The sequence below is a fragment of the Pteronotus mesoamericanus genome, unplaced genomic scaffold (genome assembly GCF_021234165.1).
Source record: "Pteronotus mesoamericanus isolate MK-2021 breed Mesoamerican mustached bat unplaced genomic scaffold, CSHL_Meso_final contig_68, whole genome shotgun sequence".
NCBI classification, from domain to species: Eukaryota; Metazoa; Chordata; class Mammalia; order Chiroptera; family Mormoopidae; genus Pteronotus; species Pteronotus mesoamericanus.
Window position 1 is genome coordinate 23,439,092 of NW_026555234.1, and position 72,089 is coordinate 23,511,180.

Here is a 72,089-nt window from a genome sequence, read left to right on the forward strand (position 1 = left end):
ATTAATTAAAATTTAAAATCCAGGTCTTTACTGGCTACATTTCAAATACCGAAGTGCTGCACAGGGCTAGTGGTTATCACATTGAACAGGGCAGATGTAGAATTCTTTCATCATTACAGAAAGTACTACTGGACAATGCTGATCTAGTCTAAACTGTAAGTTGCCCTGATAACCTATGTAACTAAGTCCAATTATTATGTAATGTGATCTGACTTAAAGCCATACAACCATGAAGTGTGGTAGATCGTAGGTCTTAGGAACACCAAGAAGATTGATCTCTTTTTTTCATTTCAATTAGATGCTTTAATTTTTTTTCACTATAAACCTCCTACAGCATCAGTTTTCAACCTTTTCATCTCATGTCACACATAAACTAACTACTGAAATTCTGAGGCACACTAAAAATATATTTTTTGCTGATCTGACAAAAAAAAGTAGGTATAATTTTAATTCATTCACACTGGACGACTATTGTTGGCTGTTGTCATTTTTTTCTTTGACAATCTAAGGGAAAAGAGGTCAGTGTCCCTGACTAAAAAGTCAAGTATTGCATGTTTTAAAAATTCTTGTGGCACATTGGTCAAAAATCACTGTTCTACAGGGTTCATAGGGATCCATATGTTTGTATAAATGTTTGTATAAATTCTATGGTTATGCTTATGCAACAAATATCCCTCCCACCCTTCAAGTAATGTAAGGAAAACAAATATTTGTATCAAAACCCACAGGAGAAAGTATACATTGTACTTTACATTGTAAGGGCCTAGTATAAGCACCCACAAACACAACTGAAACAAAGGTTTCACAAAGTAATACTAACCCTTGCTACAGTTGATACATTCTGATAGTTTTTATGTGTTCCTCCTCCTTCTTCTCTTCTTCTTTCTTTAGTGCTGGTTATCCACTACACTGTTTTTATGACTCACAGAGAGGTCATGACCTGAGAAAGACATTGATCTAGACCAGGGTTACAAACTCAAATGTTTAAAGTTGCTGGGCAAGTAACAGTAAATGGATGGAAAGAGCTGTGTGGGGACTATGGAAAATGGAGAGCACATGGTTCCTTGAAAGGTACAGTGGCTGATCACTTCCAATCAAGCTTTTCTATGTAGGAACATAGGTCTCTGATCCTAGAAATTGTGATTGTTCAAAAGAAGCCAGATATCCAGATATTTTTGTGAAGCTTCTCAATTCAAAAGCGTTGCAAATAATCCTTAAAATGTTTAAATGCTTATCAGCCAAACAATATGAGTCTCTCATGTATTATTGGTCTAATTAAGGATTAATTGCCTAGTTCCAGGGGTAGAATTAGAAGCTACCTCTAAAGTGAGAATTCAGACTCCCCCAAAATGTACGTAACACAATCTTTCTGTCTCCTCATGATCTGGTGGGGAATAAAGGAGGGATTCTCAGCTGATGTAGGGGGTTAAAAGTGATCATTTCTCCAGGAAGGAGACCAGTAAGGACAGAGGGAGTCAGTCATTCCAGCAGCATAGAGTTCTCAAGAAACTGAGTTTACCTCTGTCCAATCAGAGGAGAGGAAAACAATGCTCCATCTGCAAGTCTCACTTGAACAGTCCCCAGTAATGGCCTTTGGAGTCTCTCTTTTTGAAGGCCAGCTGAGTTAGTTCTCACTCTTTTTTTTTTTAAGATCTCTATTTTTTTTTTTTTTTTTAGAGAGAGAGAGGGAGAGGATGATAGAGAGGGAGAGAAACATCAATGTGTGGTTGTCTCTCATGTGCCCCTCACTGGGAACCTAGCCCGCAACCCAGGCATGTGCCCTGACTGGGAACTGAACCAGCAATGCTTTGTTTCTCAGGCCTGCACTCAGTCCACTGAGCCACACCAGCCAGGGCTAGTTCTCACTCTTATCTAGACTGGCCAGGCATCCAGGACCTGGACTGCCAAAGTACAGACAATCAGCCAACCATTTTAAAACATCTATAGCTAAAACACACTTAAATTTCAAACATAAATCCTGTTGCTGTATAATTAAAAGACTGGATCAGACTGCTTTATATTCAATGTTTCTGGGTTTTAATCCATTAGTAAAACTACCAGTAGTCAAACCTTTTTAAAAAAATAAATTTTTTATTTTAGAATGATTTTAGATTTATAGAAAAGTTGCAAAGATTATATAAAGAGTTGCTACATATTTTACCCGGTTTTCCCACAATGTTAACATGTTACATAGGCCTGGTACATTTGGCAAACTAAGAAATTAATATTGGTACACTACTATTAATTGAACTACTTCATTTGGATTTCCTGTTTTTGTTTTTTTCTTTCCTTTTCTCTCTCTTTTTTTTTCCACTGATGTCCTTTTGTTGTTCTGGGATACAATCCAGCATGCCACATTGCATTTAGTTCAAATTTTTTGACCTACATAAACCTAATATTTTAGGAATAAGTTGACGAATCAAAGAAGAAAAGTCTTATTACAATGTAGCCATCAGGACCTAGGGGGGATGTGGTTTGCGGTCCCCTCATTGACATGCGTCAATAGCCATAGAGACGCTAATCTCATCTAGACCTACACTGAGCCGTGGGCTTCTGAGTCTCTGTTTATTGGCCTAACACAGTGATTGTCATGAAGTAGTTGCCCAACGAAAAGAGGTTGAATATCTACTGCTTGTCGATGACTAAGAATTAGGTGCCTGGAAACCCACCCAGGGACAGAAGAACCACTTCCTGCCCAGAAAGTGGTCTCTGGTTAATTTCATTGTCCTTCTAGAACTAACGTCGTCTTGAAATATCAATGTTTATATTAGTATGCTAAGGTTGCCGGAACAAAGTACCACAGACTGGGTCACCTAAACAACAGAAATTTATTTTCTCGTGGTTCTGGAGGCCAGAAGTCTAAGATCAAGATGCTGGCAGGATTGGTTTCATGTGAGGCCTCTCTCCTTGGCTAACAGAAGGTCCCCCTGTGTCTGTGCTCATCTTCCCCCGTCCAGTCATAGTGGATTAAGGACCATCCTAAATTTAACTTAATTTAACCTGATGAACTTAATTGCCTCTTTAAAGACCCTACCTCCTGTGGTAGACCTAATTCTCCAGCTCACTTGCCAAGTCAGGTGTAGCCATGTATGCTGTTTCCAAACATAGTTACATTCTGAGGTTGTAGTTACATTCTGAGGACCTTACACACAAATTTTGGGGGACACAGCTGGGCCCAAAACAATGTTGACTATATCTGAAGCATAGGGGTTAAAAAAAAAAAAAAAAAAAGATCAGAGGAAGAATTTTCCTAAATCCAAATAACACTCATCCTCCAAGGCCCAGTCTGTCCTCTTCTTTCCTGACTGTTCTGGACGCTTTACTTCATGCCTAGACCTCTGTTGGCTCCTAGCAGAGAGCGCTGCCTCCTTCTGTGATAATGCGGTCCACTCCATGCTGCAAAGCCTCTTCACGGTTCTCTCTCTACATTTGTTTGACCAACTGGATACCCTTCCCAGCACCCTGTCAATAGGGAGTGGGCTTTCGCAGTCGTATTGCTGTAGGGGCCAAAGGGCAGACCATGAAGCCCTTTCATCACTGAAATGCTGTGCTTCTAAGAATGTGGGTGGGTCCAAAGCGCATTTTTCTAACTCTGTGTGTGTGTGTGTGTGTGTGTGTGTGTGTGTGTGTGTGTGTCTGCATGCGCACATGCACCAGAGATCATCATAATTATTTTAAAGCTTATCATTATAATTATTTTAAAGCTTATCTACAAGGCTGCAATCTGCATTTGGACTTTCAAAAATGAAAACAATCACAGTGTGCAGATGTCGCCCGACAGGCAGGGGACTGAAAAAGAAATTAAATAATGAACAGGCCAAGGGCACTGTGACCAGGAATTTGAAGTGTAAGCCTTCCAAGTAGGCACTTTGATAAAGAAAGGCCGCAGGGAAAAAGCAATTCGTGGGGAAGAGGCCAGGACAAAAATGAGCCAGGGAAGCTGCTACGGGACAGACGGAAGGGGGGCGCCTGTGGGGTGGGGGAGCAGCGACCAGTGTGATCACTGAACTGTCATTAGCCCAAAATTATCAGGCACCTGAATCAACAAGGTCAAGAATGTGACCTGAACGGTACATGAAATATTTGTTCAGGAAACCACAGGGTGGGAGAAAGACTCAAAGAGTTAAATTAGGGGGCTCACCTTTGCTGATTGCAGAATGAAACAACAAACGTTCAAGCAAAGCCTGTGGGCTGGGACTTTTTTTATTAATGTGCTGAAGAAAGCTGGTAGGAGCTGGAGAGCGGGGAGTGGGCAAGGCTCTGACTCACCTCTTGGTGTGGGGACCAGCAGAGAGCAGGGGGGAAGAATGCAGGGGACAGACGGGGCCTCCGTGGCCACCAGGCCCAGCCCCCCAAGGCATCCGGATTCCAGGCCTCCAGACATGGAGGACAAAGGGCCCTTCCCCCCTTGTCAGCCTTCCTGTTCCCTGGGATTGTGTGGCCCGGCCCTTTGATCAAACTAAGGGCATTATGTCTGCGGACAACTGCTCTAAAAACCAAGGTTTCAGGGCTGGCTCTTGGATCCCCCTTGTCCCAGTTGAGAGGGATTATGCCTGGCCCCCTTAGGATTTCTGCTTTTGCCCCCTGCCGCCAGGTTCCTAACACAGCTTTCTGACACGGTTCAATCCTTAAAATGTGTTGTTAGGACGTGGGCATGGTTCATGCATTCCCAACATAAATCCTTCATCTTTAGTGTTGCTGGTGGTTGTGGCTTAAATGTTCTTTACAAATTCTCACAATGAAATGAGAATCCACCCACGGCGGGAGCGAATCTCTAACGAAGATGTACTTAAAGTCCTCGACTGGGAGCCAGGGCTCCGGAGTTCTAGACCTAATTCTCCAGCTTGCTTGCTGAGCCAGTTTTAGCCATTTACCCTCTCTGGGTCTGAGTTTTCTCTTTTAAAAAAAATTAGAACTATGAATTTGGCAAGCTCTGGAGCTAGATTTACAAATCTTATGATTCCTTGACGGTTAGTGAAGGAAGAATGTTGATCCTACAATGACACGAGTACCAAGTATTTCATTGACTTCCAGAAGCAGGCAAGTGAAAAATGAACAACTCCTTCAGAAACTGTTTCAGAGGATAACAGTTTCTCCACAACCCACTGGTTTCATAGGGAGTTGGTATATAATAAGGCCAGATTGTAAGGCCCCCTGGGCAACACTTTTCTGTTTTTACTTACAGAAACTAGAAGGACAATGCTATTCTAGAAGGATCCACTTCTATTGCTCTTGTTTCATGTGTTATCAATGAAAATGAGTTCTTGCAGTATCACGAGAAAAAGAGTTTCCTGAGACCCACACAGGAGGATGTGGCTATGTGGTTCGGTTCATTGATGATGTAAAATTAAGGGGCTTACCCTCCTGACTTCCCAGTGTACTATCCCTTTCCACCTTGCCATGGAAAAGGTGGAATCTTGTCGTCAGTAGGGCCAGGAGAAAGGCCAGTCAGTGCCCAGGGTTTCTGCTCAGTATGAACGTCCAGTCTAGTCCAACACCCAGCCAGCTTAGCGTGTGCTTCCCTTTGCAGTCCATTCCGGGGCTGCGACATTCAGGCTCCCTCCTGGGGCCTGCGTGTGGCGTTCACACAGCCAGAGGCCATGCGAATGCTAGGGCCACGTGGCCATGGAGAGAACAGGTGAGGGCAGGCCACCAGGTAAAAAACAGAGAGGGAGAGAGAGAGAGAGAGAGAGTGCAAGCTTATTTGTTCCCTGAGATCATATTAGCTTGGGCTTGGGACAGACTAGGCGCTTTTTCAAATGAACCAATCAGCTTTCCAAATTTTCACAGGTTGTGGATTGTATATCCCCTAGTGAGACTGACAGGCCTCTATGATCCAGCACCTCCCCCCGGACCCCCCAACAATCTGGTACCAGAGGGGGAAAGGAGGAGTGTGATCCTCTTGGTGGAAAAATGCTATAATCCCCTAAAGTGTGAAGAGCTATAGCTTCCTGGTAAAGTAAGTAGGTTCATGCTTCCCCTTGTATTAAGCTCAATGTCTAATTCGCTTTTGCTCCCTTTCCCATAAATAATTAGCTAAATACCAATGGTAGCACACAGACTACTTCTCCTCCTAGTCAAGGGGAATTCCTTTCCTTGCAGGAACAGTAGGAAGAATAGTCAGGCGGGGGCAAGACAATAGAAATGGATTTACTTGAGATCTACTGAGAATGTTCAAGATGGGCCATAAACTTGTATTTATTTCACCAGGCAACAAACTAGGATCTATATCTGAAAGCAGCTTTGCTAAGTAGTGATAAATTAACCCCATTTGGAAAAGTGCTGAGACTGTCTTAGAGTTGTGTTATCATTAGTGTTGGTGACACATTTCTATGTCTTGTATTAACTGAACTCAATGAGATTACACCATAGTAGGTCTACGAATCAGAACTTAAATAGTTCAGGAGTTCACGTGTGGTATCTTTTCACCAGGATTGTATGGGAAAAGCTTCTCAACATCAGAAGGTCATAGGTTATCTCAATCTCTCAGAGCTGTTATTGTCATAGTATTCAGGATGAACTAGAGCGATGCTTTTGGGTTTCTAAGGAGGACCGTGTCTCTGACTGTGTCCCTATGCCAGGTCCTTATTTTGATCTTTGGGCCTCATCCAGAATCAAGACTTCATCCATTCTCACGAGGCATCACTTTTAGGAGGCTGATCCCTAAACTCTTGATTCCAGAGTCCATTTCTGTCTTGAGCCCATCTTATTGTATGAAACACTTCCACTTGGGTGTCCTTCAGGGACTCTAAATTCAAGTCCTAAGACTTACTTTATGAAGCTTCCTCCAAAAAGCTGCCTCCCTGACATCCTCCACTCTAGCCACACTGTTCTCCTGGCCACCGCACTTAAGTGTCAGCATCACGTCTAACTAGTCCTCTCTGTTACCTGTGCGCAGTCTTCGGGTCATGTCAATTCTTCCTGTGCTGTGTCTTTCCCGTATGTCCTCCCCGGCCAGTTCTAGCTGCCATCATCCTGGTCTGAATCCTCACCCCCTGATTTTTTGGCTGCCATTTTCTGCCCCATCATCATGCAGATCCCCTCAGAGGTATTAACAAAGTCATTTAACAAATATCTTTGGAGTTCTTCCTCTGTTATTATCAAAAACCCTCCACAGCACAGTAATTGACATCTGCAGAATAACACGTAAACTCCTGAACCTGACACTTCAGCCCCCTCTGCCCTCCCTCCGAACCTGGGCCTCCACTCCCTTTTTATAGGCCCCCCTCTTCTTCAGACAGTTCTACTCAGCTTTCTCTGAAAACACTTAGAGCACCCCGCTTCTTTGAATGACCTACCTGGAAGTCCTTTCTTCTTATGTCACTTAACCATAACCATTTCTCCTGTGGTAGCTGTTCTCTTCACTCAATTCCTATAACTTTATGGTTTATTCTGTTTCCTTGATAATTGACACTTGCAAAATTTTATTGCTCTCTATATTTTCTATGTCTTGTCACCCCAACCAGACTGTGACCCCCTCAAGAGAGATACAGTGTTTGAATGCATCTCTGTGACCCACCGGCCTAATGGAATAAATTGCAGGAAGGAGAGAAAATGCATAATGATTGAGTCTCTATAGTTAAGCAAAGACCCTTATATTTCCGGGTTTTCTTTTATAAGTAAAGTGTTATTGGAACAGAGCCACATCTGTTCATTTACTATTGTCCATGGCTGCTTTTGGGCAACAATGGAGGAGTTGAGTTGTTGTAACAGACACTGCATGGCCAGCAAAAACTGAAATATTTACTATCTTTCTCTCCAGGAAAGTTTGTTGATTCCTAGTCTAAACAGCCAAAGATGGTAAGACATGTGATAATCTGTTTTTATAGGTGAGGATACAGAAGAAGTTCAGAGAGTTTGCATAAAACGTTTAAGGTCACACAAGCTAATAAGGAACCCAGTAAAAACTTGAAGCCAGTCAATGTATTCCAGGGCCCACAGGTTTTCACTCTCTCCCACAGGACATATTTGGTGGTTGCTGATGTTTGATGATAGTGAGGGTTTCACCTGTGTAATAATACCTCTTGGGTTTTTCCTCAGACTGTTGCCAGAAGTAACCCAGTGGCTGGAATTAACTGAGATTTTTCAGGTGCACATCAAATCCCTATGACTGACTGACCACATTAACATTATTTTAAAAGGTATCTTTTGTGATCTCCTGCCACAGCAGTTGTTTTGTGCTACTATAATTACCTCCAGGAGGACGTGAGTATTTGAGGGCAGGGGCCGTGTCTAGCGGCCTGAACTTCCAACACGGTCTGGGCACAAAATAAATCCTTAACATATGAGTATGTACGTTGCAGGAAATCAGTTGCACAAATGACTATTATTTTGAGAGAGAGGTTATTTTCGCAACTACCAGATTTCAGTAGAAGTTAATAGGGAAAACCTCCCACTGCAGCGTGAAACCACCTCGATTTTATTCAAGCTTTCCTACCACGGGCAAGATGCTTAATCCGTCCAAACTTTCATATTCTTACCTGTAAAATGGAAATCACACAGTCATTGTGATGACATGAAATAAGGCAAGTAGAGCACTTAACAGCGATTGCTGGCACACAGTAAACAGTCAACAACATAAGCTGTTATTATTGTCTGAATGCTTTGCATCGGTGCTCAGAAACTTGAATTCATTTTGAAGAGCCATAAAATTGCACAAAGTGGGAAAGGCAGCAAAAGCAAACAATAAGCAAAGAAAGAAGGAGACAAGAGATGACAAAGAAAGCAATGAAGTCCCTCCTCTGCTTTCTCTCTGCAAAAAGTTCCCAGAAGATATTTTTTAACCAATATATAAAGATAGTTGTGTTCTCAGAAATGCATCCTGCCCTACAGAGGAAAACAAGGGAAAGGAAACTTTGCTCAAACAATAATTTCAGAAGACAAGCCTCAAATATTAGTACAGAGAGGGGAATAAAAGAGTTTGTAAAGCAGCACACTTAGTCATATTAATTATTGCACTTAATAGCCAGCAATGCCAAAATTGGCCCCTCACTGAGACTTGCAGTATTACCCTAAAGTAATTAAACAGCTGCCAAGACCCTACATCACGCAAATCAGTTCTACCTGGAATAGCTATTAAAATTAGACTCATGCCCCATCTGGAGTCTGGACTTCATGAGTGTGATGGAGAGCTTGTGGAAGGAGGCAGGGCTTGCCTGAGCCTCCCAGGGAGGCCGGGAATGGGGCGCTGCTGGCGGCGGGCATCAATCACTGGGTCACCGGCCCGGCCCTTTCTGCCGACTCTCAGAAACTCAATGCAGGAGGGGTCTCCTCTGGATTCTTGGACTGTTTTAGAAAAGCTTTCATTAAGACGCGATTCCCATTGATTTCCTGTTCCCTTTATTCTTCAAGTTCAACGACAGAAATCTGCACTCTATCTAAATCTGGCTTACAAGACAAAAAAGAAAAGGCAAGTGGGGAGAGTGGAAACCACTTCTCAGACTCTGAATGCCTTTTCCCTATAGGTTTCCTTTTATTCCCCCCAAAATATAAAATTATTCTTTTTGCACAACTTTACTCTTTAGTAATTTGGTCTTACATCTTCATTAAATGATTTCAAATGCCATAAAACCGAGGTGTATGTTTGATCTCATTGTGTAATATTTAATTCTTGGAGTGGGAAAATCCATCTGTCCTCCGTAATGGAGCGTGCCTCTTCGGGAGCAGGCAGCCAGCCGAAGGCAGTGAGGTGTCTCGGGGCGGCGGCTGCAGTGCTGACATGGTGCAAGTCTTCGCAATGGGCCTCTGAGAACCCGAAAGGGACCCAAGGCTGGCACCTGCCTTCCTTTGCCCTCTTCCCAGGACCTGGGCCACTTGGGTTCCTTCTAAGTTAAGTCGTGTTTGTACCATGAGACTTTACTTCCCTAAGTATCCCACGTTGGACCTGGTAGTATTAGTGCCTCAGGCAAAGACAACCGGAAGTAAGCCAAACATCAGGAAAATCTGTGGCCTTGGAAAGTATTCTCACCTGAAAACTGTTACCAGTCAGGGCGTTCTATATTGGGTGGTAACCAATGCAACCAGGGCCTCTCTGTTGGGGTCCTATGATGTTGGGGGGTTGAGGGAGGTGGGAAACCTAAGGCACAATAAACATAGAGACAGAATTAATAGGATGCATGGCATGAACAGGAGTAGCCCTCTCAGAGAGTAACTAAAAGAAATAGGAGCACATTTCAAGGATGCAAAAGTCACTGGGGTCAAGAGCAGTGCCTGTCATGACATCATATATACACATACACACATACACATAATTGTTGTTTGCAGTATGCTTCAAAATGCCTCTCTGATCCTGCAGTATTTTTCTAGTAGGGTGCGTGTGCATGTGTGTGTGTGTCTTTGGTGGTGGGGAGGGATTGGGAGGTGCAGCTTACAGATAAAGAATATGAAGCAATTCCTATGTGACTGACACTTGTTCTGATTAGCTTTCCATAACCATTAGACAAAGATGAGTTCAGAGAACTTGAGTGCATTTCTTGCCTTTATGCTAAGATTATGCTAAGCTAGTCTCTTAGCATAATCCTAAAGCAATAGTGCCAACTGGCAGAAAGTTTGAGGGGGCAGCCAGGCAGAAGAGGTCCTGTGAATAATAATTCTCAGGAGTGAAAGGTATAAATTGAGGTCCTGGGCAGTAGGTCCTTGACACCTGGGGGGTAATATAGTATTAGGGGTTGAATAAAGCTCCCCAAAATTCTTATGTTAAAGCCTTAATCCCAGTGTCTCAAAATGTGACTCTATTTAGAGACAGGGCTTTTTAAAGAAGTGACTAGGTTAAAATGAGGCCGTTCAGGTAGGCCCTAATCCAATAGGACTGGTATCTTTATAAGAAGATGAAATTTGAACACAGAGAGACACCAAGGATGGGCACGCAGAGGATGACCCTGCGAGGACACAGTGAGAAGGCGACCCTCTGCAAACCAAGGGGAAAGAGGCCTTGGAACAAATCAAACCTGCTGACTCCTCGATCTCAGGCTTGCAGCCTTTAGAACTGGGAGAAATAAATTTCTGTTGTTTAAGCCACCAGCTTGAGATATTCCATCCTGGTGGCCCTAGCAAAGTAACGTGGGTGGCGCACAGAAGGGCTCAATCTACAAGGCATCGGGAGCGTCCGAGGTCCAGCTGCAGTACACTGGTGTCACTTCTATTCAGATGAGAGCAGGACCGGAAGGGGAGGCTGTCTGTGTCTGAGCGCCAGCGGCATGGAGGCCGTGAGAGACATACTTTACGCACTCACATTCAATCCTCACAACAAGCAGGTAAAGCGAGCTACTCTCCTTCCACAGAAGAGGAAGCTAAGGGTTGCCGAGTGAAGAATCATGCCTGAGTTTACCAGAGAGGGTCAGGTGTGGCAGGCTCCCAGGCAGACACCAAGCAGACTCCCAGGAGCCCCCTGACAGGAGGAAAGGTCTGGCTCAAAGACAGATTCCAGATGGGCTGGTGCTGAGGCCTGCTCAGTATCACTAACACCAAAGAATGTCAAGGACTGGCGAGTGCGGTAAAGCCAAGTGATTCTGTCCACAACCTTTGGGTCATAATCACAGCTTTGCCACCTACTAGCTGGATGATCTTGGGCCAATTATTTTATCTCACTAAGCCTCATTCCCTGACCTGTGAAACAGTGACACCTCTTAAAGTATTGTGTTCAAATATCATAGGGTCATTGACAAAATCAGATGAATTAATAGATTTTAAATACCTACCGCAATGAGTATTCACCAGGGTTCTCCAGAGAAACAGAACCAATAGGATGTGTGTCTGTAGAAACAGATTTATTTTAAGGAATTGGTTCATGTGAGTGTGGAAGCCTGATAAGTTCACAGTCTGATGGGGGAGGCTGACGGGCTGGAGATGCAGGAAATAGGTCTGGTGCAAGTTCAAAGGCAGTCTAATATAAAAGCAATGAGGCTGATGAAGTCCAAAGGCCGTCTCCTGAAGACCCCTCTTGCTGGCAGGAGGTCTACCGTTTGTTCTGTTTAAGGCCTCAACTGGTTGGATGAAGCCCACCCACACAATGAAGGTTAGTCTGCTTTACTCAAACTCCACCATTTTAATGTACATGTCATCCAAACCCCCACTCCCAGTAACATCCAGAATAAAACTTGACCAATCATCTGGGTACCTAGCAAAGTTGACACATACAATTTAACCATTATGAAGTGCTTAGCACTTTGTAAATATTCACTTGATTACTTTTATCATTTTTATTAATAAGAAAAAGGAGCATCCTTTCCCTCATTAACTCAAGTGTGGTCAACACAACTGGCATGTTCAGAGTTAAAGGGAAAAAATGGGTAGTCTAAAAAGGAACAGAGCTGACCAAAGGTTGTTAAACCAAATCCTTTCTTTCTCAGAAAGTGAAGAAGAAAAAGGCTGGTACATCTGGGTAAACAGTAGCTGTTTTACACTCCTTCTGGATAAAAATATTATCGATATTATAATTATAAGATCTTTTTGAAAAGAATGTGACTGCCTTTTTTTATTATTAAAATATAGTTGACACACAGCATTATGTTAGTTTTAGGTGCACAGCAAAGTGACTTGACACTTACATACCTTTGTCAAACTGTAGTATGACAAAAGTTTGTATTACAAATGGGTCTGCTTCTTCTCAGGTAACCAGCATGTGGTCAGACCTTCACCTCAAACCCCTGCTCTCTCTGGGCTGATATGGGCAAAAACTTCTTGCTCACAGCCCCCAATTACTCCCACTGCAGTTAAATGTGTATGGAATGTTGGAGCTGGAACAAACAAGAGTCATCCACCCTAGGAGACATAGCAGGGCCACCACAGGAGGTAAAAGAGGGAGCCAAGCAGGCAGGACTCTCAGTGCCCAACTTCTTTCAAAGAAATAACTCATTGTCTACTCTAAGTATTTGTCTTCCACTTAGGATGTCAATCATTTGCAGAATTTTATGGTTTAAAAAAACCCACTGATTTGGCCCAATACTTCCTATAATGCTAATATAGCCCTGTCAAGTGTCCACTTATGCTAAGGGACCACTGAGTGGGGATCTCCATATTCTCTGACACAGCTTATCCCATTGCATCTTCAGAGAGAAGAAATTGCTTAACTCTGGTGGACTCAAACCAATCAGTACAGCTACTTGGGTTTTCAATAAGAAACAATAACAAAGCTCTATTCTCCTCTCTTACAAAGCTTCACTTTATGTCTTCAGTTTTGTATTACAGAAAGGAAGTTGGATACTAAAGAGAATAAACTGTGATATCCAAGCCACACAAGAAGGACCAGTACCCAGTATTAACGGGAAGACTTTTCCTGACTCTTCCTGCCAACACCCACAAAGGGTTAACTGTCTTCCCAAGGCATTCTAGCCCCTTAAAAAATCAGTTCTTAAGGTAGTAGTTCTTTCTTAATCATTGACTTTACTTCTGTGTGAACAGGGAGCACAAGCACAAAAGGCCTATACAGCTAGGTATAGAAAAATCCTCATCACCACATTGGGTGGCATGCAACATGAATGTTAGTGTTGGGGACAGAGGGGAGCACTGGGCCTGGGGAGAGGCAGAGAAGGTCTGACCTGCTGAAAGCCACACCCTGAGTGCCAGCTGATTGTAAAATGAGTGTTGCTAAATCTTCTGATTTGTAAAGTAATCTGGAAATCTAGATTTTCTTTCATGAGACATTTTCTGATATTAAAGTGGAAAAAAAGGAATAAAAATAAGGAAGAACCTAACAGCATAAATCAGTGGACTATACTATAAGCCACCACTAGACAAACTTTTGGCAAAACTTCATCCAGGGGAATCTGTATTTGAAACTTCTCAGGGGATAAATGGTAAAGGAAAAAAATACAATAAAGTAAAAAAATAAAATTAAGACATTTCTCTGATATTGTTTTATAAAAAATTGACCCCTCTTTATCAATTGGGCAGAGGTATGTAGGGAGGTCAAGAGTTATTTTAGGTTGAACCGTATCAAGGTTCTGCTTTTTTTAATTTATCAAGGGTCAAATATCTGCAGTGTCAAGAAGTTCTGCCTAGCAGAGTTGTCAGTAAATACAGTAACTCTAATCATAGCTCTGTCGCTGTGTCTGACAATTCTTGATATTTAGTGGCTAAGGATCAAGAGAAGGTATAAAATATAAAATGGCTCAAACACAGTAAGTTTGTGCCTCCCTCACTTACACAGCCTAAGCAGTTTTTGGGTACAGGGGGCTCCGCGCGACACATTGTTCAAGACCAACACTGGAAGAAAAGTTCTGCCATCCTCAACAGTCAACTTTCAAGGTCACTTCGTGTGCCAGTATCCAGCAGCGGCAGAAGAAAGTACCTGGAAGTTTCCTGCAGGCCAGGTCTGGGACTGGCCCCTATCGTTTTTGCCCCCATTCCACTGCAAAGGAAGCTGTAGCCTCACTGTGTGCCAAGGACAAAGAGGAAATGGGCTGGTGACCTGCGGGCAACCTCTGACACACAAAGGGAGGCTCGAACTAAGTTTTCTGTTGGGTTAAAACTTAGAAGATGAGACATGCCAACCTCTAGGAGATGTTTCTAGCTCTGATACCTTGGAATTTAAGCAACTATTTGGGAAGGACAGTTTTCCAGGGGACTCATGGAATTCCAGATTTGGAAAAACGTTGTAAGCCGTTTTATACATCAACTTTGATGGTCAGGAGGAGGAATGCGGACTATGCCACTAACTAGCTCTGCGATCTTTGGCAAGTTTTAAAGTGTCTGAGACTTAAGAGTCTAGATTCCCCTTCTATAAAATGGAGGAAAATATATATATAATTTTTAGTGTTGTTCTAAGAACGTTAGACAATTTATGCAATATACACACATGACATTTGGTCATTATGAAATCCAGCCAAATGGTTGCCCAGGCTCTGCTCAGCCTTCACCGCTTGCAGAGCTGCCTTCCCACTGCTACGCGTAGCTGTCGGCCAGGAACGTTCCTTGTCTTAGGCAAAATCCCTTTTCACCTTGGGTCCTACTTCTATCAACTAACAACACATGGAATAAGGTGAATCATTCTTTTGCATTCCAGTTCTTCAGATTTTGGAAGTAACACTGCTACTTTGAGACTGCTCTTCCAGTTTCTTCAGTTTGAATCTCTCACCATTCTTGTTGCTCTCATCTGAAAACCTCTGTTTTGTCTTTGTGTCTCTTAAAATGTGATTCACAGATCGGAACACACTCCAAGTAAGATCTGGCTAGCACAGAGTACAGTTGTAACTTCTCTTTTTGCTTAGTAAATGTGTTAGTCAGGGCTAGAGTATCAATCATGCTGCTCTAACAAAAAGACTTCAAAATACAGTTGTTCAAATAAGAGAGAAATCTATTTTTCTCTCATGGAACAGTCTAAAAATAGGCAGGTGGTTCAAGGCAGCTGTGGGATTTGTCCAGACACTGAGATTTCACTTACTTAAAAGCTCTTGCTCTCCCCTAGGATGTTGCGTATGTCTGTATGGTTACGGCTGCCTCATTGATGCCACATCTAAGCTCCAGTCTACAGAGAAGGAGAGGAAGAGGAAGAGCAATGTTCTTATACGGAAGTGAACACAAGTTACGTTCATCACCTCTGCTCCATTCCATTAGTGGAACTTAGTCACACGCTCACCAGCTGTACGGATTTACATTTCTAGGAAGGATTCACTAGGAAATGTAAATTGTACATTGGGGGTGAGGCGAAGAGGGTAGAACACTGTACTTTGCTAAAACTGGAAGTGGATTGTATCACCAGGAACAAGAGGAGAATGAAAACTAACGGTCATGGTAATAAGAAACTAGGAAAAACTGAAAATCCCAGATTTAATAGGAATTAGGAATAACTAGCAGGAAAAAGTAAGAACTGAAAGAGGAAGCGGTGGAAAAGAATTAGTAGGGTGTCTACAGCTAAGCTATGTGGCAAGCCAGAAGGTAACATGAAAAATGACTAAATAAATTGGATTGTTGATGTTGCCTGGAAAATGAGTGACTAAACTTGGTAGATACCTTAACCAGAAAGTTAAATGAGAAGTTTTAAAAGTTTTAAGCCTTGAGTATTACAGTTTTGAAACAGCCTAGTAGAAATCATTTTTCCTGGGGAAAAAAGTGAAAAACCAATGTGAAATGAGAAAAATTATCTTTCCCATTCTCTGAGGAAGAGTGAGATTGACTGAACTAAATAGTACTTTCCAAACTCCGATTTCAGTTATCTTACCCTTTGTTGAATGGGCAATTTAATCTGGAAATTTCCAAAATGCCAATAAATGAAAAAAGCAAACAAATAGGGGAAAAGATACATTTTCATTTTGGAGTGGGATAGGAATAATTACTCTAAAATACACTAAATGCCTAGTTTGATTTCTGGTAGTTTGGGGGGTTTTAAGATTTCATTTTTATGATTCATAAGCCACAAATCATTGAAAATATCAAGATGAAAAATATGCTTTAGGCCAAATGCATAAATTCCCTTCAGCTTTTAATAGGACTCAAATATTGACATTTAGGAGGAGGAATTTTTTCTTCCCATATGGCAATGACAATCAAACCTCAATATTATTGTTGAAAAAAATATATAGCTCCAAATGTATAGCCAATGAAATTTAGTCAATTAGGCAGCATGATTATCTTATTAAAAAGTATACTATGTTCATTAATTTAATTGCTTCTATAGATGAGAAGCAAATGCTCACATGACCACATGTTACATCCTCCCTTCTGAAATCATAGTTTTCAGTTAGCACAAAAGCAAGAAGCAGCATCTGAGAACATATAGAGAACTAGGGGGCAAGACAGAGTTGCTATGGGTCCTGCTCAGCAGCCTAATATAATGCCCAAATTTCCCTGGATGAGCTTCCTATTAGAATCGCTTTCAGAAAAGAACAGAGGTTATCATATATGAAGTCATTCTTTGGAATGGGAAAATCCCCATTCTTGAGTAAGAAGGCAAGAGAAAGATTTTAGAATTTTAAAATTAATTTAAAGGCAAGTGCTCAGGAAGGACTTAGTTCACTTCTCTCAACATCAGTTTTGTAGGATGGCGTTCTTTCTTTGTTTCCCCAGAGGTAATGCTCAAAAACCTTCTAGAACTAGCTCTGACGTTCTCTGCACACCTGTGTAGATAGATTATAAAGAAGGTAGGCAGAGCTTCCACACCCAAACTCTAAATTCACAATGCAATGTGACAGTTAAGACATGCCCTCTAGCATCTTCTTTAAAAGGTACACCCAAGCTTGATATAATCTCCTGAAATGGTTAACCCTTGCCCGGATTGCATATTCCCCATACTGGAGAAAAAGAATAGACTCAACTTATATGAGTTATAACTAACTCTGTCTTCAGAATGTACTTGATCTGAGTAGATAAGCTTTTGTGATAGGTGCTCTCAGAACCTTATGGAGACTTTATGACTGTCCCTTATTCTTTGCTTAGGGACCAAGAGTGAAAAAAATGCACCTTCCTGATAGGCTCCTCCATCTCCTTGGCTTTTTGGATTTTGAATTAACTTATTAGCGACACTACCGGAGAAAAATAGAAGGGATATTTCTCTTTCTAACATTACCTGAGTCACAGCCTGTACCACATTCTCTTTCACCTTAGGTACCCTCACCCCTTATCCTGAGTGAAACAATGGGGCCTGGTCGTATTTCTTGATGTAGGTACTAAGATGGAATTGAAGAATCACAACAGGATGCAAGAGGCTGGGACTGAAAAAGCCACAACAAAGTGTTAGGGCTTTGATTAGGTTGGGTTGGGGAATTCTAACACCAGGTTCTGAGAGTCTGAACAGCAAGGAGTCAAAGAGCTGGTCATGCTGGCCAGGTATAACAGACAAGGGAAAATAACCAAGAGAATGTGACTCAGAGCCAAATGTTTGCCCCAGGCTGGGAGTTCCTTACATCGTCCCAACCCTGGGCCCAGCAGCCTGGGTCGTGCAGGTGCAGGCAGGGACGTGGCTGCACCTGGCTCATGTGGGCATACAGGTGGAAGACAGAAACAGGCGCCTAGTTTCAGGCTACAGATCTGGTTCTGATCCAGTAACACGCCCTGACCTCATCCATGAACAATGATCTTTCTGGCTCCTGCCTTGGAGTCCAACGAGCCCCCTCCCCAGCCCATTTCAGCCTCCCTTTACCTCATGATTTCAGCTTAGCCATAGTTCCTGGACTGGTCCTAACTTCACCCTCTGTGTCTAAGGTCAGCCCAGCTCCTGTTCCTGATAGGGTTGATAATGACCCCAGTGGAGTTCTTTCCTCTCTGGGCCCTAGACCTAGACTATTTTCAAACTCTAGGTTAGATGAATCTCTAGGCTATAGGCACTGTCTTGTTACCAACAGTCTTATTTTTATAGTTATCTTTCTCCCAGTTCTTCCTTTCAATCCCTGACTCTAGTGTTAATGCGTAGAGAGAAATCATGATATGAAGGAAATTTGGTGCAGATCCCAAATCTCGAACTCTCCTATCAGTTTATACCATAACTAAAGATCCCCAGGGGACACGTTTCTCTGTGTCTCCTGGCCTTTCCCTGCCTCCTCTCTGCTGAGTTGTGAGCCTGTTGACTCACAAAGGTGAAGAGCCTGAGAGGCTGCTCTCAGCTGCCTTTCTTCTGACCCCCAGGTTGATTCCAGGACTACACCCCCACACCCCAAGCCCCCACGTTGGAGGTCGCCTCCAGTCTGTCTGACTGTACCTGCCTCATGACATGGACTCAAACAAGACATGGTAAAGACAGAACTAGGATTATTCCACATAATAATTTTGCTTATATGTTATATTTCCTCCCACCATTCTATGTTCTACTCCCTGGGGTACACAGAATCCATTCTCTGTCATGTCCATTTCAGAGTTTCCCATTTTTGTGAGTGGAATTTTTGTTCCTAGAAAAGGAGTACGTGTGGGGGAGAGGGGGTGTTGTGTGTGTGTGTGTGTGTGTGTACGTATATATGTATATAAATATACATATATATATACCCACGCATACAATATGCATGCAAAAATTTCAGGGTGTCCATGGAACCCTTGAAACCCCTCCACGAACCCTGGGTCAGGACCCTGGCCCTGGGGTTACTACGTGCTTTCTGACCTCCATAAATTGCCTTTTAGACACTTCCACCAGGCCTAGTCCATCAGTTTCGATCCGAAACAATTTTCCATCAGGCTGTGGACAGCTCTCCTTTCTAATCTCCCTCCATAAGTCACACCTGCATTGTCATCATCCTCATCGGAGTCACTCCGCCTGGGCTCCGTCTCACACCCGAGCCTTTTCCAGGGGACATGTTCTCAGTAGGGGAAGTCCAACATTTTTTGACCTGAATCTTAAAGGAGCCCTCTTGAAAGGAGAGCATAATAAATATCTTACCATTGCAGATTTTACAAATTATATTTATAATATGTTGTAATTAAATGTATACTATAGAAATATAAAATATTTTAAAGTAATGTAAATATATACATATAATATATAATATATTATATTACCTATATGTGTAAATATATACTTTTATTATATTTTATATATAATGTATAGTGTATAATGAATTATAATATATAATAAAATTATATATTTTATGATAATAAATACATATACAAATGTACTATTATATTATAATACTATATAATGTATAATATATATATTTCTAAACATACGCTGAGGTCCCTCACCCCAACATTTAAAGGGCCCATGCAAGGGAGCCGCACAAAGCTTCAGCTTCCTTAGCGCCAAGGTAAATCAATCTCTGTGTATCACCCTGCAACAGGTAATCCCAAACTGGCCCATCGGGAGGATTCCCTGCCTAGAGATTCGCCACCTGTTTGGACAATTTGGGGATATTTTTTGTTACATGCCACTCAGAGGTCCTATAGCTTCACATTGACAGAAATCCTGCACCTTACTGCCAAGCGCAACACCAACAGCTTATTATGATTAATTAGATTTTTAATTAATGCCTCACCACTTAATTAAAAAGAATCCCTTGGAGTAAAACCCCAACTAAATAGTCTTTCTCTTATTAATCCTCTCTGCCTGATATCAGAGGAAAAGCTGAGACAAGGGGTGTGTGTGTGTGTGTGTGTGTGTGTGTGTGTGTGTGTGTGTGTGTGTTGGTTTTTATTCTCCCAAAAAGGTCATAAAGATAATATCAGAATGGCTGAATTGGTTCCAATTTCTTCCCATAAAATTTGCTCATTTACTGGACTGCCTGGTGTCCTTTATCTGGGAGCCATTTTCATTATTTCACTCATTTTGACCCAGCAACATTTATTAAGCAGCTTTTATACATGCTGGGCATTGTTGTAGGTGCTCTGGAAGTTCAAAGAGGGTCATTTCAACCCCTGCCCCACAGGGAACCCCAGCCTCAGAGAGACAGAAAGATCCACCAGCGTGAAAAGACAATCGATACAAGCAGCAGTCAGGCAGAATGATAAGGAAATGACCACCAAGAGAGCTGGAAACTGGCTCCAATGACAGCTCCCCAAGAAGAATCCCAAAGCTGGTTTGAGCAGTCCCAGCATCCTCATGGACCGAGCACCATGCTCTACACTTCGCCTACATCCTCTCTCATTCTCGCAGCTTAGAGTAGAGGCTGTAAGGAAGCGAGTGCCTTGTCCCTGATCCCTCACTCTGGTCGAGTCCCCCTGCTGCAAGCCTGAACCAGCACCGGGCTGGGCGCTGCCATGGCCCACATCGCCCTCATAATGACTGCGCAGTGCCTTCTGCCCTGGAGGCTCCGTCGGAGGAGGGATTGTTGGCTGCCCCGCTGTCCACTGCATCCCCAGCACCCAGCACAGGCCAGTGTAGAGGGGGAATTCAATACGCATTTGGTGAATGAGCTGATGACATGAGGGGAGGGAGGAGGGAGAGATCATGGAAGGAGGTGAAAAGATGAGAAAGGGTGGAAGGATGAAAAGACAGTGGGGAGAAGGAAGGAATGGGGGGGGGCTAAGGCTGCAGGGCAGGCTCTGTAAAGGGGCCAGTGAGCTCTGTCCAGATGGAGCTGTCTTAGCACCTAGGCCCTGTAGATGTGTTCCTCTTTGCAACTGACATTTCTTTTCTGTTCTGGAAAGTTGGAAAGAAGTTGGAAGGTTTATTTTCATTTGCTTACTAAAAGCCTCTTTTGACAGATTTTTACGGGGCACAGGGATTTGACTTCTCTTGCACTAAGATGGCTTGGAGGTCAGGGTGAGCCCAGAGGTTAAAGAAAACAGTGGCAGGTAGTATGACCCTCTCCCCTAACCCCCACCACCCACCTCCTCCTCTGTGGCTGGAGTGGGAGAGGGGTGGGCTATCCTGAAAGTGACTCAGTCAACCCCTGAGGTTTTCTCTCAAGGAGTAATATACCTGCCTATTGGGGCAGGGAATCAATGCAAAATAATATTTTAAAATCCTTCAATTCTGCCTCACAGTAGGACTTAAGGTTTGATGTGCTCTCAGTCTCACGTTCCTTGCCAGCGAAAAGTCTTAGGCAAGACCGAGGCCATCTTGGAGAATGTTTAAGCCTCTCCCTCCCAGGAAGTTACCTGAGGAGTCAGGCTGATGAAGCGCCCCCCGTGCCAGCAGGCCACACATTATGCCTGTTAATCAGATTAGTCATGGTGAGATGCTAAGGATCTTCGTGTGGATGACATACTTCGTGCTGATACAATCTTGAGTGATTTGGTGAGAACATTTAAAAGGCACTGTGAAGCTTCTGAGACAAACATATATAGCCAATATCTTATAACACCTAAACTGCTATTACTTTGATAACGCTAAAACAGAAGAGGTTTCAAAGATTCCCAAATTAAAACATCAGAGGGAACATTTAATTGGCGTTCAAGGAAAAACAACCACTTAACACCCTGTTGCTGATAGCTGGAAATTTTGGAGATCGAGCTTTCCTATCCGCAGGCGCCCAGGGACTATCTGCAGAAGATAAGTGACTCAGAGCCTGCCTAGCCAAATCCTGATTCATGACCCCCCACCCCCTCCCAACCCCACCCCACTGTCCTCAAAAGGCAAAAAGTCAGAAAATTTCCTTGCTTAGCCCAACCCTAGCTACTCTGTATTCTACTCCATCACTTAAGCTTTTAGTGCATCTCCTCTTTCTCTGCTTGTTCTGTCTTGTTGGATCGTGCATATTGGGTACCTTTAAAGTCAGATGTATGATCCTGTGGCAGTTCTTGACTTAGGGTTCCTATTCATGGCATTTTGCTTGCAGTCGCTTTCTAAGTTGGCATAGAAAACATTGGGAGCAGCTGAAGTTCCATAAGACCAACCCAAATTTCCTATTCCTCTCTCCCTTTTCAACCTAGAGTGGTTTCTGTTTTTGCTGATTTTTAGCAATAACCTGTTTAATGGGAGCTGAATGGCTGTGTCATATCAAGAGTGAGAGCAAACAGACTCTGTAACGGGGCACAGCCTGGGCCCCCCCAAGGGTATTTGTAACAGGGTCCAGAAAATGGAGTGTCCAAGAAAAAACATATTCTCCCCACCCCAGGGCAGACCGCCATGGGGGATGGGAGCCTTGAGCAGGGCCTTTGAGAGTCATTTTGCATGTCAATAACAGGGTAGCTTCATTCCTCATATGCAAAGAGGGTTATTTTGCATATCACCAAGGCTAATCAGGAAGGTTTAAAAGACTTAACGGAGAATGTAACTGGGAGAGGGGAGGAGGAGAGACAGGGGCTGCAGGAGAGACAAAGGGACACAGACTCTGGGGAACGGTGTGAAGACCACGCGGGAAGAAAGAGGGGAGAAAGGACTCTTCCTAGTGGGCCATGAGAAGGTGCCACATGGTTATGGATTAAGAGCTAGAGTTCATGGCAACGCAGCGGATGGTGCTGAGAACCGCGAGAGGCCTGCCTAGCCGAGCCCCGGACTTCTGTTCTTTTTTCTTCTGAAGGACGGTACCCCTGACTGGCCTAACTGGGCAAAGGGGGAAAGGCAGGACTGTGTGTGTGCTAATGATTGTTTTAAAGGGATTTTGAGGTTTAAGGGAGACATTTAGCCATTAATAAAACCTGTATAACTTTTGAATAAATAGTTCATTTCCTTTCCACCAAACTCTGCCATTCAGAGCCGTAATTCCAAGAGCAGCAGGCAAAGGACCTGCAACCGAGGGACCCCAGGGAAGGGGGGTGTCGTTTCAGAAATAGCATTTGGGCAACCCCCGGCCCCCATGGGTCCATTTGTTCAGTAACAACTCCACTCAGAAAGAAATGTCACAGAGAAATCCTGTTTGCTTTAGACCAACCTCCCAGTACACGGGGGTACTCCCTGACCCTCTCCTCTCCCCCAGGGCTTGGCACATAACTGTTTGCTAATATCTTCATCTGATTCCCCTCGTTGCCTACTTTGCCCCAGGTTCTTGGCTACATTAAAACAAAGTTTACATTTACCAAGAGGCAGATCATAAAATGATCAGCTCTTTCATTTTGGAACTTGTTTGGCAGGGGATCACCCCAAACCTTGTTTTCCACAAACACCTAGTAGAATTACTCATTAATTATCCCACTGAGGTGAGAACAATGTGGGGAAGTTGTACTTAGATCCAGCAGATAATCAAATAGCTGGATTAGATTTAATTCTGCCCAGAATTCTTTTCATAAGAGCGCCTGAGTTTAATTCTGCCTTCAGAGCAAGCCATAAAAAAGGTCACTGAAACAAATTTGTAAAAAAAAGAACTAAGATATTACACACCATTTGTATGACATGATGTGAGTGGTAAAATGTTGATTGTTTCGGGGGAGACTAGGGTATGATTTCCAGCAAAATCAAACACTACAGCGCTTGGTCTTCATGGAAGAGCTGCAGCCTCCGCTCCCCGCCTTCTCTGATAGTGAGCCTATCATTCTGTCCTATAAAATGCTAATTGATGGCCCTAAGACCCACTCTTGTAAAATGGCAGGTAATTATCAGTTGCCCTGTTTGTGGTTCCCAGGCTGCTTCACTTCACTTAAAGTTGAGTCACCTAGCGAGAGTAATTGAGTGGGGTGCAGCCAAGCCAATGAAAGCCCCATGCCACCCAGACTGCCACCACCCAGCCCAGCCCCAGGCCCAGCCCTTCCCCAACCCCAGACCCAGCCCAGCCCAGCCCCAGTCCCTGCCCAGCCCCAGGGCCGGCTGGGCCCCAGCCCCACCTAATCACGCTACCAATTGTCTTTGGGGAGGGCCCTAAAGAGCTCTCTAGCCAAGGCTTCCTTGTTAGGACCTGTCACTTCTTAGGACTAAGCTGGCCTCCACTGCTGGGACTTGTCTCTCCGGGCTATAAGGGTACAATTAATTGCAAACAGCTGGGGCTTAATATGTCCCTAAGCACCTTGTTGATCTTGATGGTAATGACAATAGAAAAAATAATATCAATATACGTGAAACGTTCAAGGATGTTTCCCCAAGGTTCAGCTGGGTGTGGTTTTTACTTAATCATGCCGGATCACTTGAAAATCATGTTGGTTAATTTTTAAACGTTAACAGTGACAGTTGAAAGGAACATGATTGTTTCTCAAGAATCATTGTTTCTGAGCATTTATTTAGTTAATCTTTTTAAAATTAAGCTCATAATTTTTACAGCTCATAATGTTAAATACAGTTTACTTGCTTTGATCTTAATATAGTACACTAAAGTGTTTCTAAGAATTGTATGCATTTTTAAGGTTTTATTTAATTAATTAAATCATTTTGTGTTTTTAAATGTCTGTCCACTTATTGCAAAGTTTAAAAGTTTTAAGATGCATAAAAGTAGCTGATCCATACATGAAAGCTCTTAAGAAACACAGAAAAAATTCTACTGAGGCATTGGAAGAGAGATCAAATGGATTCTGTCTGTAAGATAGATGGCAGAGAACTTTGAAGAAGGAACAGACTATCTGGAAATAACAAGAGCAAAATGGGGAGAATTCTGAATAATTAGAAACATGAAATCCTAATAATGCCCAAGCTGTATTCAGTGAGAAAAAAAAATTGCATTAAAAAGTCTGTTATAAATGGGAACAAGGTTTTGGAGAGAAGTAGTAAACACACCAAATGAAATCATTAAATTTTAATGTGATAGAACTATTTCATTCCATCCATTGTAGGTCAGAGGCTAGCCAGCTGCCCACCAAACCTGAGCCTACACAGACTGACTGGCCCACTCTTTTTACCTCTGTGACTTCCTAAATAAACAGCTTGTATTTGGAAAAAAAAGCCCACCCAATCATTTTTCTGTTTCTTCTAAACACGGAGCTAGACTATAATTCCCAGCATTCCTTGCAGTTAGCTGTGACCATGTGACTGAGCTCTGGTCAATTGGGTGTGGGTCAAAAGCATCTTTATCCCCCCAAGTCTTGGCCCACAGGACCTTCCGTGCAATCCTCCATGCTTTTTCTCCCTTTCCTCGTCTGTTAGCCAAGTGCTGAGGATCCAGTGGGGATCCAGTGAGCATGGTGGAGCTGCTGGATGAAAGAAACTACAATGTAAACAGGAAATAAACCTCTGCTGGATTAAGTCACGGAGCTATGGAGTTTGTTAGATTAACCCAACTAGACACACTGGGGAGTCATCCCTTCAGATCGCTGAGCACCCAAGATACATGCAAAGCAAAGTTGGTAAACTATGTGTTCCAGAGCACAACTCTGTTCCCATCACTGGAGAAAGATTACTTCACCCCCTGTATTTCAAGGTGTTAATATTCTCCAGCTTGTTTAGCCAATCACCAGGTGATGGACTTTAACATTGTTTTCAATTTTGTTTTGATTTCTGTTTTGTAGCCTTAGACAAGACTATAACAAATGTCCTTATACCTGTCTGCTTGTCAGAGCTACATCATCAGGTACATACAAGCTCATCATGCCATTTGTTTTATTAAAGTGTTTATTTTAATCAATACAAAAGACTCTCTTTAATCCTTGAATTCTTTTTTGTCAAATATTGTCCTTTTCCACTTCATTCTATTTTTCTGATATTAATGTTATATCAGAAACTAGATGCTAGATGCTATAGTATCTTTTTGTTAGCATTTGCTTAAGTTTTAGTCCATCCTTGTATTTTCAATTTTTCTGTTATTTTGCTTTAAGATATTTTTTGTAAAAAAAAAAATAGCTGGCTTTTAAAAACTCTAATCTGACTGTACTTGGTTTTCCATGCAGTGGTGCATTTTTGTTTTCAATATATTTTCTCCTAATTATATGGCCTTGGTGTGACAGGGAGAGATCAATTCACCATCCTGAAACCAGAAATTATGTCAACCACAAAAGCTTTATATATTTAAATTTTTATGTAAACTTTACCAAGTATTAAAAGTTATAATAATATGTGTATATTAAAATGGTACTGGAATACATTTTATCCTTTTGTGTAGAAAGTATTCCAAAGTAAGTAAATTGTTAATTAAACTATTAGGATAGTAATATTAGGATGACAGTTTTGCTGGTTATAAAATTTTCTCTTTTTTGCAAAAATTTTATTTAAGAGTTAGCAAAGTAAGCCCTCAATTTTATTGAGTACTGATGGAGTCAAACTGTTGATTTCATTTACTAGAACTTCATTCAAATTAAATAAATTTACCAAAAGATCAAAAATTTTAGCCACTGCTCCCCTTATACTTCGGTACACTTAGTAACAAATGTGCTTAAGAGTAAATCTAATATTGAATGTAAGCTATAATTAAAAAATAAAATGTAAAGTATAAAAAAGAAGAGTAAACATAGGCATGCCATTTAACAGTACATACCAAAAAAGAACCTGAGTTCAGAAATAACTTCATCTCTCAAATTTGAACCATGAAAAGAACTCAGCAATTTCACAACAACCTCAAGGTCTAACTTCCACTTAAAAAAAAAATTCCAAGCATCCACAGTTTTTACAAAACAGTTAGGAAATTCTGTTGATTTTAATTATGTTTCAAACTATCTGTAGCAGAGTCCTGTGTCCCATACAGTGACATTTGGGGCCACCAGGGGAGATAAGGGACGGGAGGAGAGGAAGTGCTTTGACCATTCCCTTACTTTAACACAAACATCACTGTTCATGTTTTATATATGGTATCTCTTGAAAAATAATTCTGATATCAAATAAGAGATATTCTTGTCTACCATTTCTATCTTCCAAAAAAAAATCCTAAGCCCTTCACAGGCACATAAAATGTGTCCTCTAATCCAAAATAAGAATTCAAAAGAATATATGCACCCCCATTTTTATTACAGCATTGTTTATACAATAGCCAAGATATGAAAGCAACCCAAGTGTGCATCAATAGATGAGTGGATAAAAAAGCTGTGATACATATATGCACAATAGAATATTACTTAGCCATTAAAAGAGAATGAGATTTTACCATTTGCGACAGCATGGATAGACCTGGAAGATATTATGCTCAGTGAAATAAGTCTGTCACAGAAAGACAAACACCATATAATTTCACTTATATGTGCAATCTAAAACACAAACTAAATGAACAAACAAAATTGAAACAGACTCATAGAGAAAAAACTGATGGTTGTAGAGGGGAAGGTTGGGGGAAATGAGTGAAAAAAGTGAAAGGATTAAGAACTACAAATTGGTAGTGACAAAACAGTCACAGGGATGTAGAGTACAGCTCAGGGAGTGTAGTCAGTAATATTGTAATAACTGCGTGCGGTGCCAGGCGGGCACTGGAAATCTTGAGGGGAACCCTTTGTAAAGTATACGATTGTCTAACCGCTCTACTGTATAGCTGAAACTAATACAAAATAATATTGAATATAAACTATAATTGAAAAATAAAATTTAAAACAGAAAAAAAATGTGTTCTCTTTCAAACAGCTTCAGAAAGGTAATTTCTTTCAGGTCACAGAGTTGCCCATCTCTTGATGGGAAATTCTTTAGTGTTCGCAGGCCAGTTTTATGCTCAGCTTCGATTGCCCAGCATTTTTTCACCATACCCCTCATGTATTTGAAGGTGACTATTCAGCTACTCCTCAGCTTTCCCTGCTTCAGGCCAAACTAGTCACATTCCTCTTAATCTTTTTGTACAGATCTCACTTCCCGACATCTACATCATCTCTGTATGGTCCTCTTCCCTCTGAAATGTCTCCCAGTTTCTCATCTCCACTTACCGACGGGACAACTACATACCCTCAAGCTGAACACAGTGAAAAGGAAAAGCCATCCTTTGGCTTAGTAACTTCAGCCTTTAATTTGTTTTTTCTTTTACCCTTCACTATCGCCTTGATGGTAGTGCTGAATTAAAGACGGCAACAATTTCTTTGACAATCTTCCCATCAAGGTGTGATTAATTTCCCCTCCGCTCAAACCCAGGCTGTCCTGTGACAGGCCATGTACCAGCACAGAACGGCCAAAGTGATACTATAAATGTGATGTTATAAAATGTAATTCTACAAGATGGGTGAGTGAATGAGGCCCAGCCTTCTGAGCTGACATCATCTGGGGGCAGCAAAGCCCCAACCAGAGCCACCTTAACACCTCATTTATTTATATGCAAGTCAAATCATGATGCCACATACCTTAAACTTAAGCATTGCTGTGTGTCAATTATATCTCAATAAACTGGTAAAAAAAAAACAAAAACGAAAACGAAAAAACACCTTGTTTATTTTATTAACCAGGACAGCTGTCAATTCTTCTTTATTTTAATTGCCTTTCTCAGACAGACCCTCCCCCCCTTTTTTTTACATTGGGCTGCTTCCTACTGGAGTTACCTGTCTGGCCCCTGCAGGCGTGGGTTTATGAAGTCAGGGTCCATAGAGCCTCCCTCCCAGAAAAGAAAGAGAACCTAACCAGAAAAAGCCGAGGAAGGCCTCTGACCTGGCTTGGGCCAGAATGTCAACATCTGCCGAACAAAGTGAGTAGCGGGAGAAAAAACCTGGGGAGGCCAAAGCTATCACCCCCTTCCGTGACTCGGCTACCCTCTGGCTTGGTCGCTACTATTGCTGACTCTCCAAGTACGTCAGGAGTTTCAGCTCACTGAGGGAGTGGTTGGGAAAGGGAGCCGCTATTATTCCAGAAAGACAGAGATGGATGTAACTTCTTAAGCAAGTAAGCAGCCTAGAGAGAATGACTCTCCTCTGAGGCAGTGCCCTCTCCAGCCCGATGTGCAGCAGCCTGAGGGACAAAGTCTCGGGGTGCGGACGTGGCTGTCCTGTTACCTGTCTCAGCTTTCACAACAGAATTTTTCTTGGCAATAGTTGCCCATTCTGGTGTGATTTATGGGTCGCTTGGACTTAACAGCTGCCATTGAAGCCAGTATTCTTACTCAGTTCTGTCGTGTTCGTATACCTTTAACTGTGGAAGATTTGAATGAAGCATGCATGTGCATTGACTGCTGAATTCACCTCTGGGCCATTTTTGAAATGCAATAATTTTACACAACCTCTCACAAATGTCTGCATTAATTTCATGTATAAAAAGTAGGTGATGTACCAGCTGGAAGCACAAGAGTTCCTACACAAAACTCTCTAAGTCATGAAAATTTTTGTATAGTAGAAGTAGTTTTACAGTCTTGGGCTCAGAATATCAAAAACTGAAATGTTTGCTCAGTCTGCCACAGACAAGCTTTTCCATTTGTTACTGACATTGATGGCATTCAGTGACCTTGTACAATTATGATATGTTGCTTAGGTATGTCTTAGGTCTATGCAGAACATTTCATTTTGATTTTTTTGGCAATTGCAATTCATGCAATTTATATAAACTTTGTTAATGCAGAAATTTTTACTTCTACACTCAACATCAGGGAGACTAGAATAAAAGTTTTCGCTATTTAAAAATAATTACTTAAAAGCAAATAACAGCTAATTCATTTAACTATGGGTGTATTAATATATAATTACTCTTTTAGTATTAAAAAAAGCATATTTGGAAAAACTGAAGCCTTGCTCCAAGGTTCTGCTCCATCTGCCCTGGGGAAATGTAACAGGACACCAAAGACAGAATTCCCCTGAACACGGGGTAGCGGGTCACATGATTCAAAACAAGAAATAGTAAAGTCCTTTTATGTTTCTATTTTGGAATTTTCCTTTTGTGACAGTTTCCAATTTTGTATCCTGCATGCCCAAAGTTTTATACTTGTCCCTGACAAAGAACTTTTTGGACTACCATCCTTGAAAACCAAAATCAAAAAACAACACAAGATAAACAGTCCTGTGTTAGAGTCTCAGTACTTCCTAAGGAAATTAAGTTTATAAGGTACTTCATAAGGAAGGGCTCAGAAGGGGCCGTGGGTACTAAGGCAGCCTCTCGCTTCTTCCCGGGGAGGACTGTAACTTGCATGCACCTGCTTGACAGGCCCGGTACAGAGTCTAGCTGCTGAACCCTGTACTACTCACTTCACACATTTCATTTAATTCTCTTAATAATTTTCGACGTATAGTTGTCCTCATTTTTTAGGTTATATAATAGAATACAGAACTGTGAAATGACTACACATTAGAACAAATATGTATGTTAAACTATGAGGACAAGACTTGAAAATCTGGATGATACCATAAGATTGCAGTAAGTGCTGCAATCAACTCAACTCAGTAAGACAGAGGGAACTTAACCCCTCAGCAGTGCACAATTAGACACCCGCCCAACCCTAAACAAGGCCATGGCCAACTGCAGCGTCAACATCTGGCAGATGCAGTACCAAAAGCAACAGTGCGAGACCTGAGATTCAAAGAGTTCCTAAGGATTTTATGTTTTAAAGCCTAAACGTTTGTAGAAGGGAGTATGGACTCTATTTTTAAATGGCAGGTCGCCTGCATTAATTAAAAATCTTCACGAATTAAAGAATTGGCTACCGGGCTTCTCAAATTAGTTTCAGCAGTAAGAGAGAGAAGTCATCGGTCATTTCCTCCTAGGTATCAACCATAAAACCCACAGGCTGGCCAGTCTCATGACTTAGTGAAGTAAGGAGCCCTTTTAATTTGATGGTGTTAATGTTATTTTTGTAACTAGTTCAAAAACTACAAGACTTGGGGAAAAAAACATTATTAAGAGGAGGTTCCAGGAGCTACTAAAAATGGTAGAGATTGGTTATACCCGATAGAGAACATGTAGCCAAAAAGCTTTTGCTTCTGAAATTATCTTGTAAGCGCTCAGAGAAGCAGGGCCAGGGAGATGCACATACAGTCTGAATCAGACAGAGGAAATATTCCTAACCAGAAGAGGGCTGCTGGGACCTCTAACCACGTCTAAAGGGAGACCTAGCCTGCCTGGACTCCGCGCCCGTCACCGTTAGTCAGAAGCAGGCACTACAACCAGCTCTCCTCTGTCTGTTCTGGGGAAGAACTCTGCCAAGCTAAACTTTTTTTTTTTTTTTTTTTTTTTTTTTTTTTAGTGTGCTCATGTTTTTCATTATGCAAATAGTACAAATTAATGTAAGAAAATTTAGAAAATAATAATGGAACGAAGAATAAAAAAAATCACTGGCAGTCCTACTACTCAGATAGCCTAACATTCTGATGTGTTTCCTTCCAGTCTTTCTTCTATGCCTGTAAAGTTCTGTTAGGTATTAGTTGTGTTTGTTTCCTACAACCCCCAGGCCAGCTCCTTCCAGAATCGGCTGGTATGTGCTTAGAAAAGGTAGACTCATTTTATCATAAAGCAGCCTTGGCTGGTAAAGGAAATCTGCTGTCCCCAAAACTCATAATGCATTTCATTACCTTTGGATTATCATTGTGGAGTTATTCACATCACTGCTCTTAATTATCCACCTCGCTGCCTTCTTCATTAGCATGGAGGGTGGAACCCAGGCTAGACTGTATTCTCTTCAGAGCCTCAGTCACTTCTGATTAGTGAGGTGCTTAGAAAATGGCCTCAGCTCAGGCAGGCCACCGCCAGTTAGTGCTCTGTACAGGCGAAGCATGTCATTTCTATTCTCTCTCTGGGTCAGCAGGAAGGCGATGGGTTAGTGGGGTGGGGGCGGGGAGCAGGGAGAACAGCCAGGCTGAAAGGGCTGCAGCAGCCTTTCTCACCTCTCCTCTGGTCTCCTCCCTCCACCCTGTCCCCAGAGCGCTGTCTCTTCATCCAGCTTCCTCTCAACAGAAGAAAACCTTTCGGTTGTGCAAGCTTGCTTTGTGAGACAATAGAAACCTGCAGTCCTATAATACTTGTCTTTCCTCCACCTCCCTGGCCCTCCCGCCACTCTGGACGCCCCTAACAAAAGGCCCCAATTTGACCCCCAAGGCTGACCAGAGCTGATTCAAAGCAGGGATTTGAATCCATTGAAACTGAGCAAACTAACGACCACAAACCCACCACACTCAGTTTACTAACCTCTAAGTCGAGCAGAAAGACTAGTTGTCTTCATCTTCTTTATCTTTTTTTTTTTTCTTAATGGGAGCCAAGTAAACCAGTACAATCTCAAATGTGTATACAGTATTTTTAAAGGCTTGAAGCAGGGTATAAACACAACCTCCAAAGTAAAACAGAACCATAACAATCCTCCACCATTATTTAGCAGGAGCTCCTGTCAAAAGCTCTTTATTTAGAAATGACACACCTTTGCAAACCACTTAAAAGGAATTCCTGGTAGGTAGGCAATTTTGTTTTCTTAAACACTAGACCTGTAAACGCTATTGCTGAGTGCTCCTTTTTAAAGGCTGGCACTATCATAACCTACTGGTTTGCTTCCCATCCACTGTTCAAAAATATGTATGTAAAGTCTGCTGTCCCAGGGCTGGAGCTCGTCTGTCGCTCACTAGCTGGGACAGTCAGAGGCTGTTTCCTCCCCAGTCCCAAGGCGAACAGAGGCTCCTTGTCTGGAAGAAGCCAGCCAGGAAGTGCCTGCTGCTCTAGTGTAAACGTGGACATTCACTTAAGAAGTCAGGCTGTCTAGAGAATGAACTCTGATCACACAGGATGGAGCAATTAGGGCCGGGAACTGCGACAGTTGACAAATAGGAAATTGTAGGTAATATCTGAGTTGTAGGCTGCTTCTGGAACGATTATTTGCCTAAAACTTCACCAAGATTATTTTGGGGGGACTAAAAGAAGTGACAGATTTGCATGACAGAATATTTGATCTTCAGCAAAAATTCTCTCAGCTTTTCTGAGTCACCCTTTACTAATGAGAACTGCCAAAAAAGACCTCTGTGTCGTTTCAAAGGAAGACTACACTTCCTTTGATCCCACTGGGAAATGCATCTTCCAATAGTCCAACTCATACAGTATGTAGCCTTTTCCAGATTTGCTTCTGTCACTTAATCATATACACGTAAGGATCTTCCAAGTTTTTTCATGGTTTGATAGTCCTTTTTTTCTTTTTTCTTTTTCTTTTTTGGTCCTAAATAATATTCCACGGTCCATATGTACAGGCTTGGTTATTCTTTTTTTAAATTAAACTACATCCTGGAATAGTTTAAGGTTTACAACAAAATCTAAGGGAAGAGGTTACCCATATACCTCCTGCATCCACACATGCATAGCTTCCCTCGTTACCAGCATCCCCCAACAGAACAGTATATTTGTCACAACTGATAAACCTGCATTGACACATCATAATCACCCAAAGTCCCTAGTGTACAGTAGAGCTCACTCTTGGTGTTGCACATTCTACAGGTTTGGAGAAATATGTGATGGCCTGGATGCGTCATTGCAGTATCATTCACAGTATTTTTCACCACCCTAAAAATCTTCTCTGCACCCTGGCTAGTGCGGCTCAGTACACTGGGTACCGGCCTGAGAATCAAAGCGTCTCTGGTTTGATTCCCAGTCCAGGCACATGCCTGGGCTGCAGGCTGGGTCCCCAGTTGGGGGCATGCAAGAGGCAACCACACATTGCCATCTCTCTCCATCTCTTTCTCCTCCCCCACTGCCCCCGTACCCTCTCTCTAAAACTAAATTAATAAAATCTTGAAAAAAAAATCCTCTGTGCTTTGCCTATTCATTTCTATGACCTATCTTTCACCCCTGGGAACCACTGGTCTTTTTACTGTCTCCATATGTTTTCCAGAATGTCATACAGTTGAAATCATACCATAGGTAGCCTTTTTCAGATTTGCTTCTGTCACTTAGTCATACACATTTAAGGATATTCCAAGTTCCTTCATGGTTTGATAGCCCATTTCTTTTCGGCCCGAAATAATATTCCACTGTCCAGATGTACCAAGCTTATCCATTCATCTTGGTTGCTTCCAAGCTTTGGCGATTATGAATAAAGCTGGTATAAATACCTGTGTGCATGTTTGGGTGTGCACATAGGTTTTTCAACTCCTTTGCATAAATACAAGTAGGACAATTGCCAGATCATATATAATAAGAGGATGTTTAATTTTGTGAGAGATACTGACCCTTCTTTAGCAAATCTGTATTAAGTAGAAGCCATGTGCTAGGCATCGTGTTGAGGAGCAGAGCGGCAAACATGGGCGCTGGTCCTGGCAGAGGGCAGGCATGCGCTCTCAATCTCTCTTTTACACACACATACACCACATATACGTCCTATCACTCTACCCAGCATTTGCTAGGTAGCGGTCATCCTTCCCAGTAGTTGACATGCATTATCTTTTAACCCTCATGGCCATTCTCAGTAGAAATTGTTTTCCCCATTTTCTAGACAAAGAAAGTTAGGATCAGGGAAGTTACATAATTTGCCCAAGGTTTCAACTCACACATGGAAAAGATGGGATGCAAAACAAAGTCAAACTGGTTCCAAAGTCTGTGCTTTTAGACCTTGGGGGATAGGGCTGCTCTGGTGCTCACTAAACTTAGGAGTGGACCCGCTGGTCCAGGGCCAGGCTTCTGGCGGCCTCACCCACACCCACGGGGTCTGGTTTGCCCAAGTGGACACCTGAGAACAATGAGAAAACCAGAGGTGTTGCTACAGAACTTCTTCAGAAAAAATCACACTTCCATGCCAAATTCTAGAAGGTTCAACCTGGGAGACACCTTAAAATTTCTCTGTGCTGAACAACTTCAGAGTCATCATTAGAAGAATGCCCATACATGGTATATGTATTTAATGGGACATTATATATAATGAACCAGAACCACAGGCTTCAAAATGGATTAACCTCAAAATGTGAGATTAGCCCTGACTGGTGTGGCTCAGTTGGCTGGAGCATCGTTTCATACACCAAAAGGCTACGAGTTTGATCCTGGTTGAGGTGCATAAGGGAGGCAGTCAGTTGATGTTTCTCTCTCTCTCTCTTTCTCTCTAAAATAAACATATTTAAAATACATATGAGATTAAGAAGGGTAAGAATAGTCATACCATCCATTTCAAGTGTAAAAATTGGCAAAATGATGCAATACATTGTTGGTGGGCAGGTGTCATTATGATGTAATGAATATGCATAGGAATGATGAACCCCAAGAATGAAATAATGATGATTTCTGGGGGTAAAGAGAGGCAAATAGGATTAGGGAAAGGGGTTCAGTAGGAGCTTTCAGGGTATCTTAAAACATATAAGGCTGCAAATATGGAAAAGTAATATGAGTTATTAGAGGATATGATAGGTACAGATATAATTGTTATATTATCCTATTTGAGTTTCTGTTTAAAATATCTTAGTTTTTGCCCTGGCTGGTGTGGCTCAGTGGATTGAGCATTGGCCTGCAAACCAAAGGGTCACTGGTTCAATTCCTAGTCAGGGCACATGCCTGGGTTGCCGGCCAGGTCCCCAGTGGTGGAGCGCATGAGAGGCAACCATACACTGATGTTTCTCTCCCCCTCTTTCTCCTTCACTTCCCCCTCTCTAAAAATAAATAAATAAAATCTTTAAAAAAGAAATAAAAATAAAACAACAAAATTTCTTTTTTAAAAATCTTAGTTTTGTCAGCCATCTAGCCCATCTCCCTTATTTTAGAGAAATAGAGGTCCAGGGAAGGAAAATAACTAGCCCCGGATCACATGGCTGATGAGAGACAGTGTTAAAACACAGGTTTCCAGTGTTCTGGGTTGTTTCTATTCTGCCTTTTGATACCTAGTAGACTTCCTGGGGCTCTTGCACAGATGCTACAATTTATAAATCATGAGGCTATTGTATACCAAATGGCCCACCCTCTTTTCCACGATTTATGTTTCTGGGCTCCCAGTTCTCAAAACCCATGACCTAAGAACCATAGACATTTTAATAATTGGAGACCTTGAAACTGGAAGTTCAGAAGCCCAAAAAGCCACTAGCCAAATGAGTAGAATGATCGTCAACCACAATTCTAACAAGTTTGGTTAGCAGCTTCCCCAGTTCATATAAACAGCCTTAGACAATCCGGATTAGAACACTGGGGAGAAGGAGGAAGGGGATAGAATGATTGAAGCAACAACGGAGAAAGCAAACCCTGAAATCGCAAACAAAGCAATAGCAGTCCTGACTGTTCAGTGTAAGTGGCCATCAGCTCATCAAAAATAAGTTCAATTTGAAATATTTCAGGGGCAGTGGTTCTCAAACCTAGATGTGCAAAAGGCTCATGGAGGTAGCTTTACAAAACCTCTGTGTCTGGGATCCATCCCACCAAGTTCCAGTCAATTGTTATGTATCTGGACATTAGGTAGTAAAATTCGGCTACTGAAAAACACATAATCTCGAGAACTTCTTCACTCTCCAATAGAACCTGGTATAAAGGTTGTACAGTGTGTGTATATTTTGTGCCCAGGCGTGTGTGTCTGTGTGTGTGTGTGTGTGTATGTGTGTGTGTCTGTGTGTGTGTGTGTGAGTGAGAGAGAGAGACTCAGCTTGGCCTCTTCAGCCCCGACTCCCAGAATTCTTGTCCAGTACTCACTGCCTGGGGCTCCTCCTGCCTGAAAGGAAAGTTCAGACAATGTGTACTCTTTCTTATTTATTTAACTTGCAAAGTGAATATAACGTTTAACTCCAAGTTATCTTGAGCAGCAGCGTTATGAGACCGATTGAAGAACTGTGATGCAGAATATGCAAAACAGAGTGGCCGAGCCTCATATCCATGGCCCATGGGCCTGGGCTCCACCCCCTCTATGACATAAGATCTACACACTTGTCAAAATCTGGAAGCCTGAAATGGAAGTTAACAGACATTAAGATTCACTAGCCAGATGAGTGAAATAATAAAAAGGTATAGAACATCTGCGACTATGGAAGTGGCCCATGTTTTCCATGATTTTTTCTGAGCTTCGATTATAGTAATAAAAGTTGTCATTTATTGAATACCTTTCCTGCCTCTTAGTACTCAATGTTAAGGCTATACCCATTTTACAGATGAGAAAACTAACATCATCAGTTTTTAATTTGCTCTAAATCACTTAGTTAATAAATGCTGGATTTAACCTGTGCCTGTCTGACCCACAGATCCTATATTTTTACCAGTTTTGTAGCAGCAGCTTTCATCATCCGCACACACTAAAACACACACAATCACATACACTTCTAGCTCTCTTTTTAACCAGCTCTCCCAGTTAATCTTATTTTAATTTTAAAAAATCTCAGGAACCATAAAATTCATTAAAGTGGGAACAATAATATAAGGGTAACTTCTATTAAAAAAAATAAAATGTTCCTGACAAAAACTATAAAATTCATTTCCAAAAAACAAGTCAAATTTTCCCATTTGTGATTCCAGAGATTGGCACTTACAAAATGTTTTGACCTCAAGAAAAAATATGTAGTTCCAAACTGAAATGTCCTTCGTTCCTGAAATGTGTTGTCCCCTTTCAGCCAGCAGGAGACTATGCTCAGCCTGTAAGAGGACAAAGCTTAAAGTCCCCTTAACATCCTAAAGCCCGCCCACGCAACCCACCCACATCCATCAAGACCCCTGAGGGCCTGATCATCAAAGTCCGTACCTTGCCTTGGAGTGATTACCTATGGCTCTTGCTAGTTTAATATGAAATAAAAAGAGCAGGTCTACCAAAGAGGGAGGTCGTTTGTGATGCTTTAAATTCTCCAGGCCAATGGGGTCAGTTCCAGCCCAGATCACCTGCCAGGGTGGTGGTGGCTTGATACCCTTCTGAGACATGCAGATCATTCTGATGAGTGCCAGATTGTCTGCAGAGAACCTCTAACACAAGCCACTCCCAGGACCTCAGGAGTTGCAGAGTCCGGGACTCCTCCCGCAGCAAAGGAATCAGACCCCTTGGTTCTGCTGCCAGAGTCCTTGCAAAGCATGCCTTACACAGGAGACCTTTCTCCATCAAGTTAAATAGCAAACCTATAGACATGCTTTTGATTTTTTAACATGGATAGTTAAGATATATTTCCTTATATAAATAAAAGATCTTAATCAGCATTGTAATGTCATCTGAATAAAATCTCCTTCTAATAAGCAAAATATTGAGTCTTCAGTAAGTTATAAAGTCGTATTTCAAAAAAACGTTCCTTGTACTTTTCCACTGACCTCCCATCAGCCATGGAAGCATATGGTCTCTGGTCTCTGTCTGGTCATAAGTATAGATAGCAAATAGAATGTACCAGCAGCATAGAGATCTAGACACAATCAGGGCTCGGTGAGTGCACTGTGAGAGATTTACTGATGGATGGTTTGAAGTAAATGTTCTGCTATCCTTGATTCATCCTTTATGTTGAGTTTATGGCATTTGATGTCCCACAATGGTACCAGAGACCCACTGTCCCTCTCTCCTCAGTTACTATGATCTTGCCAAGATGAGTCTGTTCTACTCTGAATTAGATAATGCAGAAATTAAAGAGGGGAAAAAATCTTTTAAAAAAAAACACAAAAGCAAAAATAACACAAAACTCCAGGAATAAGCAAGGCTTCAACAAAACAGTCTGTTCATACTTGAAAAAAACGATGAGGGTCTAACTCTATCTACTCCCTCCCACCCCCAAATCACCACAGCTTACAATAACAGTCACTTAGAAGGACCACAAAATTACTGACGTTGAACCGCGCTGGCCTCAGCCTTCATCTACCCCCACCTCCTATCAACAACATCCTCTTGAACCAGTGAGGCACCAGTGTGGGGTTACTTCTGAGTCACACCCGTGGGGAAAGTGCCCCCAGTTGAGCCCTGCGGCGACCACAGGAGAATTACTGTTTCCTCCACACGGAGGTCCTGACGAAGTCTCAGGAAACGTCACTGAAACCGTTGCCAGATACCTTGAAGGGCTTCTGATGGCTCTGACGTGGCCAGGCTTGTCGGTGGGGGGGGAAAAAACTTCAAAAAAAATAGCTTACAATTTTATTTGTCAATTATACCTCAGTAAATCTGGGGGGGAAATAAAGTCACACAACCTATTTTTTTTAAAAAGCAAACACTTGATTCAAACTTGTGTATAATTGACTTAGACTGAATATTATTCATATCACTAATTCATAAAACAAGGAAATGTATAGAATGACGAGGTGGTGGTTAGTGTGATGAACACTGGCTCGATTTAAATCGTCATAAATTGGGATGCATCAAACCAAGAGACTGTCATACTGCCACTAAAATATAGTGACAAAAAGAAAACCAGAACGTTAAAGTTTTGTTTACAACATAATTAAAATTAAAATGGGTATGAATAGAGAGATTGTACTATTCAAAGGATTTCCTTTTGTCAGCATGGTGAAGCGACACCAATCATGACTCCAATTCTGATCTTGACCTCCGAGGATTTTAGTTGGAGCGGCAGAACCCCGCTTGGTTCCTACCCCCCGCCCCCCGGAATAAACTTTCATAACATGAGTTAGCTGGTTATATGCACTTACTTAAAAAAAGTTGGGATGTCAGTAAAATTGTTAAAGTAAGATAACTGGAAAAATATTAATGCATCTTTATTTTAAATTTTTTTGGAAAACATAGAGTAACAGAAGAGAGTAATGGTTGGCAAACACAGCCTGAAAGCTGAATCTGGCCTGCCACATGCTTTATACAATGCACAAGCTACAAATGGATTTTACACTTTAAAGTGGTATGGGGAAAAAATCAAAAGAAGAATAATATTGTATAGTAAATGAAATTATATGAAATTCAAATTTCAGTGTCAATAAAATTTTATTGGAACCCAACCATGCCATTCATTTATGTATTGTCTATGACTGCTTTAGCACTATAATGGAGGGTGGAGTTAGTACAAAAATGACTGTATGGTCCACAAAGCATAGAATATTTACTATCTGGCCCATTAAAGGAAAGTTTGCCAATCCTTGAATGAAGAAAGAAAAGAAAAAAAAACACTAAGTTCCACTTCTCCAAAGCAACATTTTTTTCTATTTTTTCTCTGTTTTATTTCTATTGATGGAGAAGATCTTTCATTACTTTGTGTTTTCTTAAAATCATTATTTTTCCTTAAAAGAATATAACCTAATCACTGTAAAAACAGACAGTGGAACAAAAGAATGAAGAAAGTAAATATCACTAATAAATAATCTCTATCTAGAGAAAACAAATGCTAACATTTTAGTATATATTCTTTTAGTCTTTTTAATATGCATTTTTCCAGTTTTTACAAAACTGGGCTCACGATATTTTGCAGGTTACTTTGTTTCACTTAAAATTATAAATATTTCCTGCAAAGTTTTCTATATTCAAATCAACAAAAATTAAATGTTTTCTCCCCATTCCTTGAATAATGCCTTATGAGCTCTTCTACCACATCACAGAAAATGCTCTTCTTTTTTCCTAGAATATAAGAAAAGAAGAGGTGAAGCCAATTTCAATGAGTTTAGGAGACCAGTCTTGTATTTCTTTCAAATTACCAGAATCTTTATGTTCTGTTTTATGTTTCCTTGAGGAAAGAAGACAATTTTCTATAAGCAAACTATTAAAAATACAAATTGTTCTCCTCTAGGCCAGAGATTTTCAGCCGGTGTGCTGCAAGGCTTTTTAACATGCAATACCTGACTATATAGTCCAGGACGCTGACCTCTTTTCATTTAGATTGTCAAAGAAAAAAATGGCAACAGCCACCACAACAATAGCCACCTGGTGTGAGTAAATCAAAATTATACCTATTTTTGGTGGGGTCACATTGTAAAAAAGGTTTTTTTTTTTTTTTGGCATGCCACAGAATGTTAGTAATTAGTTTATGCATGCCATGAGATGAAAAAGGTTGAAAATCAGTGCTCTAGACTTTTGTTTTTTAATCTACCAAGAAACTGAGAAGCTTTCCAACTGGGGTTTTATTGGTTTGTATGTTATTAAGTATAATATCTCTGCATGTCTATAATGCCTTCCCTGTATCTATGTACACATACTAATACAAAACATAAGTAGACTTGCGGGGTTACGCCAGTTCCTTCTGTGAGAGCGATTGTTGAAAAGCGTTACTAATTACTAGAAGGGTCATGTTATTTTATTATCAAAGAAAATATATTGGAAATAAAAACTGTTTTGAAACCACACCTAGCAACAGGTTATGGTAATGCACAACTATTACATTTAAGCCAAGTTATTTCCTTAGGCTTAAGTAGCAAAACACCAACATAAAAAGATTAGAGGATGTGAGGGGGAAATCTTTGCTGCCCTGTGCTAGCTTTCCTTCTATCACGAATGGAGATTCCCAAAACTGTTTCTGGAAAATAAATGATGTTGAAAAGGAATGGTTTCAATTCCACATTTGGCCCTCATTCCATGCAGAAACCAGAGTTGCCTTTGTTTTACATTACAGCCCCTATTATCCAGATGGAGTGGAGGGACATTGAATCAATTTGAGAAACCACAGTTTTTACTGTAAGTGATGCATGTCAAGGGATAGGTCCTCGCTGTGGATAACCAGAGTGTGGAGTTGAATTCATTTTGGTTCCCTGAACTGTGAGGAGGGCACCAAGTAAGTTTACCATAGTGAGGACAAGCTAGCGATTTCCTGGGATCCATAAACCTTCGTTAATGAAACCCCCGAAACCTTCAGGCTGTTTTCTGCAATCACAGTGATTTCCATACATCCAAAGAAAGAAGGAAAGCAAAGAAAGAAGTGGAGAAATGGAAGAAAGGAAGAACGGGGGAAAGGGAAGGAATAAAGGAAAGAAGGAAAGAAGACAAGCTATTGACTTATAACATCTTTCAACAGCATCTCTGCATGTTAACAATGGAGCCCTTGCAGCTGGGCGATTCTTTGATGATCTACAGCCGAGAAGGACTTCGAACCCCTGTCGATAAAATATATGCATGTTTTCAACTGCCCTGAGCTCTCAGTCTTTGCTGCCAGATGTAGTGATGACGTTAAGGAGATAATTCTTTCCATGAGGAGGAGTGGGGCAAGGAAACAAGTTCCTGAGAGATTGTAAGAATCCCAACTCTGAGGTTGAAGTTTGCTCCATGATCAGATTGCACGCCTACAAAAGCAGGCTGATAATGCCACCCCAGGAAGGTGGGAGACCCAAGGGCTATGGAAGAGTTCGGCACGCAGAAGGCTGTAACAAATGATCGCTGGCTTTGAACTGGGGACGTCCTGCAAACCTGAGAACAAGAGTGCCTTTTAGGACACACGTATGGAAGAGCTGGTATTTTATAAGCCACGGTACTAATTACCCCTCAGAGAGGCTCAAATGGCTTCTCTTAGCTCCAGATCTTTTACAGTCTTTTAAAATGGATTAGACATCATACTGCAAATGCATTCTCAAACAAGGTTCTAAGCCATACTTCTACTGGAAGGGAGAAGCTTCTCCCTCCCATCTGATTTAGCACCTGCGTTATTACCCAGCCTTGTAAAACAAAGCCAGCAAAAGGCAAACTGAGCAACTGTAAAAATGATTTTCTAATAACAAGTCATTGCTAACTTCAAACTAAACGCGGCTGGCTCTGCAGGGGGTTGGACAGAGGCCAGCCTGTGGAGAGTCGAAGCAAGAACCACTGTGTGGGGAGTTGGCATACTTCAGCCTGAAATTGGATTACTGGGTTTTGAAGATGAAAGGTAAGCCTTGGACATGGCTGGGCAGCAGAAGAAGAAGCCGAATTCTGTTCCTCACCTCCAGCCCATACGTCCTCCATCTCGTACCCCCAACCCATGGGCCTCCATCTCGTACCCCCCATCTCTAGTCCTTCATGAGCTCATGAATGGAGAAAGAAATCACAGTAACTGCCAACTCCTTTATCCTAGGCATAATGTGGAATGTACCTTTTGCTTTTCCTTGTTGGTAGGTAATTTTTGGCCACTAAACTCTAACCAGAAATGTCTTGGGAGGACTCAGACACAAGCTTACAGAGAAAAGGAGTGGCGAGGTCAGGATCCTGGCAAGTTAGGTGGTGGTGCCATAACTTCCCCCAGCCTCAGCAAACCAGATACGATCATGCCAATGTTTATGAGTGTTTACACATGTTCCTCTTTAATCACCCCTATCAAATACTTCTCTTTTTCCCATTTTACAGGTGCAGCAATTGAGACACAGAAGTGAATCAACTAGTGTAAATTCACACAGCTGGTCCCATAGTGATCCTATCGCTGATGTTCTGAGCATATAACTTTTAGAATAAAGACTCCATTTCCCAGCCTCCCTCGCAGCTGGGTACAGGCATAGATTAAAATCTGGCCAATGAGATGAGGGGAAATGGTACAGCATGGGCAACTTCTGGGCTTGTCTTTGGGCTTCCCCACTTTCTCCTGTTTCCCCGTGATGCTGCTTGAAGTGTGGATGAGTAGCAAGACATCTTAGGACTCACAGCTGAGAGTGTCATTCTATGGCGGGGGTGACAAGATTGAAGGAGCCTGGTCCCTGACAGCCTTGTAGAGTAGAGCAGCTAGACCACTCCCGGGTCGTCCACCTTAGTCTGCTATGTAAGAAAAAAAGATAACCTCCCCCTTGGTCAAAACCTTTGTTATTTTGGATTTCTTTTACATGGCCAATCTATACCTTAACTTTTTTATAGCTGAGTTGACATTTGAGCCCTGTTCTGCCTAATTCTAAAGCCAGGCTCTCGCCTAGGACATCGTTGGAATTCCAGGGGCCATCCGCAGGCAGTATGAAACAGGGCAGATTCTCTTTTTTCTGGGGGTGTGGGGCAATGAACTCTCTTTATTACTTCGGAATATAATATTTTTTAAAAATATTTTTAATTGTAGTTGACATAGACTATTATATTAATTTCAAACAAAATGAAACAGAACCTTTTGAATTCCTAATGAAAGAAGTATTTGTAATTCTTTCTTCAAAACACAAGACCACCCTTTGACACTTGATCTAAAAGGTAATGGCATCCCCATTTAAGGACTCTCTCAGCGTGAAGCATCTATAAAATAAAGTCTGCACAACATTCCCAAGTATCAGCAGGGCCACCGGTCTCCCTGAGCGGCTCACACTCATGGTTCCTATGAAATAGAGTGACCTGAAGAGCTTCCTGCTTATTTTCCTGATGCAGTTGAAAAATTGCAGGGTGAGTCCAAAGCAAACATGTTTACAGAGACGTACTGGAGGTTGCCTCTCAGAGCTTATCCGCTTTCTGCACCTTGTCACCCCTCCCAGAGGTGGCTTCTCCCCTCGTCCTGGTGCCCGGGGGCCTTTCCTGCTGGCTCACCCTCTGCCAAAACAGGAAAGGATCTGATATCTGGAAATCATCATTGTCTGCAACATCCCAGCCTCCCTTTTCCTGTACCCTTTCTTCCCAGCCCAAAAGTACCAGGAAGGGGCAGCCTATTACTAGGAAGCGCTTAGGACAGAAGCACTAACTTTTACCCCCTCTTGAGGCATCCAGTCAAGTGCAGGCTCTGCCCCTTAGGTAGCAATGGTTATTAGCTGCATAACCACTGCCAAGTCCCTAATCTCTAACTGGATGAATTAAGCAAGAGGATACGTGTGAATGAACCTGGCTGCTACTAGATGTTCAATAGATCGTCATTCTCTGAACTTAAATGGCTCTCCCCTCTTTCCTTTCCTCATTCTCCTGAGCATAATAAAACACCATCTTCACATTCCAAGCCATAATTCTTCTTATTCGACCATTTTCAACAACCTGGATAGTTTTTAGAGGATGCCTTTTGTCCTGTAATTGTATCTTATATTTTAAGTATCCCAGCACATTAGTAATTCATAGGCTGAAAGGATAGGGGAAGGTAGTGGTTACAGGAACCCAGACAGGACTGTAACGGTAGCTCTGGGAGAGGCTGTCTGACCAGAGCGGAGGCCTCTCATAGAGGAACTGAGCCACTGCACCTCAGGGCCCGGCAGCAGAGCAGCCAGGGGAATAAATCACCCATCTCTCTCTCTCCTCCCACCTCTGATCTCACCTAGTACCTCCCCCGGTTCAGCACCACCAGAAGCTGGAGGGCAAGAGACGCCCCCCCCCCCTCAAGTACCCACACAGCTTGCTTCCCAGGGCCAGCGCACAGGGAAGAAGGAGAGCGGATCTAGGCAAACAAAAGGCACCAAGCACAGTAGCCGCCGGTGCACAGCACGTCTGACATTTCACATACAGTCAAGCATGTGAAAATTTACACTTCCTGTGAAGAAAGAGTAAACACCCTCTTATCACGTCAGGTACTGTTGCCAAATAAAAATGAGCCCCCAAATCTATCAGAGGTGCCGGTTCAAAAAATGAGACCTGTACTGAAGAAGCAGGGCTTTATGGTAAGTGTTTGCAGAGTCACCCCCTCCCCCCACTGCATCCCATGGGCAGGGTCCCCTCAGCTTCATGTGTGTCCCCTGCCTCTCCCTGTTCTGCCAAGGACCACACCCCTGGTGCCAGTGGCCTGCCTAGAATTCCTGAGAATGCTCCTTGGAACACAAGTCCCAACAGAGACGCGAAGGAAAGGCAGGCCCCACTGGAAAGGCCAGCTCTCACTTAGAATGCCAAGGAAGCCAGCGTTTCTGGACTTGAAGATCAGAGAGGTTTGTCCCCTCAGAAAAATGCTACGTTTTCTGCTTTACGTGGCTATCCAGAGAAGAAAGGACAGTAGACATTCAATAAATATCTGTTGAATAAGTGGATGAATTAAATAAGTTATATTCTTCCCCTACATCGATCACCATCACCCCCGATGAACACAACTTTAAAGTAAGTAGCACTGTTCAGATTTTGGACTAGAAAAACATATGCAACTCAGATAACCCTTAAGTCCTCCAGTCTACAACGGCTCCAAGGGTAGTCTGCATTGCTACCTTGCTGAAACAGAAAAAGTTCCAGACTCTCTTCTCCCCACTCTTGTCCACTTATTTCTGAGAATCCTTGGGAGTCCACATTCCACAAGCCTGACCTGGTTGGTGCATGTCGCTTTGATTGGACACTTCCCTGCTGGCCTGACATCATCTCAAGAGGAAGCATGACGTTAGGAGTTCAGACTTTAGCATCAGACAGCCTGGCTTTGAATTCTGGCTCTACTGCAAACTGGCAGTCGAAGTGTTAACAGCTCCAGGCCTCAGTCTCCTCATCTGTAAGATGGGCTATCACATCAAAGGGCCATTAGGGGATTAATTGAATTAACTAATGTAAGGCGTGTACAAGGATGCCTGGGACACAGCGAGTACTACCTAAAGGCTAGCCATCGTGGTGAGGAGTAGTATCTGCATCCACCTAATAGTCGCACACAGTAGCCTCTCCCATACTAGTCTATACCACAGACAGATTGCATGCTCCATCAGTACGGGCATCAAATGTTCTCAGCCTTCTAAGAGACAGTTTTTCAGGTTGCAAGAGGTTAAGATCTAGTAAGTCCCCATTACGCACCCCGCTGTAGATATCATAAGAATAAGAGAACTGTTCAAGAGGCTTACTGATTAATTAACCTTTAGAGAATTATAAAAGAACAAGAGAAGAAATGGACCATCTAGCCATATCACTCTGCTCAATGTATGTGTCAAAGGCATGGTCCTTGACTGAGGTAACACTGCAGTAGCAATGATTAACAAATGATAGATTGAATCCATGGGTTTTTCATTCTATGGCTTATTTATTTAATTAATGACTGACCTCCTTCTGATCAACTGGAAGAATATGAAAATAGATTTGTTAGCTATGACAAAGTTTACTAACATTTGTTCTATTCTTCATAGCTTTCAGAAAACAGCACCCTTCTTGAGAGGAAAAGTATTATTGCACGCAGTTATATCGATGGGCATAATCCCTTATTATATTTATAGTTAATTTGCTTTTGGGCAATTTACAGGTGTCCACTGTGAATAGTGCTACATCAGTACCCACATGTACCAGCAGGACATTGTACCATTACTATGGCATAGTCACCTAAATATAAACTTTTGCTGAGTTGAAAGGAAAAAAATGAACTTTTCAGACTAAGATAAAGACATTGTAGAAAATTACCTGTTTATTTCTTGTTTGTTTGTTTTACAATCGTCTTGGACATTTCATGTGGAAGAACAGGCTTGGATGAAGAATCATTTGTTAAAATGTATCTGGTTTCACCCCATTTAATTCAGAGAAGATAATATGAAATTAAATGAACACATATCCTCCACTTGCTGTTTTATCCTCTCAAGAAGCAAATCATCGCTAGCATTATTTATACCTTGAGAATCTTCAAACTTCATGGTCATTCTTTCAGTTAACAGAAAAGCTTCCTAACCCCAGAGCAGTCCAAGGTGTGACACACTTTCCAGTGGGAAGCCAGGCCTGAAAATAAAATCTCAGGTGACGGTGTCTCATGGAGACACTCATCAGGCCTGACGCCTCACTCCGTGGCTAGGTGCGAGGATCTCCATACCTGTGTCTCCCAGAACCTTCAGCAGCACAAAGTCTAGCACAGAGACTCTTCAGCTAACATAGTCCCCAAAGATTTCACATTCAGTCAATTTCCCTTTGCTCTCAAAACCATATCTCCTCCTGTACTTTTTTCGTATTTTACTCAAATCAGGAAGTGTATACTTTACACCAAAACTTCCCCATCATTTCGCTAGTGAGGAGGACGCAGTAAGGAGGAATTGAAGGCAGGGAGGGGCAAGGTTGGGGTGCTATAGTAGGGGCAGCTCACCTGTCCCCTAGGACAGCTGCGGTCTCAGGCCCCCAGCTGCAGTTTTACTTCTAGGAAGTCCGTATCTAAATGTAGAAAAATTTCCTCTTTGACTTCCCCAAATTCCAAGATCTCTGACCAATTTCTACCTTTCTCTCTGTCTTACTTACATCTTTGAAATGCATTTGTTGCTTGTGAAGCAAAATGATTCAAAGACAGCTTCTACAATTGCCTTTGAAAGAAAGCGGCAGCTGTCAGAAAGTCGGACTGGCTGGTCTTCCAGGCAGACCTGAGAGGAAAGCGCGGTTCTCTTTCTTACTAAGATCAGGAACTGTGGTGTCAGGGGAGAGAGCCCTGGGCTTCCCTCCAAAGGTATCTCAGCTCTTCTGGAGACCACCCTGCCTTCAAATGCAAATATAAACGGTCCTCATTAGGAAGTATTAGTTCCCTTTTTAACCTCAAGCATGATGCCACTTGCTAGAGGCCATTACTATAATTGGACCCTGGGCTGACAATACACAATAAGGTAGGCTGTTGTTTCATGGGTGTGGTTGCAAGGGTATCCACTCCCAGAAATTCCCACCGGTCAGGTACTTTCCTTGGAGGAAGACACAGTTTTTCTTTCAATATGCGAAAGTATATGTCTGAGAACTTCATTAACCACTGCTCTGCTTCAGTTCCTTTTAATTAATTAAATGATTAGCGCATTTTAATTAAGAGATCCAATTCCCATGGCCCCCGGTCAGGCCTCATCATCCCTGATTATTGCCGGAGACACCTAACTGATCTTCCAGTGCTCAGGTCTCACCTGATCAAGTTAGAGTTAGCGTTCAGGATCAGATACGTGCTCCCCTTCTCTGGAGATGAAGATGAGTGTGAAGAAAGCGAAAAGGCTGAACCCTAACTCTCTTGACCCCAGGGAATTCTTCTCCAGAGAAATAGAACAAAGATGTACCTGCAGAATAAGGTCTACAATCCGTACCTTCCCAGGCAAGGCTCTCACAATCTGCCCACCTCTGCAGCCTTTTCCTCCACCACAGGTACCCACCCTGAGATCATAGAAAATCATTTAACCTAAATCACTTTGCTCCCATTTGATCATGTGGGTTTTTCTGATCTAGAATTTTCTTCCCTGCATTCTTACAATTTTACTCCAGCCTATCTTACAGCAGTCAGAATCCAACGGACTCTTCAAGACCCATCCAAATGCCTGTTTCTTTGTAAGCCTTGTCTGACCCCCTTTCCTCCCCTCTCTCCATCATCCACTGATGAATCTATTTTTCTAGACACCAATTAAAAAACATGAAGAATGTGAAAAAAGTAAAAAAGTGAACAAAGCTGAACCCTAACTCTTGACTCCAGAGAATTCTTCTCCAGAGAAATAGAGCTTCCGATAAGAAAAATAATAAAAGACTTAGAGATGGGTATATATGAGTCCCCTCCATTTGGGTTCCACCAAGTCACCTTTGGGTATGGCCCACAAATCAACAAATCCTGTGCAGACACACAGAGCTTTCACCCGTTGTTTAGTGCCTCACTCTTAACTATGAGCGGGCAACCAAGGATCATCAGACACTGGAGGAAAACTGCTGCAACATACAGAGACCGAGAACCAACCAACCAAACAAAGAGATGAAAAAGGAACTCCAAAGAAACAGAGATAGATAGTATGGGTAGAGGGAATAAAAGAGAACTTGAAACGAACTCTCATAAGGCTATAGAAAATTTAAACAGCACTACCCACCAATTTGCTCTCAGTAACATTTAAGGAATACTACATCAAACAACTACAGAATATCTGTGTGAAAAGGGGTTCAGACTGGGGAGACCATGCAGCTTACAGCTGAAGAGGAAATTCATTGACTGGAGGTGTGGGAAACCAAAATGGTTAATAGAAAGTTTTGCTAAGTTGTTTGCTACATGGCATGAAATATAAGCCCTTTTCTCCTTCCCTTTATTAAATTCTCAGTCTAATCTACATTCCACTCTATGCTTTAAACATTACTCTGTATTTCATTCCGGAGACAGGAAAACGTGTTGACAAACTGTGGTTGACTGGGGGGTGAAACCAGGCCTTCCTCGAGAAGTCAAGGATCTTGAAGACAGAGGAGCCACTTCAGCTCCGATTAGAACGTCTTCCAAGAAGGGAGTCAGGCGAGTCCCCCACCCTGACCCCCAGAGAGAGAGGAGGCCAGACCTCCGCCATCAGGAAGGTGCACAGGTCCACCGCAGAGGGCCGATGGGTGGTGCTGACGCTGGCCTTGATGGAGGTGCCTAAGTCCTGGAAAAAGTGGAGTCTGTCCTGGAAGATGAGAGGAGATCCGCTGCAGAGGTGAAGTCAGCTCCCTAGCCCCAGCCTCTCCTGCTGCTATGGGTTCACCTGGAGCCTAGAGTCCTCTCCTGGGACTGACATTCCAGCAAGCACTGCCCAAGGCCATAGACACTTGGGAAGAGTAGAAGGCCAAGGACTGCAGAGGAGACCTTGAGGTGCGGGTTGATGCTGCAGCAGAAATGCTGCAGACCTGGCCGGCCCCAGAGGTAGAAGCAGCAACAACCTAGCGGAAGGTTTGCAAGGTTCTGATATTAGTAACTATACGAGGCCTCAAAGCCACAGAGCCTCTCTGTGGTGGAATGCCTGCTGGCCCAAGCTGCATTCGGTGGCAGGGCAGGCTCCTGACCCTCCAGCACCAGGAAGGCCAAGGCTCCTCTGTAACAGACTCAAAAGCCTTTGCAGCTACTCCTAGCTGTGTAAACACAATTTTGAAAATCGGGCTTAAGGGTGTGTTTATAGAAAAATAACAAACAAACAAAAAAATCCTTAGACTTCACCAGGAAACAGGGAGGTTCCCAGAAGAAGTGAGGGATGGTGGAAAGCGGTGCTTCCTGGGGACATGACTGAGCAACATGGTTCGCAGGCACCTGTGCGCGTTGGGGCTGGGGATGATGAGGTTCAATTCTGACACTTCAGCCTCCCCACAGACTCCCGCCTCCACCCCCCACCTACCTCTCTGCCTTGCAGTTCCTCACTCCCTGGCCTGCTTGCTGCCCTTATACACATCACCTTATTCCCACCCCAGGGTCTTTATACTCACTCTGCCCTCTGACTCACAGCCAGCCTCCCCTCGCCCTCTCCCGGGTGGGCTCCTCCTGGATCCTGCTTCCATGCTCAGCCCAGTTGTTCAAGTTCCTTCCTGTCTGAGCCCCTCCCACCCCAGCCAGGCTAGGCAGCAGCCCTCTATGTCAAGGCAGAGTTGTGCCTTCTGTCTTGTTTTCTCTTCCCATACTTCTTACAGAGAAAAGTTTGCTAGATCGGTCAAAAGGGGTGAATTATTTTCCCAGTGGAAGATATAAACATACAGAAAAGGATGATAGTTTTCTTAGCAACAGAATAAGTTCCTAGGAAAGACCCCTTTTGTTGAACCAAGACTTAAGCAAGCCAGGGGAGAGGCTGAGTCTCCAGGGGCTGTGGGTCAGCAGGTCCCGTGAGTGGCAAAGCTAAACAACTAAACTGTGTTGCAAAAACAAAGGAGAGGTCCGGGAGCGGCTTGAGAAAAGGGCTGGGAGGAAGACCCAGGGCGAGGAGACCTGAAGGAGACAAAAATACTAAAGGGTTATTAAGTTGTTTATTGCTCTCTGTGTGACGGAACCACTCTCTGTTCCCTCCCCTAATAATCTTCAGTGAAATCCAGATGGTCCACTCACGCTGCAGGAGAGGATGGAAGGCGGAGCCACGCGCAGCTCACACTGGTCTCTGGGATCCATACTGGGGGAGGAAATTTACTTTCTTCATTTTTATCATTGACAGGAACCTAAAAAATTAATATGTTAATTTTTGAAGTGCATGGTCTTTTGGTAGCACATGACAGACAAATGAAAAAGAATCGGCAGGTGAAATACACCACATGTGATCGGAAGCTGAGCTCACAACATTCACCCTCTGTAATAATTTGCTAGGGGTGTCATAACATACCACAGACTCTGTGGCCTAGACAACAGAAGTTTATTTTCTTAAGATTCTGGAGGCCAGAAGACCAAGATCAAGGTGTCGTCAAGGTCATGTCTTCCGAGGCCTCCACCCCCTTGGCTTGGGGGTGGCCGTCCTCTCCCTTCACCTTTACATGGTCTTTTCTCTGCGTGTGTCTATGCCCTAACCTTCCATAAGGGTCATATTGAATTAGGGCCTACTCAAATGACCTCATTTAACCTTAGTTCCTCTTTTTAAAGACCCTATCTCCAAATACAGTCACACTTTCAACATTGAATTTTTGTGGGACACACGTCAGCCCATAGCACTCCCTCTACAGAGCAATTTCTTTCTGCCTCTCTTATTGGAAAAGGCAGCTATTATTTTCTGGGTCATGACACTGTTTTTCGTTCCTGTTCTTCTGTCTTTCCCAGAGACTTCCCCTACATAATCCTCTTTCTGGAAACGAAAGCTCATTCTTCTAAATTTCCTATGAGCTCGCAGGACCATCTTTTCAGAAACAAGCCTTCTGAGAAATGCATGCCTCCAATACATGCCACAGGCTGTTCTGTTTTGTTTTGAGTTGACTTAATCCTCCAGAAAAAGCTAAGAAAAGTGAAACTTGTTCATCTTGGGAAACAAATGCTGCCTCTTGTCTTTCTCCAGACTGTTTAGTCCACTGCGACTGCCTTTCGGCCTCTGCCCCATCCCAAATCCCAGCCTGTCAGCAGTGGTTTGGGAACTTACCCAAGAACACCCTGGAAGAGTCAGTCAGCACACAACACCATGGTTCCAGCACCCTGCTTACAGGGGGCGAAAATAAGAAAGCAATTCTCAGGGTCAAGGAGAGCAGCCCCAGGAAGGAGCAAGCACAAGTGAAACAATTTTTTGATCTAAGCGCTTTTGGGAGCTTCGAACTGAAAAGACAGAGCTGTGCCTACAAAGAGAGGGTCCACCTAACGCTTCCCAGAAACATCGCCTGAGTTGTGAGGATTCCACTCTTTCCTGCCTTATCTCCACCAGTCTTCTTACAAGAAACCTACACTCTACCCATCTGCAGTTATTGTTCCCTAATGCATTGTGCTTTCCTGGTTCTCTGTCTCAGCTGAAATCCTTCCCTCTGCCTGGAATAGTCTCCCTGTTCCAACCTGAACCTATTGAAAGTCTAACCATTCATGAAGATCAACTTCCAGCATCGCAAGAGGCCTTTACTGATCGCCACAGATTGAAGCAGGCTTCCTCACCTCTGAACTCTTGAAGCATTTCATTGATTCCTCCTTCCCCTAAGAATTTGTCTAGAAATGAAAGAAGCCACCTGCTATCGGGGAAATACCCGGGCTTTGGTATGATGGTGAAAATGATACACGTTTGTTGAGCATTACCTACATGTGGAGCACATGCTAAGTGTTTCTCATTTAATCTTCGCACTCTCAAAAATGGATATTCTCATTAGTCCCGTCTTGCAGAGGAGGGAACAGCAGCTCACGGAAACTTGTCACATAGCAAGCCATTGGAAGTCCAGATTCAAACCCAGATTTGCTGACTCCAGAGCCCATGCTCTCAGCCACTGCACCCCTGGTTCCTGAGATGAATTATAACACCTACTAGCTTTGTGCCTTTACACAACTCAGTCTCTCTGAACCTCAGTTTCCTCACCTGTAAAATGGAATAATAGTACCTGTTGGGGTTATCACGAGGATTAAATGAGATCACATGTCTAAAGCACCTTACACAGTGTCAACTCTCTGTAAAGGGTGGTGTCTTGGTAAATCAGGGTGCGCTTAACTGGTGATCTCCCTTTCTAGAATGTAAGCTTGTATAGGGTAGGAAATGAGTCTTATTTGTTTGGTGTTTCCCTCGGCCTCTGGCAGAATGATTGAGGCATGATATTTATCAATTGAATATTTTATTTTCTTACCTTATAAATTAAAAAACAGAGCCTACCTGGGACAGATCATAGAGAATCCTGTGCAGTGTTGAAGCCGGGGCCACAAGGTCTTTTCTATCCCTAAAATTCTAATCCAGAAACTATACGTGGGGAATGTTCTCTCTTCTAATTACTCCCTAAATCCCATAAGGACCTTCTGCAATAGCTTCAGCGTTTTGTCTGGCCCAGAGCTCGTATGTCAAACACAGTGGCTAACCATCTTGGTTTGACCTAGTCTGTCCCAGTTTTAGTGCTGATAATACTGCATTTCAGAAACCCCCCTCAGTCCTGGGCAAACTGGGACTGTTGGTCACCCTAGAGTCACACAGCAAGATTCATAACAATAATGATGATGATGATTTATTGAGCACTTACTACATATCAGGCATAACTCAAGTGCTTTGTGCATGTATTCTCACCAAATCCTGCCTGCAGCTCTACAAGTTAACGGTTCTGCAGAAGCAGATGTAATAGTTCGCAGCATTGGCCTTAAAGAAATTCTTAGGAAAGGATTACTTTTCAGATAGAATCTAAATAATTTTCCATTTCGGGTTTTTTTTTCCCAAATAGGGTTCCCCTCACATGTGGCTTTTGGAGGTGCGCGGGCGTTTGTGTTTGCTTTCCCCAGAAGTCTTAGAGGGAGGAGCCAGGTTTCCTGTCAATTGTATTTAGTCTCACATACTCAACTACAAGTTCTCTTTCATACATCTTGGAGGGACAGACTTTGCACGGTCTGTCATGCATGTGGCTGTAAAAATGACCGTGCAAGCTGAAGCTATGCTAAGCAATCTTAACAATCAATGGGTAAATCACATTGGTTTTGTGATGTTTAATAGTTTTGGTCAAATTATTGAAAAACTTTATTGTTAACTATGAATGTATAGGGAAATGAAAAATAGTAAAAATTAATATTTGTTTAGTAGATGGTAATTCAAAACAGTAGAGACATTGACAATGGAAGTGTTTTAGTTCTTTGTCAAAAACGTGTCATGCGAACAATGCTTGTCTTCTCATCGTATAACTTACAGTATGGAGCACGTTTTTCTATGCCTCACCAAATTATCACACTCTTTTCTAAGCCTGGATTGGTTACAATATTTCCTCCTTTGCACTTTAGTGTTGTAAAGATATCTAAAAATTCCTTTAATGTGAAGTTTTTTGCCAGTATCGCTTCCCCTGGGGTATTCTCATCCATCTTTTTCATCATAACCACTTGCCTCTCTTGTGTCATTAAGTTAACTAAGTTTCTCGGGAGGGATGTGTAGAGCCTCTCACATTCAACCATTTCTCTTTATGCTCAACTAGAGCTCACGAACGGCATTCCAGCACGTCCCTTTTTATTTTCTTGCTTCACTTTCCTTTGTGTTAGCCAATTCCTTCTTTGGAATATCTGTTTTCGTAGAATGTCACATGAATTTTATCACTGGGAGACAAGGAAGCAACACAACTACAGGCCTTGCTGTCTTTGTAGACACCCAGTGGCCAACCGCCAACAGACTCTGAAAGAAGTGATGTGATCGCTCATGATCACATTGCAGATTATTTATGTGGGGAGTCAAGAAATGAAGAGGTGGCGGCAAAGCTTGTAATTTATTGTGTTTAAACAATTGTTTGCCATTAATCTATCCTGTATCTGAAATTTAAATTGAGTGGTTGTGATCTGGTGTTATTTAACTAAATGATGGTAAGCTGAACTTTGTGCATATTGCAACCAGACAAAGAATAGACTGGTGATACTGAAATGTTTTACCTCTGTCTTTGCAGTTACAGTTCCTTTTAAAAAGAATCTGTTTCCTGTCTCTGTGGGTCATCATTTGAGATCAACATATGTTGAGAGGGAGATCAACATTTAAATTCTGTCCAGACCACCAAAAAACTGGATAATGGATCATTTTCAGTTTTTGAAGTGGAAATGCCAGGTAGCTTTTGTTGAATGCTTCCAGGTGCCAATAACTGTGAGGTACTTTAACAAAGTTTTCAACCATCATAATATTTGTTCTTATGAATATTAAGAAGTACTATGCTCACTTTACAAGTGAGAGAACAACCTCAAAAATGTGAAGCTATTCGACCAAGGTTGGAGATCAAGTGGCGATGACAATTTGAACATGAGTTTGTCTAATAAGCCTTTGCTTTTGCTCTTCCCTATTCTGCTTTCTCTAACATTTTAAATTACACCTTCATTTCCTACATGAGCTGGGTGTCTGTAATTCCATACTGCAGTGTTGTTGGTGACCCCTTGCATTGTCATTAACACCGTATCTGAATGAAAAGCTCTAAGGACTTACCCCAGAATTTTGACATGTACATTTTAAAAGGGAAGAAACTTCTGCAGATGTCCCTGATTATTCTGTGAAGTTTCATTGCTAGCTCAGAATGAACCTGTTATAATATTTCTAAATTCTCGGAGTGGAAATGACAATGAAAAGACCTTTTCTTTTTGGTTGTGGCCGTGAATGAAGAGCAAGTTCCCCTGACCTACCAAGTTTCATCTCTGGTAGCCTGAATGAAGGACAGATTCAGAAACCTTATAAACATGGATTCAAACGAGAAGTCTCCCGAAATCAGGTTAGAGGAGACAGAACCTAGGCACCTCCTTGACCTCTGGGTCTCAAACTTGGTTGCACAGTGGAATTATCCGATCATCTTTTAACACTACTAATGCCTGGCACATCCCCAGAAATTCTGATTTGATTGGCCCCAGGGCTAAAACCTGGTAGTGAGATTTTTTAAAGTTTCCCAAGTGAATCTAATATGTAGCAAAGTTTGAAAACCACTAACCTAAGCAACCTAATAAGAAAAGTTTGCCATGGGTATTAATTGTTAGGAACTGAAGTGTTTTGTTCCTGGATAAAGTTACAGCTGTGAATGATGAGTGACACATGAATCACTTAAATCAATATAAAAGATGTTTTTTAATTAAAGTCCATAAGCTGAAAAATACAATGGTATGCAATTTACATAAAAGCAAGCGCAAGACAATGGTATCTGTGTGTGCCTTTGTGTGTACATGCAAACTGGTAAGTGTTCTAAGACTAAATTGATAGTCAATGGGGACTTTGCCTTATCTGTAAGAGAATATATTGATGTGTTACTTTGTAGTTAAGAATAAAGTTAGTTTTTTAATTCATTGTTTTGGAGGTTTGGGTTTTTTCTTGTTTTTGTTTGTTTGTTTATTGTTTCTAAGGGAGGTGTTTTTATTCGTCTGAGCTCCAACCTCTGGGTGGAGAAAGGATGATATACTCAGAGTGGACAGAGCCCTCAGACAGCTGAAGATAACATAAGAAAAAGGAAATAAACAAGTAGTAATTCAATTTTATCCCAGACTTTGGCACAAGCACAAAAAAGGAAGCCATTCTTTTTCCCCAAAGAAAGGGCACTGTGTGTATCTCTAAAAACTGTCTTTTTCTGAATCATTTCCCATATGTTTTGTGGGAGAAATAAAAGCTAATTCTCCCCCCACACACACACCATCAGGAAGATCCCTGTTTTCACTGACATGCTATTTAAGTAATTAAATGAAGTGTGGGAAAACCTCCTGAGGTTGCAGAAGCGAGTAAAAATACGGCAAAGGGTCTTTATTGGATAGACATGTAATTTATACATTAAATTATAGCAAAACTATCTAAAATGTTTGCAGAAGATGGCCAGACCTGTGCAGGAAAGAGCACCTTGAAGACTCTGTAGGCTATAGGACCAGCGGTGGCCCCAAAGAACAGAAGAAAAATCATAGTAACAAATGCTACCTACTGAGTGGGCAAAACATTCTAGTTTCTGTTCTAAGCACCTTTCTTCAGTGATCTCATTTTGTCCTTAGAAAGTAATGTATTACAATCAGCCTGATTCTTCAGATGCAGATGAGATTAAGTGATTCACCCCAGGCCACACGTCTAGCCAGAGGCAGAGTGGTTCCCTATCAAGGCCACTCCCCTGCACTGCCTCTCAGCAGTACTGGCAACATTTCCCAAAGTGGGTGCTGTGGAGGACCAGGCACCATGTCGCCACGATGGCAAAAACAACTCTACAGGCCGATCAGTGGAGCAACACTGGTTTCTTTCCTGACAACATGTGTGCAGTATACTAATAGGAATTAAGAATCTGAAGATGGGGATCGCATAATTTGACTTTAGAGTTCCATTTTCACCATTCATATTGTGGAATCTGCCACGGGAAAGGCTGGTTACAGAAATGGAAGAGTTTCCTTAGAGAGAAAATGAACTGAAATTTCCCCTCCTCTTTCAGGGAGGGGTCATGACTGAGGGCGTCTGGTGGTAATAGACCTGTACTTGCCCCTAAAGGGACTGGAGGGGGATCCAAGGCCGCCTCTGGGGAATGTGCAGAGCTGGAAGACGGCACAGATATCGGGACTGGGGGAGGCGAAACACGACAGATCAAAGCAGCAGCTGTGGTCAACCCTGAGGATGGGTATCAGCAGTCAGTAGGTGGGCGGTAACTCGATCCTAGCAATGAAATAAGGACAAAGCCAAGCCTCGCGTTTCTAGAACAAGAAGAGAAGCTGGGGTATGGTGTCAGCATAATTAGAGGATCAGACCTGGTGCTTGAGGTAAAGTGAGGGCTTGCATCCCACCAGCTGGAGTATCGGTCATTTCTCAGACCTTCCCTTTATCTGCCCCGGAGTTCACATCCAGTCTCGCAGAGAAAATGCAGAGAACCTACCAGAAGCCCCTGACTGAGACCGCAGCACTCAGCTTTGAAAATGGGACTCTGCCTGGCTTCTCCTGAGCGTGTCCCCGAAGGCCCTGTACCATCACTGGATCCAGGCTCTCCTTGTTCCAGCCTCCACGACGCTCTACGCCTTCTGAAAGGGTAGGTGCACAGCACCCGGGCCTCATCGTTCTTCCTATCTGTCAGCACATGCTTGTTCTCACCATTGGAAGTCAAGGCCAACAAAATCTGATTCAGTTACACCTGACTTACTGGCACTATTTACTGGTGTGCACAGCAGATTTGATTTATGATAAGTATGTGAAACATGTAAAGTTGATGCTTTCAGGTGTGGTGAGGGTAAGGGGGTGGGTAGGTGCTACACTGTATTTTGGAGAGGAGGGTGGAACTTTTGGCTCTGTTTTTCACATGAGGAATCGTTAAATTCACAGTTGGGTCGCAGAGGAAAGCCAGGTAAGAATTACACAGACACATCGGGAAGAGCCCAGGCCCTTTGCCTTTCCCAGGGCACCTCAGTCAGGATTTTGGAAACACATGAGATATTTCCAAGGAAGTAGGAGTAAGCCTTCCATAACCTCTTCCTCTTTTCTCCCCTCTTCCTTCCCCTGCCCTTTTCTTCATCAGCCTGTCCGTTGCCATTTGTACTAATGTGGGGAAGGGGGGAAAGACCTAAGAGAGATCAGCACCCTTCTCCTGCTTATAAACGAAGGGGGGGAAATCCTTCTAAGACACATTTTGAATGAATGAATACATATCCAGGCCTCTGTTTTAACAAGGCTCCGATTTCTGATAAAGGCAGGGTTTCCAGAGGTCGTGGGGCAGCCACAGTGAGGAGGCTGGAAGCCCTGACAGCCTCTAACCTGGCTTTGTGTCATGATCGCGCCAGTGCTACCCTGACGCTGAGTCAGCACTCTGCAGACCGCAGTAAGGTCAGGCCGAGCTTCGCAAAGTGAAAGTGCTGAATTATATTGAAACTAGAAAAGAAAAACAAAAAACCCATCTTGCCAACATGTCTCTAAGTATCAGCTCTAAAAGTTTTGTTTCGCCTAGAATTACAATAAACTCATTTCAGAATGAAGACTATGGTGTTCTGACTAACTTACTCTTCCACTTAATTGCCAGTTACCACATTTACTGCCAGGCACTTATTCCAGCCCCTGGCTTTGCCTTGCCTGGGCTAGATCTCCCACACTCCATCTGCTCGCAAGCCCAGACATGCCTCCGTTTCTCGTTTCTCATTGGGGCAAGAAGTCAGTAGCCTCAGAAACCACGGTGGGCGGGACTTCAGTTGTAAAGTCAACCAAAGTGGGATGGTGGGTGCCCTGGGTGTTGGGGAGCCTCTTGGAGCGCTACCGCCCGCCTGTGTTGGGGGAGGAGGGTCAGGCAGGTCTGCGTTCAGATTTGGCCTTGGCCTTGGCCACACTGGCTGCAGTGTTCTGGGCCACAGTCTCACGTCCTGGCTGACTTCCACTTGCTGGGATCCATTCACTGATGCTGGTTGGTGCCAATGATGGTCTAGACTTGGCCTGAGTGTGCACTGTTCTTTGACCACTGTGCCTGGGGCCTCTTTCCCCTGCCCGGGGAAGCCAGAGTAGACCCCAGGTCCCTCCCTATGCCCAGAGGAGCCCCACAGCTTGTCTTACCTCCCTCCCAATGACCCTTCCAGCCCAGGCTGCAGCTTTTTACCCTCATGCCCAGGCCTGCTCCTACATGTCCTGTGCCCTCCATGGATATCTAATTCTCAAAGAATGAAAAACACACTTAAGACTTAAATATTGTATATTGAGTCTAATACCTTCTTACCATTGCAAAGGCACTTTGGGATCTTAGCGAGCCTTCAGCACTATTTCTTGAATGCATATCAGGGCATTTGGAAGATGGAAAACCCAGGAGTTAGGAGGATGATCTAAATGGTACTGATCCCAAGGAATCCCAGAAAATTAATGACTTCAAGAAAATCGCTTAATTTCTCTAAGCCTCAGTTTCCTTATCTCAGGGGAACAATTATCCCTAACTCATGAGGCTTCTGGGAGGATCGGGTATAATAGAGGACTTGACTAATTAAAATTCCCTAATATCTGCTGGACATTTCCACTTCCATAAACACAGAGATGTGGGCTTATTTAGTTGTTTATACCCTGAGCTGGGAATAAAAGTTTACCTAATTATCATTCCACTATAAAGTTCTGTTCACGGTCTGGCTCTCCCAGTAGACTATTCGCTTCTTTAGGCCAGGCGTCGTGTCTGCTTCTCACGTATCCATGCCAGCACCAGCGCAGAGCCTACCACGTGAAGGTCTATTGACTACGTGACTTCCCTCTACTCCATCACTCCCCTGGACAGGCCTGGGGATCATGTCTCTAACGGTCACTCCTGGGTATCTCTGAGGGAGGGATAGGGCCAACGGGGCAGGAGTTACAATGAGTGGCGAGAAGTATTTCCCTCCCCTTCTTCCTACTGCCAATACCATTAAGATAGGGTAAGGATGTCAAGCAAATGCAGGCAAGGAATACAAAACCTAAGGGGCTTCCTGATGCTTCCTATTGCTATTCCCCATAATTATGCTGTGATCTCAGCCATGTGAGCCTAGGCCAAGCAGAAGGACCAGCTGAGTGGCAGACAGACCCCTTTTTCCACCTTTACCTGTTGACCTGCCCTCATTAAGGCACTGTGTCTCCAGGAAGCCTGGTTAAGTGCAGTACTGCTTTCTAAAAGACAGGTTGACAATAATGAGGTCTTCCTTCACATCTTCATTGGTTCATTCGTTCATTCATTATACAAACACTGATTGAACACCTACTATGTCTCAATAACCATGCTACTTGTTGAAGAAGCTAAGTCCAGGCCTCAAAGAATGGGACTCCTGAGAAAAACAAACCAAGAAATAGACAATAACAAAACGGTGTGATAGAACAGAGGGAAGCGCGGAACTCTGAGAACACAAGGACTCTACGTGCAGGGCTGTTAGAATATGGAGTGCAGGGCGCAGCTCGAGAGGGCTTTGGGCAGGGTGGAATTTAACTTCTTCAAGGACAAATAGGCATTAGACATGTAAATCAAAAAAGTGTGGAGAGAGGGAACTGTATTCAGCAGGACACAGGGACAAAGACAACAGCATATGCAAGAAAGAAAGAGGGTCAGAAAATAGCATATGGAAATGGGAGTAACATGGGAAATAGCATATGGAGATGTGGAGGATGAACCAGAGGATAAGATCAAGATGTGAGTTCCAAACTCCCAGGGACAGGGAAAGGGATGGCCTTTGGTGGAGCTTCGGGGGACTGGACAGACAGGTGGGAGGTGATATGAAGCCTTTATCTACCTCTGCCTTTAGAAACAAGGAAGCTGAGTCTGGGGATGGGAAATCATTAAGGTCTCACAACCAGTGATTGACAAAGCCAGACCTGGAACTGGTCCTCTAGACCTAAAGGAGGGAGAAAAAATCAGCTTCTTGAAACGGTATAGAGCTCCAGACCCCACTCTGGTGGAATCCACGTTCTTCACAACTGAGCAAAGATAATGAAGAGAGCCAGTAGCCCATGCTGGTGGTGGTGGTGAAGGTTCAGAAGGACCCTAAATAAAAGAACTTTTGTAACTGCCCTCACAAAGCTTACCCGGAAGTCCTTTGCAGACCTTAAGAATTCGAAGCCCAGACATGGTCTTTCTTGGTGTCCTTGAGTTTATTAATTGAAAGTCCACACCTTGCACCATTTTCCTTAGAGATCCATTCTTTTCTGATACAGCTTTTACTATCTAAACAAATAGTCCTGCTGCTGTTCATATACCTTAAAGACACAGAAATCTAGATAGCATTCACTATTGCAAAATTTTTCCTGCTCTTGTTTTCTTTTTTTTTAAAGAAGGTGTAGCCATGATTCCAAAAATTTATAAACATTATGGTTTAATAAAAAGTAATTTTAAGTGAAAATATGTCTCACAGAACAGAAAGAGTATGTCCCTCAGGCATTGCCTCTCTTTCTTCATATGAACAAACGATATGTAAAAAATAGCAAAATAGCCCTGACTGATGTGGCTCAGTGGGTTGGGCATCGTCCCACAAACCAAAAGGCTGCCAGTTCAATTCCTGGCCAGGGCATATGCTTGGATTGTGGGCCAGGCCCCTATTTGGGCGCATGAGAGAGGCAACCAATCAGTGTTTCTCTCATACATCAATGTTTCTTTCTCTCCCTTTCTCCCTCCCTTCCCTTCTCTCTAAAAATAAATAATTTTTTTTAACAGCAAAATAGAGATGTCTGCATTATACATTGCTGTTTCTTCCTATCACATTTTTTTCTTGTCTGAAATTAGGACTTCAGAAGACTTAGCTGCCCTGGCTCAACAAATTGTGAAGACTAATATCTATTCATTAATTCATTTATTCATTCACATAAGATCAGCTTCACTATTTGTTGGGCCCAGTGCAAAAGGACAATGTGGGGTCCCTTGTTCAAAGCTATTAAGAATTTTTAAGATAGTGACAGCAAATCATTAGACCTAGTACTAAACTACCTTTCTGAGGACAAGACCCTGTGCAACTGTGCAAGTTGCACATCCATGAAGCCTGCCCTGCATCCACCAAATGATGGGCCAGGGACTGGCATACAATGGTGAGCCAGACGGATGTGGTCTGTGCCCTCCCTCTGGAGCTTACAGAAGAAAGGAGTGAACGGCATAATCGTATAAAGTTTAATGAGGACTAAGAAAAGGGAAGCACTGGGTCATCTAGGAGCTTCCTCTTCTCAGGTCAATGAAGAACTCCCTAAGGAAATGACATGTAAGCTGAGGACGGATGAATATCTAGGCTTTGGCCAGTCCAAGAATAGAAGGCCAAAGGAATATAAATAAGAGGCTGGAGGAAAGACTGGAGAGGATGGCATGCTTGAGGAACCATAGGAGGGGCACATGACTATAGCAAAGAAAACATGCTGTCTTGTGGCTGAGGGCAAGATGGAGAGGCAGGTGAGGACCAGCCCTGAAGGGAGGGAGGTTAGATTTTTGTCCTAAAGTCAGTGAAAAGTTATTAATGGGTTTCTGAGGCTACTCTTAGCTGAGGAGTGGGCCAGGAAAGAAATCAGTGGTCCTGTAGTAGAAGAAAACCAAGCTATCCTTCCTGGGCCTGATGAAGGGTAAGGGGAAAACAGGAAGCTAGCCTGCAGAGTTGCATTGGCAGGAAGTCCTGGTATGATAAGTCCTTCAGCCTTAGCTCTGGGCCCTGATCTTACTACCTTAGAGCTATGCTTCTCTATGATCTGATCAGCAAATCAGAAGTGTAGAAGAGGCAGATACTTCCTCTTCTCTCACCAGAGCTATGTCAGTGGAAAATGTGTTCCAGGAGTCCTGGCCTGTCCCTTAGCAGCAGTGCTCATGTACTTGGTATGCTGGTAATTAGTGTTCTCCATGAAGGATTCCCAGACCTATTTGGTATCCACTGTGCCTACTGGCAGGTGGGTGTTTACTGGTTTGCCTTCCCTACCACACTCCAAGCTGCTTGAGAACAAGAACTACATCTTACTCATCTTTATGTTCTGGCTCCTCACAATGTAGGCAATAAATGTGTTGGTAAATTGAATTAAATTACATTAAATATAGTGATACCCAGACTGTACTATGCATTTAGTCATTTTGGGGAGACTGAACTTGAAAACTATTAAACATAATTTTTATAAGAAAAAAAACCTTTTGAGCTCTGAGTCCTTGGCTATAAAATAGACATTTGGGACCTGATATCTTTCTAATTTTTAAGCTATTCAGAAATGAACAAAGCATGTGTCCATTTGATTATAAACTTTTTGGAAGACAGGACTATGTGTTTTCAGTTTTGATCTCCCATGGGGCATGGCATATAAGTGGCCCAGTGTTCAATGAACATGTAGCTCACACACACACATACATGTACATTTTTATACCATTAAAGGATTTAACAGGTACAGATTCAGGTAGTTTACTTTGGTTAAATATGCAATAAGAGTATACATAGAAAAGCACACCATAGTATACATGATACATATCAAAGGAATGCAAATATGTTCTTATATATTAAAAACCATAAAGGTGGATGATAAATCAATTATTTAGCAGAAGTACTTCTCCATGTGATGTTTAACGGAAAAAAATATATAAAAAGGGAAATAGGGGGTGAAATGCTACATATCCTCAAACTTTAAAAAGAAGTGTGAAATGATTTAGATAAAATGCTAGAACTGTAAAATCGATTCAGAGAAGACATGTTCAAGAATAAGTGAATTTCAAGAAGTGTGATTTTATGGTCTAACATCAGAGGAATGGTTGAACAAATGAAAGAATAACCCCGTTCAGGAGCGTTATTGATAACTCAAAGGGAAGGTGGTTGGTGAACCACTTGTGCACAGAGAGCCATCCAGAAAGAGAGGATGGGTTTTCTGAGGAACTAGAAAGAGCTAGAATTTTCTCAGCTCTGCTTGAAGTTTCACTTAGGTTCTGTTCAGAGTCAGTTCTAACAATAAAAACAGAGGCAATTTTTCTTACACTCTTTAGTGTCTGGAATACAACCTCCGATCTTGCCACTGACCAGGTTCTCCATCCTAGGGAATCTCTCCTGCTTCTCTTCTTTTATCCTCAGTATCCAGAGTTACCACCAGACTCCCTGAGCTGCTCCCTACCCTGATATTTTTACCCTGTCTCTCCACCCTCACAGCCTTTCAAGGACCAGCCTAACAGGCCCTGGAACACCTGCCCTCCACTGGAGGACAAATTCAACCATTCCTCGAAGCCGGAAGAGACCTCACAGGCTCTTTGAAAGAACGGGCCAGGGGACTTGCAGTGATTCCCATGACACCACAGAGCAGTGTCATATGCAAAACCAGCATCAGAACCTCACGCTCCTGCTCCCGATGCCACCTCGATGACTTCTCTATGTCTAGCCCAGGAACAGCCAGGACAACTGGCTTCCTGAAGAGAGTTTTCAAAAATTTCATGTATTTGTGATTGAACTCTAGACCACTCACACGAAAAGGTAACTTTTAAATCTACCTGGTGCATTTATTTCCCTGGTGGGAATAATTGTAATGTTTCCTGGTCTTGACTAGTCTTTATCCATGCATGTATATGATTTTTACATTGGTGTGGTCAGTGCGTGTGTGCTCCTGCTACTTTTGTTTCATTTTAACGATCACATGTAAACACTTTTCCAGCTTTTCTAGAGCAGCGCTGTGCAACATAACTTTTAGCAATAATGGAAATGACCCATATCTGCATTTGGGTGGTCGGCATTAGCCACATGTGGCTTTTGAGTACTTGAAGTAGGGCTACTATAACTGAGGAACTGAATTGTATATTTGTTTAATTTTAATTCATGCAGGTGCAAATTTAAACAGCCACTTGTGGCTCATGATTCCAGGTTTAACAGACAGTTCTAAAGGGTCATCACATGTGTATTTCTTTCAGTGGATAAGTAATATTTCACTATATTGATACCTTGGCTTATTTTATTGTGTCTCTGTCCTTGGGCAGTCAAAGTGCTTTTCATTTTTTGCTATTTCAGTAAATACAACTTTATGTACAGTTATATATACACTGCCATAAAACTTGCAGCTCATATGGCATTTTTCTTCATTTGATTTATTTGTTTAGTTAAACCTTCTGCAGATGAAATTATAACTGGTAGTCTTTTGGCTGAGATATCCTCCACAATTCCTAGAGTCCCTACTGTCTCCCTTATTCCCCCATTTTATGCTCTTGGGAGCAAGAACTCCGTCAAGAAAACAGGCCTTCCGTTCCTAAGTCCTCTGATGGGGCCTCATCCTCATCCCTTTTCCCTGCTACCTCACTGCCCCCCATTCATGCTTTAAGGCTTCTTTTCCCCAAGCCAACTTTATCCTTTTTTATTATTTTTAGGAGTAAAGACACAGGTCATTTTGATTTAAGGGATTTGCTGCTAATGCAGACAAAATAGAAAACACAGGGACTTTCTAAAAGTTCAGAGTCTGGGACATATCCCACAGCCCCAGTCCCAACTCCCCGATCCTTCCCGGGGAAATAGAGGGGCTGCCAAGGCAGGCTTTGAAGCCACAGAGGTCCGGTGACATTAGTTTCCCTGGGCAACCTCTGCTCACTATGGGACTTGCCATATTTTCCTAGACCCCAACCTCACATGCCAAAATCACCCCCACAGAGAGGATACTGAAGAAATGCTGCAGAGGGACTACACACTCAGCCCCATCAACCAGAAAGGATGAACAGATCACTTTAACAGTGCAAGCTGCAAAACCTGGGCAATTCCACCCAGATCTTCAGGTCGGACAATGTCAGAAACAACGCCGACACTACAGGGACGTAACAGGAACCACAGAATCATGAGGACCTAGAAAGAAAACACCTCATGCAATATTCCACCAAAAAAGGACACTTGGAAGAAAAAAAGGAAATTTACCACTAGTTCATATAAGATAATTAAGTTAAAAAGGTACTTTTAAAAGTGTGAATAAGCACAGACATGATAAACAGAACATTAGACAGACATCAAAAACACAAGGCAGTTGTCTTTAGAAACAAAGACAGCTCGCTGCGGTCATTGGTTCATAGGTGGGCCAGTCGGAGCAAAGGTCAGGATTATGTCATGATTTCAGGATCCTCATGCCAGTCCCCCTAGAATATGATCACGTGGGGAGCCAGGCTGAGTTAGCCCACAGAAGAGAGCAGAGCTTACTGAATGAGAGCCCTGATCAAACCAAACCTGAAATCCACACACCTCTGGAATTTGCAGCTGTGTTATGTCCTCTAGGACTGGAGTGTACAGCCCTGTGGCAATCCCACTGTGTGGCCCTTAGCAGGGGAGCTGGTCCAAAGAAATCAACTCTTACAGAGTTGACCATTTAGAGGAAATTCCCTCTTTCATAACCTGTGGAAATTGAGCATTAATTCAGGAATAACAATACACTGGGAACAGGAAGGGAGGGTATTGGGGAACTCAGCCGTAATCTGCCACTTGATCAAGTCATTTGACCTTTGCTGGGTGTCAGCTTCCTTATTTATAAAATAAGAGTGTTGGAAAAAGTAAGTAGTTTTTAAACTTAATTTTAACTGAATAAGTTACTTTAAACTTCACTTGACAACATAGATTCATTGTTACCAGGAATCCCAGTGGAGGCCACAGATAAATGTGGAGGTTTTAAACCAGGGTGGAAGCCAGAGCCCCTTGACACAGCTTCCCTGCACCCCCGCACCCCCGCAGCAGCCCAGGAAACGCCCCCTGGGAAGTGCAGGTAACACAGCCTGAGACTCTTTGGACAAGCACTGCAAATTTCCTTCTAGCTTAGACATTAGGAACAGTGAGGTCCAGGATATAAAAGTCCTTTCTTCCAATTGTTCTCAGTCTTCCAGCCTCTACATTCCCCACTTCTATGTAACTTTTAAGCTGTATTCATACAGGCTCAGGTCAAGAGGGCAGGGTAGGCAAATGCAGTACTGGCACTCTCCCACAACCACATCAAAATTACAACTAAAATACAGAACAATCATCACTGAGAACCACCTGAAATCTAGCTGAACAGAAGCCCTATAACTAAGGATAGACAGAAGCCATGCAGAAAATGGTAGGAAGGCCAGAGATGCAGAACAGGCTGGTCTCATATCCATGTGTGGCAGTTAAAACCAGAAGGGATGTCTCAACTTCCAAGGTTCCCCTGAAGGAGCAAGGGGTCTCAGCCCCACATAAGACCCTCCAGCCCACAGTTCCAGTGTTAGGAAAGGACTCCCCATATCTTCTTCCTGTTAATATCAACAGAGGTTGTGACTGAGTGAGACAGAGGGGTCCTGGAGTCTCAAGCATTCCTCATAAAGTGCCTGCAAACTTACTCACTGATGGGCTCATGGGCACTGGTTCAGAAGCTTGAAAAGCACTAGAGACATATGAGGAGAAACTGAATTCTCTATCTTTGGGGCAAGGGCTGAAGGGACAGTTTTCTCCCAGACAGAAGTGCTGGCAGAAACCATTCTTCCTTTGCTGAACCCTCCCCTTCAGGTACAGCCTTAGACCATATCTACATCTCCATCAACCTGGTTAGCACTGTTCACCCAACCTTGCTGATTCCATAAGACTCCCAACTCACCCAAATTTGGGGCCCAACCAAGCTCATTTCAGTGGCTTTTCCATAAAAACAGCCTGTCTTAGCTCATGCTGTAGGCTTTCCCAAAACCTCTCAAAGGTTCACAAACCCCAAATAAGCAGCATCTGCCCTCAGCATGCCCTGTACCTTTTGTTAAGTGGTCCCAGGCCCAGCACTAGCAACAGCCAGACTCAGTTAACAGCTTGGCCACACCTAGACTCCTCCAAGCCCAGCACAAGAAGCAGGCATCTTCAGATCACTTTGTAGCTCATGCTTGTGTCCCATGGCAGGACACAGGGGGTGGCATACCTTGGCCTGTACCTCTCAGGAGCCTTCAGAGCCAGTGCACCCGGTGGCCAGCTCCTGACCACACTGCAGCACCACCCAACCACCTCCATGAGTGACACACTCAAATGGTGGTCTCAGTGGGCACCAGAGCCCTACCAAAGCAAATTCTGCTCCATGGGATTGACGGCTGCACAGCGGTTCCTCCTCTAGTCACAACCAGTTCTTCTAGTCAATCAGCCTGATGGTCAATCCCTCTCTGGTGACAAGGGAGGCTGCACCACTGGGTCCTATAGGACACCCATTACATAAGGCCACATTACCAAGACTGGGGGACATAACTGATCTACCTAATACACGGAAACAAACACAGAGAGGCAGTCAACATGGGGAGACAAAGAAACATGTCCCAAAAGAAACATATCCCAAACAAGGGAAAATATCCAATAAAAAAACCTAAATGAAATGGAGATAAGTGATCTACTAGAAGCAGAATTCAAAACAATGGTTATAGGGATGATCAAGGAACTTGGTGAGAACTGCAACAGCATAAAAAGAGCATAAAAACCATAAATAATAACCAGTCAAAAATCAATAATACAATAACTGAAATGAAGAATACAATAGAGGAGTCAACATCAGATTAGATAAAGCAGAGGATCCCATCAGTGATTTACAAGACAAGGTAGCAGGACAGAAAGTAGAAAAAAGAATTTTAAAAAATAAAAATAATTTAAGGGACCTCTGGGACACCATCAAGCCAAATAGCTTCCACATCACAGAGGTACCAACGATAGAAGGGAGCAAGGTATTGAGAACATATTTAAAGAAATAATGACTGAAAACTTCCCAAATCTGGTGAAGGAAAGACACACAAATCCAGGAAGCACAGAGTCCCAAACAAGATGAAACCAATGAAGCCCATGCCAAGACGCATCATAAAATGCCAAAGGTTAGAGACAAAGAGAGGATCTTAAAAGCAGCAAGGAAGGCAGTTAGTTACCTATGAGGGAGCTCCCATAAGACTTTCCGCTGATTTCTTTGCAGAAACTTTGCAGACCAGGAGGCAGTGTCAAGAAATATTCAAGGTGATGAAAAGCATGAACATACAACCAAGATTACTCTACCCAGCAAAGCTATCATTTTGACTTGAAGAACAGATAAAGAACTTCCCAGTCCAAAAAAAAAAAAGAGCGCTAAAGAAGTTCACCACCACCAAACCTGTATTACAAGAAATGTCAGATGTCTTCTTTAAGAAGAGGAAGAAAAAGTAAAACATATGAATAATAAAATGGCAATAAATACATATCTATCAATAATTATTTTAAATGCAAATGAATTAAATGCTCCAATCAAAAGACATAGATAAGAACCAGATAAGTTGAATGGATAAGTTGAGTAGATAAGAATGGATAAGTTGAATGGGTAAGAAAATAAGACCCTTACACATGCTATTTATGAAAGACTCAGTTTAGATAGAAAGACACACACAGACTGAAAGTGAAAGAATGGAAAAAGATATTTCATGAAAATGAAAGTGAAAAAAAGCTGTGGTAGCAATACTTATAACTGACAACATAGATTTAGAAAGGCTATAACGAGAGACATGGAAGGACCTAGCAATTCTCCTTCTGGGTATTTATCCAAAGAAATCCAAAACACTAAATTGAGAAGACATATACATCCATATGTTCATTGCGGCATTACTTACAATAGCCAAGATACAGAAGCAACCTAAGTGTCCATCAGTAGATTAATGGGTAAAGAAGAATTGGTGTATATATACTATGGAATATGATTCAGCCATAAAAAAGAATGAAATCTTGCCATCAGTAACAACATGGATGGATCTTGAGGGTATTGTGCTGCATGAAATAAGTCACAAAGAGAAAGACAAATGCCATATGATTTCACTTATATGTGGAATCTAAAAAACAAACAAGCAGAACAGAAACAAACGCATAGACATGGAGAACATTTTGATGGTTGCCAGAGGGTAGGGGAGTTAGGGGAATGGGTAGAAATGTGAAGGCATTAAGTACACGTTGGTAATTATATAATAGTCATTAGGATATCAAGTACAGCACAGGAAATACAATATTGTAATAACTATGTATGGTGTCAGATGAATATTAGAGTTATAAGAGTGATCACTTTGTAAGTTATATAAATGTCTGATCACTGGGTTGTACACCTAAAACTAATATAATACTGTATATCAACTGTAATAGAAAAATAAAAAATTATTTTTAAAAAAGCTGTATTAATACAAGAAATAAAGCTAAAAAGTATATAACTCCAAAAACATTAATTTGCCTTAGATATTTGAACATGTTAAGTCAAATACTTATCCCCCAAAAAATGTTTTAAAAATGAATTATAGCTCCTAATAACCAAAATTCAGTATTCCAGTTCTGCCACACAGTGTCTTAGTCCTTTTGGGCTTCTGTAACAAAATACCATAGATTGAGTGGCGTATAAGCAAAAGATATTTATTTCTTACACCTCTGGAGTCTGGGTAGCCCAAGATTAAGTGTGTGGTGAGGGCAAGCTTCCCAGCTAAAGACAGATGTCTTTTCACTGTGCCCTCAAATGTAGGGGAAAGACAGGGAGCTTTCTGTGAACTCTTTCATAAGGGCACCAGCTCTATTCACGAGGCCTCCATCCTCATAACCTAATCACTTCCCCAAAGCCGCACCTCTTAATACTATCACCTTGGGGTTTAGGATTTCAACATATGCATTTGAGAGACACAGACGTTCAGACCCTAGCACACAGCAAAAACCGCACATCATTTGGGGGTCTTTGTGAGAACTAGCCCTGATCACATCAAGGCACTCTACAGCGTCATCAGGGATCCAAGTGCTTTCCGGCTCTGCTCCGCATTCTTAGCAGGAGGCCCATTTCCATCCTTGCATGAGTTGCTTTCTCATGGCAAGATACAATAGCTACGGCCCCTCTGGGCCCCATCTTCCCATTCCAGGCAGGAAGATAAAAGGTGAACAAAGGGTCAACAAAACCCTCTCCTTTAGAAAGTCTCTGCCTTTTAAATTGGGAATGGCATCCTCCCCAGGAACTTCCACCTACTCAGTATCCAAAATCAAAAATCTCATATGGTCACCCCCAACTGAGAGGTGGTTCTGGAAAAGAATGGTAGAAGGGGCTAGCTGACTGACAGAGACAGCCACGGAGCTGATGTGCCTGAAGGCAAAAGAGCAGACTTCAGCTCTAGAAAGTCTCTCCCTCTATCAGAGAAGCAGGAGAGACAGGAACGTCCCTCAGTAAATCATGGTGAGTTTCCGCTGTGGTTCAGGGCTGATCTCTGTGGAGGGCAGAGACAGATGAGGGAACGTATTACCGCTCACTCCTGACATCCCTTCATGGCGAGGCACACTCCTGGGTAACTTCGGCCTTCCTCCAGGAAGTAAAGCAAGTTTGTCTCAGTCTAGTCTACCAGCTGGTTCCTTCATATGAAGGTTTTATAGGGGCCAGCCCCATGTTGACTGTCTGTGGTTGTCAGCAC